Genomic DNA, 72089 nt, shown 5'->3' on the forward strand with positions numbered 1-72089 from the left:
TTTTTGCATTGACATTTATTTGTTTGCAAAGCCTATTGGAATCTTTTTATTATAATAATAAGCTCTGGGGTCCTGGGTTCAAATCCAGGTCAGTTCACCTGTGTGGAGTTTACATGTTCTACCTGGGCCTGTGTGGGATTCCTCCGGGTACTCCAATTTCCTCCCACATTCCAAAAACATCCATGGTAGGCTGATTGGACACTGTAAATTGCCCCTAGGTATGGATGTGAGTGTGCATGGGTGTCTGTCTCCCTGTGCCCTGCGATTGGAAGGCCACCGATTCATGGTGTACCCGCCCGCACGAAGTCAGCTGGGATAGACTTCAGCACCCCCCGTGACCTTAACGAGGATACTGATTGTGAAGGCCTTGAGGCAGATTTCTGACCTTGGCAACAAATAATGGCTGTAATGTGATTGGTTAAATGCTTCAATATGAAAACAAGTATTGATGGACAAAATATAATATACGATTAAGATATTTCTTAGGCCAGCAAAGAAGGCCTTGAAGGCCCTAACGGCCCGCCACTGCTCTAAGAAACCCAAGGCCTAATATTCTGTTGGTACAGATCAACTGAGACTAGCTCCTGGCCACAGTTCAAAATTGGACATTAAAAGAATTGTTTTGTGTGTCTTTCACATTAATGTCCATGATTAGAAGACTGGTTTAATCTGCATAGTAGCCTGTTCATTTCATTTCCATTTTCAACATTGCTTATATTTGTCAGGGTTTAGAAGGAAGATGTTGACCCCGAGTCTGAAATGTCAATCATTACTTCGAGTTTGGGTCGGGCCTGGCTTCTCTCTCGCTGAAAAAAAAATACTATACTAAAACTGTGTGTGGTCTCTCTCACTGACTTTTAAAGTGGATAAATGTTATTAAAAATGCATACTAAAACTGTGTGGATACTAAAACAAGGAATACTTGTTAGTATCGGTAAGAGTGAGATTTGTAAAATTGATTGTGAGATATGCTTACATTGGCTTTGCTGAGTTTAGTCAATGTGGTGCCTTGCTCTCCTACGAGAGCAAAAACACTAGCACCTCCACACCGAGCAGGCATTTAAACAGTTGAAAACGTCAAACATCTATATTATCATATTAAAGGTCAAAATGTTTAGTCTTTTTTTTAAACTTAGATTTCATTACAAAAGACAGGCTTGAATCTGTTATCATGAATCACCTCTTCCTCCCGACTATGAGTTAGGAGTCCTGAGTCCTCCCCAAAGAAAAATGAAATTTCGGGTTGTTTGTTTCGGGCTCGGGCCTGCAAATCAAGTTGATTCCTTGGATTTGGTTCAAGTCTGATTTTTTTTTACGACGGTTATTATCTCTAGGCCTATTGCAGGAAGGCTGAGGTACAACACTCATTCAAAATTGAATTGAAATGTTGAAGCATCTAATTAACTGTTTCATATTCACCAAATTAGTAGACAAGTAACACCTTCTGAAAACATTTTAATGACTGCTGCATAGAACAAACAAATGCAACATAATTTTGAAAATTGTGTAAAAAAATAATAATAATTACACACCAGCGGTTTGAACTGTAGATATTTTGAATAAAGCAAAGTCATACAATGTTAGGTTGGAATATCACACAAAGTGTGGCATGTCTGTCAAAGCTGTGACTCAAATGATATATAAAAATATCACAGAACAATTCTTACGCATTTTCCTGGAATTTCCACATACCTATATTCAAATATAAAGATGCATCAAACATATCAGAAAAAACCTGAAAGATGAATATATATCTCACCGGTCCATGTAAAAGTTATCTTCACAAAAGCTTGAAATATCACTATAATGTGCTCCTTATCCTCTCTTCACAGTCACAAATGCTAAAATGAATTCTCAACATAGTGGTTTTGTCTTTTGGTGATTTATAAAGAACGAAAGTTTGGTAAAGACTATCTTTTTTAACATTCCTACCAAACATAATTCAATAATTTGTGTGTGCACTTGGACACTGCATTATCTAACATGACATATTCAGTCCGTCATGGTAACTATCCACCATCAATGGCAGCCAAAATAAAGGTTGATCAAATCCGAAGGATATTGATCTGTTTCTTTGGTCTCAGTGTTGTTACAATATGCTAAAGTTACAGTTATATTCAATAAAACAACAAATTATTACAGCAGATTTGGTTTGTTTATCCCACGATTGGGTTATGTTGGTGCGCTTTGGACCATAGTCTATAATTCTAAAATAGCACTGAATAATAAGGTTAAGCATAATCTCAAGAGCACCTTATAGTGCTATCGACCATAACCTGGTAAAAACACCTAGCATTTTTGATTTTTTTTACCTCTTTCCACCCACTGACCCCAAAATTACAAGACTGCCTCTGGCCTGAGATTTTTAAACCTTCTGTGACTCAATCAGCCTTTTCATCATTGGATTGCAGGTGCTCCTGACAGTGTTGCAGGAAAGAGTCCAGTGCTGTGAAACCCTCTTGACAGGGCATGCAGTGATAGAAGCGCTGCCTGAGAGACCCCGGCTGCTCAAAGGTGTCCATGTCTTCCGTGCACAAGCTGCACTCTCGCCTCACCGTGGCTGTGTCATGGAGCTCCACGTGTTGCTTCAACTTTGACTGGAGGGAAAAAATCTGAGTGCAGGAGGGGCAAGGAAACTCCCCGCAAACCTCAACATCTTTCTTTTTCTTGGGTCTCCCCGGGCCAGCTCTTACAGTCTTGCCCTGCGTCAGACTGCTTTTAACCTTATCATTGGAAACGTGGCCTGTCAATTTGCTGTCATTTCCTGTTGCCGGTCGACATGAAGAGGCTCCGTAGTGTGCATTCAAAGAAAGATGATGGAGGAAGAGCTTGCCACATTTTTTGCAAGGATAGGCACTTTTCCGCCTGCGTTTGCCTGATGCGGGCTGTGTTTCACCTAGCGACATTTTCTTCCCATACGCTTTCATATTGTGCTTTTCTTTCCTGTGCATGACGAGTTTCGAGGTGCGTCGAAAGACAACGCTGCCAGAAGCTTCGCTCATCATTTGCTTTTAGTAGATCCTCAACATGGTCAGATGCTACCTGAGATTGGACTCCTTGCATCGCCGTTTACCAGCGTCTGTGTTGTTGAACAGAACGTGGTCAATCTATGCCATCCAGTCTCGATGTTATGTTTCTGGTGTGGCTGGATGTCTTCTGGGAAATCGTGGGACTACATCCATCCTCTTGCTGTGAATACAGGATCAAAAACATAATCAGAGACGAGGACGATCTCTAAGAAACAGAATTCATTCAATTGAATGATGTTATTGTCATTATACAAGTATAATGAGATTCAAAGCTTTCTCCACGGAGTGCACAGAAAACAACAACAAATAGATTAAAGCAGCACGTGGAAAAACGTACCACAACCACCGGCTTTTAAAGCCTTCCATATAACAGTACACATTTTATTTGAACTCACAAGACATGAAAAATATTGAGTATGAAAACTCGCGAAGAAAGCTGCGAGTTTAATGACCAAGGTGAGCACATTGCCATAACTAGCATGCAGCTAACGCTAGCCTTACAGTACACACGTTGAAATAAACAGCGCAGTATTAAACAAAGCACAACTTACCTTAACACCCAAATTACGTGCAGTTTCACAGATGAATAGGCCGAAAGAACAAACTGTCATACGAAATGAATTGCAAAATGAGCAGATGTTTTTTTTTATTTGGGAGAGCAACGCTAACGCTACAACAAACCTGGATGCAAAGTTTGAGTGGGCAATACTATATGAAATGATATCTCTACGTCATGCCACTCTTATCCAATCAGAACGGAGTACAGTGCTCTAGTCCAGTCGTGTGCTGTGTGCAATGTTCAGGTGTCCCCCGGGGAAATGTAATAAATCATACAAAGTAATATTCAGAGAGAGAAAATAATATGAATATAATGAGATTAAAATTGAACTATTACCAGGTTAAAATAAAAATATATAAACGTTAAATTATAGATGATACATTCATCAATTTTAGGTGACTTTAGGTCAGTGTGAAAAAATAGATTTTGGAATAATTTTTGAGATTTATGCGATTCCTGCAGTTACCACGTTGATGAAAATGACTATTATCAATATAGGCGACATAGCTTTAAATTAAAATATTTCAAATGGTGGTATCCCTTGAGAGTTTTCCAATGCAAAGCGTGGAGCAGCTCAAACAAGTTTGGGAAACACTGCTCTTGTCTAGTTGGCTGAACCCATTGGTTGCCATTGACGGCGCTAAACGTACAATCCATTGCAGCCTCTCCTAATAAAATGGATTGGACGTCAATAGCACTGCATTGAGCATTCACGGCCAGTAAAACCCAGTTTTCAATAACAGGCAATGAGATCATTTGACCATTCTGACAGTACTTTAGTTATTGTTAGACATTAAGTTTTAACATCTGACTCCAATTCCTGAATCTCTCTTATCGCGTCTAACAATGGAGCGTATTCAGCATCGGGGGAGACAGACCTGGGTAGAGCGGTTTAATCCACAGATGATTTATTTCTGACAAATTGATCGATACAGAGTACACACATTATTATAAGGGGAACCTCCCGTTCGCGTGGTAATCAAGTTAAAAACAAGTGTTTAATCATACAGTAGTAATGTATAAAAATGAACCAGCTGTAATAAAATATATGAGTAAGATATGTCATAGTCTTCATTAGATTACACGGTTAAAATATATATGTATAATAGTACACGTAGTACACATATATGTATAATAGTAATACAGAATAAACCCAACACATAGTCTTCATTCCCTCTCTTGGTCTCCCAAAGAGACCACACCAACAAACAACACACAGTTTAGTAAGAAGAGAAACGAAGAAGCACTACATTAGTGTATCCATGAACACAAGATCAGCGGGGGACTGCAGAGGGGGCAGTTTTGAGCAACTGAGCATACTGACCTTTAGGGAGTGCTTTCACTTCCTTATCGATCAAACGGACAATCAGAGTACGAGCTAAGGGGATGATACAACAGCCACAAAGAATAAATAAAGCAGTGAACACAGAAAGAAATACGATAACTCCGCTCACCAAACCTTCCCAGGCACCGAAATGATTCTCGCTTTGGTCCCAGGTTGAGGTGGCCACACCTGAATTGTCTGCCATCTCCTTAGTCAGGGTTCGGAGGTCTTCTAAGGCTTTGGTGAGATGTCCATTTGGAGGAGTGTTATTAGGGATGAAAGTGCAACAGGCATAACCAAAGATAGCACACACACCACTGTTTGCAGCCAATATCATGTCTAATGCTATACGATCTTGAAAAGCCATAAGAGATGTTGCCGCTAACTGTTTATGTACCGCCTTAAACGGCTCAACAGTGCAATTGCCAAGTCGTTGGACATTGTAATGAACGTATTTAATGCGATCAACATTTTTGTTAGGGGTGACCCAATTCAGAATACCTTCGAATAAGGCTGAAACGTGATCAACCCGTTTATACTCATCAGGAATGCCACGTGGGTCGCCTATGGCGTCAATATAGATGGGGTCGGAGTTACCCATCCAGGTGTGTGATGCTCTCTTATTGCGATGCAAGACATAATTCAGGTTTGAAGGTAATCGTATTTCAGTTGTGAAATCCACTGGGGAAACAGAAATCGGAAGCAACAAAGACACCAAAGAACACACACCAGAAGCATTTGAGGGTAATCTATCATACAATATATCGCTTCCACACCATAACCAGATATCAGCTCGGGATAAGGGGTGTGGTACGGGAAAAGACATATTTACTACACACCAGTCAGACGGAATGCTTCCCAATGATTTTCCAGTCCCGTTTAATTTGAGACAGGTAAAATCTTGACGGGCTACTGATTTGTAAAAAATTGGTTTTTCTTTTTCCTCTTGGGCAAGTGGAAATATCGAATCGTAATTAGAACACTTAAATGTCGGATTGGTGTTTTTTAGGAGGTCCACAATACATTCATTGTCGACTGGGGCCGAAACAATGCGGAGTACAGGTCGAGCACCCATACACACCAGACAATCATCTTGGCTTTTGCTGGCAGCTTGCTCTGCCATTAACAGCCAATTGTTAGATATTGCTGTAATACCTGTAGTCATTCTAAACCAATCGTCCACTGACAATTTTCCATGGATTATGCCAACTTCACTTGATTTAAGGGATACGATTGCCCGAGTCACCTTGTCAGTTTCCTCTTGAGTAGTACTGTATAACATAAACATGTGGAGTGCTACTAAAAAAAATAACAAGAGAAAAATTAAAACAATAATCAATAAGCAAACACATCCTGTACCCCACTTCGCTCCCTTGGACTGGGATAAGCCCAGTCCAGACCAGGAACTAGATGTCATGTTTAGATGTATGTGTCCTGTCCCCGAGAGAATCAAAGTCTGCCTTTGGAAGATCCTGTGGTGGAATGTGTGGTTATGGGTTAGGTGGATCAACGGGTCTAATTTTGGGAATAATGAAACAACTTCTGTCCCTTACGTTCAAGTTGAACCGCCTTTGATGTACGAGCAGTCACTTTGAAGAGACCTGTCCACCTGGGCTCCGACCACGTCCAGGATAGAACCTTGAGAAGAGGGTTGAGACGGTGGATTCCTTCTGTGGGTGATCACGTGCAGCTGCAGCAGCCTCCTGTACCTGTGAAGAAATACTAGATACCAGAAAATGCAATTGAACTGAATATGCTGCATGCAACAGATCGGGTAAGGAACCTACCTCTTCATATGAGGTGAGTGAGGAAGTTTGAGTAGGAGCTGACAAATTGATCCATACAGAGCTACGGGTCGCCCCCACTCCAAACATAAGCCAGCTGAGCGTCTCTGTACACAGTGGAGGATGAGAGAGACAATGTCTAAACCCAAGTTTGCCCAGTTATAATACAAAAATGAATATTCATTAGCTGATTAACAATAAGATGGTGACTGGTCCACGACTGTCTTGAAGGGTGGCTCCTTTGGGGTTTTCCACTGCTCCTTATCTCCACTGGCCTTGGAGCTCCACTCTGCTCGACTCCTTATCTCCGCTGGCCTTGGAGGTCCATTCAGCTGGCACTGTATGGGAGCTGTCTGTAAACAACCCCACAAGGATCTCAGACAGAGAGCCTTTGCTCATTGTACAAGCATTATGTCAGGTTTAAGACCATATACATTCAATAATATCGGAGCAGAGGAAACACACAGCCAGTCGTGATGAGAATTTAACCCACTTCATATGAAGGAGGAAGCCAGAATAGCCAGAGCAGGAAGATGTGTCCATCTTCCCGAATGACCGTTTGGAATTCCTGGCAACTCCCCACAGACAAACTGGTTTTATTAACACAGGATCATGTTACAGAGACAAACTTAAGGCGGGGAGGTGAACAAAGAAATGGGGGTGTTGTGATAGATAACACCCCCCTCTAACTAAAAGGAGTCATGATGGGAGTTACCACAAGGTCGTGTAAAATTCTATTCCAGTGACTACACTATATAAACCAAAAGACATAATAATAATAAACATAAAATACATTCATACTTCACACATTATTATAGGGGAACCTTCCATTCACAAGTTAAAAACGAGTTAAAAGTGTTTAGTCATACAGTAGTAATATATAAAAATGAAGCAGCTGTAATAAAATATCAGTAAAATGTGTCAGTCTTCATTAGATATGGTTAAAATGTCATAGTTTTCATTAGCTTATATGGTTAAAATGTCAGTTTTCATTATGAATTCATTTCTTCATCAATCCGTTAATAGGAAAAAAAAAGACCACAAAGACAGAAAGGTTGGCCAAATGATCAATCGTTTAATATAAACAAGTAACACTACAGCTTAGAACTGTAATAATTAAATTATTTCTTTAAGGCATTAGTACATGTCTGCCGACTTAAACAGCCAGTGTGTTGACCCCAAATAAAGATTCGGCATTCATTGAACAGAAAGACATTCATGAAAAAATTTTGATTTGGTCAGGAGATAACAGAACATAAAGACAAAAAAAAAAGGAATGAACAATACCTCAATGGTAGACAATGCGGGAGAAATTGTACCTGAATGAATAACACTCATTGGTAGCGAACATAATTTAGCATAAAGACAATTCAATCAAAACTGATTCATTCATTTAGATAGAAAAGTATGATGAGCACCTGAATGAAATAAATCATTGTAGTGAACTGAAATTAGAAAAGACAAGTGATTTATTTACACACAAAAAAATTTGTATTCAACAGCTGCCAAAAAAAAGCCAGGCACTCTTCCACGCTTGACCTAAAACTGACTGACATAAATGTAGATCAACATTTTAGCTGAAGAAATAACACAATATTTAATGGAGATTAAGTTAACACTGGTCTAAAACTTTTAAACAAAATTAAAATTTGCCATTATCAAACGATCTTTTGCAATGCCAATGAATGAGACAACAAATTACCTGTCCCCATTCTCTAAGATACCAGAATAAACAGGCCGAAAAATAAAAAAGACAGAAATATTTGTAACGCCATTTAACGACAGGATTACTACAGTACGTTACAAAGGTATTGTTGCAAACACTGAGAACTACACCACTTGCCGTGTCTGAGTCAGGTAAAATTGGACTTTATTTCAAGTATAAATTAAATCATTAATTAGTATTCTACAAAAAAGGTTGTCTAAATCACTTGAAGTCCAATTGTATTAAAATGTCAAATCAAGAGTTGATGTATTGTATATGACATTTTGTGAGGCATTAATTTCTGAAACTGTCTATATACATGCGCATGTCACATACTTTTGGAACACATTTTGGAAAGTTAAACTTATATCTGGTGTAGGCATACTTGTTTTGTTTAATGTACAAGTTAAACACCACCTATGGAATATAATTGTTAAATAGCTAAGTGAAATTGAGTTGAAAGTTTTTTTCCCCCTTCCAGTCTTTTTAAAAAGCCTCAGAATGAAAAAGACGGAATGCCCAAATATTCACTTTTTTTTGCAATACTGATTTTTTTTTTTAGTTTTCCATTGTAAAGTAATACCCATAAAATGACAAGAAAGAAACAGTTGTACCAGTTCACGCTGTGAGATCAATCTACCGGATGTAAAGAATTATTTCCCTGTTAATCTAACTCAAACTAAAACCCAACTAATGATTTTCTTGTACGTCAAACTCAAAACACAAATCTCAGAGACATTAAAATAACACTAAATGTGACATGAATTGTACATTATAATGACTCCAAAGTAATAATTATTAGAACATACAATTTAAAACCAAAGTTTCAGATCAATCATAAAATCAAATCAAACGAAACAAGTGCTCAAAATACATTAAGTTGGTGATCTACATTCCATTTAGTGGCCATAAAAAACATACGTAATCACCACATAACCAAAAAATGCTGTCTGATGCAATTATCTATGTGAAATTTAACATCCATTTTAGTCCACTATAGTACTTCTAATTTGTATACTGTAATGCAATAAGGTTCAAATTCGAAAAAAAAATCCTTACCTTGAGATGTAGATGAACTTCTCATTTTGATTAGCTGATTGTACATTGCAGATCATATTGATCATTTGTCCATTTTTTTACACTAGTTAGGAGTGACAAAGGCTAATTACTTTTTCTTCTAAAACACTTCAGCGTTAATCTTTTTTTTAATGTATAAGACATCCTACTATGTTAGCTCATATGCAGTATGTCTTAAACGCATAAATAAAAAAAAATCTGTAAAAATATAATCTGTATATCCTCTTGGATTAAAAGGATGAAATTGTCCTGAAAGTATACCGAGAAAAATAATCAATAGTTAATGGCATGACTGGGGCAAAATGAAAGGGGTGTGAGTGTTTATGTGGTTCTATACTGTAACAGTCCAGTGTTAAAATGCAACAGGAAAAAAAGGAAAATGGAAAACATGTTTTCACCATTAAATCCAGTTTGACCTTCGTCACCAGCATGTCATTGGGCCCTTTTTGCGGGATAATCTTTCAGGAGCATTTTTTTTGCTGTCCCTATCTCTTGTAGTGGCTGGGTGCATCTGCAAACATGTACTTCAGTCTATAAGCCTCTGCCAGAAGAAGGCCAACCTCTTCGTTCCCCCAGTGGATTGTAGGAAGGTTCTGCAGTAGTATTAGAAGGCCCTAGGAAAAAGAAAAAAAACAACAATTCCGAATTCAGAGAGAAATTGCATCATTATGAAATTTAGCCAGGGTAGGCCTGTTTACTAACTAAGACTAGTACTTCAGTATAAACCAATTTAACTTAAAAACAATGATCTTTTACAATTTCATCACATTTCTTGGTTTCATTTTTAGATTTAATATATGCCACGTTGCATACAGTTTTTTTTTTATATCGCTTAATCGGGGGAATTTTCATCATTAATAAGGGGAACAATTGGCTGAGGTTGACAGGTATGACAATGTTATACTTCACAGTCAGAATAATTGGTCTTGGTGTCTTGAGAATTTTAAGTAATAAGGTATTTCACAAAAAATTGGGATGCATACCTGAAAGTCAACCATGGAAAGAATTTCTTTGCGCCACTCAATGAGGAAAGCAGCGCAAACATACAAGTGAAAGTGTGAAAAGCCGTCTGCTTCCGCCTATTGGAGAAACAATGTAAAAAATCATCATCTGAAGCAGACATTCAATAACAGTCAGTCATTTCATCAATTAAGGAGGCGAACATGTTATCCACTCTTCCCACATGTCACTGTCCAATTATTTCAACAAATGGATTTATTTGTACATTCTCAACTCGATGATCTATGACAAATTCATGAAGATGAAACTACCTGGTATGTATCCCATAGGCGGATAGTGCAGCGCAATGGCAGCTCTCTCATCAACAGATTGTTCATCCACCGGAAAGCAAATTGGAGATATTCCACTTCATACTTTTTCAAATGGCTGTCGATGTGCTCTGAAAACATAAACAGACAAAGTGAACTTTCATTGTGACTAAAGAATACAGTAATACCTTGACATACGAGTACACCGTCATACAAGCGGTTTGAGATACAAGTAAAATTTCTATGTATATGTGTGTAACCGTGTGTGTGTGTAAGTGTGTGTATATCTGTGTATGTGTGTATGTGTATGCGTGTACATGTACACGTATATGTATATGTATATGTATATGTATATGTATATGTATATGTATGGGAAATATGTATTTGTATATGTATATGTATATAACCTCTTACCATCGATACGAACGACAAGCTCCTCTAAAGCTTTCACTTTGTTCTGGATTCCCGGCTGGGCAAAGGTGTAATTGTCCTGAAAGACAAAAAAATGTCACAAACCAAGCACATTTTAAGAAATTGAGTGCATGCAGACCTGTATTCCATCCAGCAGTTTGCTCATACACCAAAAGGTGTCAGCCTCAATGTTTCTCTGAATTTCCAGAGAAAGAGCAGCCACTTCAAAGTTCTCCATGTCCTCCACTAAAAGAGCAAACAAATATTATCCAAATATTCCCTCATATTAAATACAATGCAAGCATGTTATTCCCAAAGAGTTTTTAGAGACTAGAAATACTGGAAATTTAAAGAATGGTCAGAAAAACAATCTTGGAACATTCCATAGAATAGGTCAATTGGAAACAGCTGAGTGTCTTTTATCTATCTTTTACACACATCTTTTGGAAATGTGGGTAACTTTTTTTTCAAAATTTCTCACGGGTGACTTACTGACAAACTCGGAAAGGAAGACAACAAAAAACGGTGTGACAAGATCGTTGATCCCCTGGACATAACCGCTTGCCGGGTGTCGGATAGCCCAGATGAAGAGAATACGCTCGAATACCTGGACAAAAAAACAGAGATTATTAAACTAATATCTGAAATATCCTAAATATGTTTGTGTCAGAAGCTGGACTTCATATAAAACGCTTTGGTATACCATAGCTGTGGCCGTTGCGAGACAAACTTGACGACATACAGGGAGTCATCGACTTAAGACTGAGTTCTGTTTCTATGTGGGAGACGTAACACGGATTTCCGCTCGAGTCGGATTTTACGGTCAAAGTCGGAATTTATGTCAACATACATTAAAATAAAAAATAAGATGCTGTACTTAATATTATTGCTGAGAGACGGATGGAGATTTAGGGTTTTCATTGGTTTATTTGCAGAGCCTCCAAGAAGTGGAGCTGTGTGGAATGTTAAATGATTTTTATTTAATTTCTAATTTAACCATCAGCTCTATTTTCACCGGGCGTTTAACGGTGAATGTAAGCAGCCCACTCCTATAATTGGCTAATTGGCTGCCTTCAATCTATTAGCTTGTTGGACTGGTTGACAGAATAAGATAAATGGTATTTGATGAAGATGAACAATCCTCTTGGAAAAAAAAACAAAAGCCAGCGAAATTAAACTGATGTATTTATTCTTATTTATTGATATATTTACTTATTTATGACCCAATTACTTATGTCTAAAATGTATTTTTCTGTTTCTCACCCTCTTGCTGCTATGACAGTGAATTTTCCAAATACGGGATGAATAAAGTTATATAATCAAAAAATGATTTTTTTTTTAATAAAAAGATGATGTAAAACAATCCGGTTAAACTGCTCGTAATTACAGGGGAAAAAACATATTTTATTTGTGATGAAAAATGTGAAACTAATATTAATTTTTGTAGGTTTTTCTGTTCATGTAGCCATAGAAAACAATATTCAAATATTCTTCTGCATTGCTCTCCTGTTACCTTTTCTATTCTTTTAGTTAAATCTAGAAGGTCCAGCTTTCTTTTTGGGACCATAATGTGCAAAACAAAAGGGCAAAAAAGAAAAAAAAGGTACTTCCGGCACACAGACACAAGCAATCCCTATGCATTAGCTAAGCAGGAACTATGGCGTTCGACAGTAATAGGTTGAGAAAATGGCAACCCGGGGACTCGCTGTATTTAGCTGTTACCTCTTGCACTACAGGCTGTTGGAACAATGGAATCAGAGGGTTGGTCCTTGGAATGTCGATGTGAATCTACCAGAAGGAAATAATTAATATTACATTAAGAGTATTACACCATAATTTAGTTCTGCAAAGCAGCCCTGGTCAACTGTACCTGTCGGTATGTGTCTTTATAGTGCTCGTCTGTTCTGGAGTGGTAATATTGCACTATGAAGCCAAAGTATTCCTCTCGTTTCCTTTTGAGAACAAGCTCTCTGCGCTCCTCATTGGCCGGCAGGTAACCCTTTTTGGAAGAAAAGAAAGGAGAACAAAGATTTATAAGCAGTTTAAAAAATTCTAGATTATGTCATATCTGGAGAAATTGCATGTAGATGCTTTGCTCTCTTTCTTGCTAAAGCATTAGCGGTCATTGATTGGATGGATGTTTTGTCAAATTTACGTGTTTTAAGCAGAAACATCACACAACGTTTGAGATCCTTGATTTCACAATTTTCTGCTCTGAAAATTATGTCAACTCTATTAAATAAATGTACAAACATGGATCCATACATACACACAAATGTTAAGATGTCAATATTTTGGCCATTTGAAATGCATAGGGCCATATTTTTTATGCAATGTGAGGGGCAAAAAGAGTCTGTTTCCTGTGATTTTCTGAAAGGCGAGATCAGTCAATGTGTGTGGATGAGGCGTCACCCTGAAAAGGTGGACAGTAAAAGTACGAATATTGTATGTGTGGAGCTTTGCAAATCACCCAAATAATGAATAAAAACGTTGTTATTCAGGAGATGTTGGATGGAAAAACATTGTGATAAATGATACTAAAGGAAAATGAATTGGTGAAAGAAAAGAATACAGTGGTACCTCTATTTATGAATGCTTCTAATGTACGATATTTTCAGGCTACACTTTAATATGGAAATTACTGATCCAATATACAAAAATCTAAGATCCAAGGTATTCTTTTTTGACCGCCGTTCGTGATTCTAACAGGTTTTTAATTTAGTGGGCGCTTTTATCAATCCACGGCTGATATATAAAGGCATAACCCACCGACCTTTGCTCCGATATTGGAGCAGGATAAATCATTAAAAACGATGAGTCCTTGGCCTGGCCTCTTCATACTGAACGAAGAGATGAAGAGACCGTTACTCCTTTAGAATTCTATTTAAAGTAGTGTTAAATTCATAATTTTAAGTCTTTTAAATGTGTTTGTGTGCTCAGTCTATTGCCTAACATTAGCTTCCTTCTTACACTTGCACGAATAGGAAACGTTGTTGGATCTTTGTTATTCATGTTAATACATTCATTAATAATTTTCTTATCACTTTCTTTCATTTTGCTCGTTTCTCACATCTTTTATACAAAATTGAGGCCGATCATTATGAAGGGTTTAGTTGGTTGTTTTAGAACAAATTGGGGAATTTCCATATCAAGTACTGCTCTATTTTCCACATTACGAAAAAAGTGCTGGGACCAATTAATTTCATAAGTAGGGGTACCACTGTATATGTAAAATCCCAAGTTTATATTGAATTAGTCTAATTGAACTGCCGATCGACAGGTTTACACCATAACTCAAAAAGATTAAATTACATAAGTAAATAAAATAAAACCAATATTAAGAAAAAAAATAGACCCTTGTGTGAATCTGTTTTGAGAACCATACATATCCACTGTACAATACAACTATACTTAGAATGACTCTTACGGAAAGGAGCCTCCAGGTGACAGGACGGACTTCCCTTGGAATGCCTGACCAGCTGTGCTTCCGCAGCTCCTCTGAAACCAATCAGGAAGTTTGGTACATATAAGTATGTACTATTTTCTCAGCTACCATAATTCATTATCAGGTCTGTGTAGCTTGTGTCTTACCAAGGTCAGTGTTAGCACTAGCCAGCAGCTGCTTGAATTTGTCCAGGCGGCTCTTTTCCCGTACTGTCATGGGAGGTGCTCCTGATGCATTCTGGTCTGAAATGCGAGCCACCAGTGGGATGATAGGCCTGACAGGTAAAGACTTCTGCTTCTGGAGTGTGGAGCGAACTGCGGAAAGTCAGATGCACAAATGTCCACGAAGATTGTTTTGTTATGAAATGAGGAACATGAGTGTAGACTGCTGAAGCAAATGTTGTGGTTGAGGTACTGTACTCATATTCAGACCATGACAAAAGATAACATTATTCTAATGATAAAGTGGAAAATTAAATGGGTTCAATTCCCACCTGAAGGTGTGCTGAGCTGAACCTCGCTGTTTGACTTGACCACCATGCTGTTTACAAGCTTGCACTCAGTATCATCCTCTGTTGTTTTCGAAATCCCACTTTGCGTGATACCATCGTGCTTCACAAAAGACAAGAGGAATTAGGTCATCTTACAATTTGAATCATTGTAATTGAATGATTACATCAAAGATAATGACTAACAAATTACTGGGTACTCTAACTAGTAGAAGAGGTTTTCTTGACAGAGCAGAGATAATAGAGAGAAGAGACTTATAGACTACTGTTCTTTTAAACCCATGACATGAAACTGACTAACAATATCTTCTCATTAGTTCATTCATTTTCCGAACCGCTTATCCACACAAGAGTCACGGGTGGTGCTGGAGCCTATTCCAGCTAACTATGGGCACTAGGCGGGGGACACTCTGAATTGGTGGCCAGCCAATCGCAAGGCACAAGGAGATGGACAACCAATCACGCTCACACTCATAGCTAGGTGGAATTCAGAGTGTCCAACCAGTCTTGTATGCATTTTCTTGGGATGTAGGAGGGAAAAAAAGTGTGCTTTTTACATAGTTTGGCTGAGACTGAGACTAATACTCAAGTGTGACAGTTATGTTAACAGATGCCTAATTAGTCAGTTGTTCTCATTTTTTTTATTGTTGCTTTAAAGTATGTTTGTCCTTGGTTTCTGATAAAATGAAAAATTGCCCTGCCAAAAATGCAACTTTTTTTCCCCTAATCTGTATTCTTTGGCTGGTGTCACTTATACTCAGGTACAATTTATAGTCTGAAAAATACGCTGAATTACAAAAGTTTACACACAGACATCTGTTGAATGTTGTAGTTTAACTTGAAAGGAAAAAAGATTAGTTGATGTTTGGTAATAATAAACTATCAGACAGGATTCATATTTATGCTGTGTATGGGCAAATAATTTACATGAGGGGTACATACAACCTCTGGCCTTTATAATTCCGTTTGAATTTTTATTTCAAACGTGTGCTTTATCGGTGTATGTGTCAAAAACACAGTCGAATGGGAAATGTTGGATGCAAGCGTGCGTTTGACTGGTATAAGTGCTCATGATGAGAAAGATGAAAACACTTCAATTAGTGAAGTTTGAATACTCCTGCGAAATCAACACCCTTATGTATAAACTAAGAAATTTCATGCTCACGTGAAGTTTAAAACAAGTTTGTGAAGTAAGTCACCAAGTCTTTGTAAAAACAATTTACTGACTACATATGCACTCTTTCCCACTCTGGCAAAAAAACAAGCATTCACCTGTTTCTGAGGGAAGGCGGAATGCATTCCTGAAGCCAGGGAAGAAGACAGGGCTGGGCCACCAACATATTCGTCATCCTCTTCATCATCGTCAATATCCCAAGCATCATTTGTGCTCCGAGCAAACTCATGGAAGCTCGATGTCTTCTTAGATTTGGGATTATTTAACTTCAGTTTTGTGTCTTTGGGATACCTGCAAATGCAAATGTTGGAGTATTGTAATATTGATATTCACGGGTATTGCAGCTAAAATGAGAAAGACGAACAACAAAAAACACTTTTGATATTCGAAATATAAAGTGGGAAATAAATGCCTGCAGACCAAATCAAAAGAAAGGACGGGGCCAGATGAAGTTTTTTCATGCGGACATCGTGACAACATGCAGTCCATTTTGCAGTGAGCACTTACAAACGCCGCAGACATGGGTCAAGAGGTGGATGCTGTGCTCCATAAACAGGCTGTACACTGGAGAAGACCACATGTGAACGACAGACGCGTTTATACAACTTTACAGATTTTTGGTCTGTTCAGTCCGAGAGTCAGGAAGGAACGCATCTCATTAGGAATCAAAGAAAGTGGATAGACACTTAACCCGTTGCACTGTTTTTCCATTCATTGTTGTATTATTTAGCTGTTACTATCAAGAAAAAAAACTTGCAACACAGTCTTGGAACATGGGAAATAAAATTGAACAATTCAAATACATTACACCTTTTGATTTCTTCTAACCTGCGAAAGTAACTTTTTAAACTTTCATGCAACCTTTAAACACACTACCTCAATCATAAAAAACGATACATAAGTGGCATTGGTGGGCACAAAATGTTCTTATTCTGCCACAATGTCAACTTTATTTAAAGCAACTGCGATTGGCTGGCCACCGATTCAAGGTGTCCGCCGCCTCTGGCCCGGAGACAGGCGGAGGGATTGGCTACAGCACCCCCCACAACCCTAATGAGGATAAAGCGGTTCATAAAATGAGATGAGGTAAGATTTAAAGCAAAATCAAAGCCTGGCCTCTGAGATCGACGCTGACACTCAATCTGACAACAACAGAGTCTGCTGGAGTTGTTTATTTACGTAAAGGCACAAGGAGTAATAGCTATTGAGTTTGTATGTTTGGGTTTCCATTAATTCCAACCACTTCAGTGTTTATGAAACAGTGTGTATGTGTGTGTAAGTCTCAGTCAAAGACAAATGCAAGTAACACCCTCTTATTACATTGTGCCTCTCTCAGTAAATGACAGGTCACCTATAAAGATATGGCTTATCTCCTTAAAACATGTTTTTTTACTTGAGCCAAACCAATATGTCATCAGAAGAAAAGTAGTGGGAGACTACGACAAGGGGCAGCCCCGCAGCTGATTGGTTAGCGGGTCGGCGTCACAGCGGGGGCCTTGGCTCAAATCCAGGTCAGGTCCATGATCTCCCTGGGCCTGCGTGGGTTTTCTCCAGGTACTCCAGTTTCCTCCCACATTCCAAAGACACGCATGGTAGGCTGATAGGACACTCTAAATTGCCCTTAAGTATGAGTGTGGGCGTTTATGGTTGTATGTCTTCTTGTGCCCCGCGATTGGTTGGACACCAATTCATGTCCTGCCTCTGGTCCAAAGTCAGCTGGTTTTGGGGTGGGGGGGGGGGGGGGGGGGGTTCTGGAAACCCCACGCAAGCCCTGGGAGAACATGCAAACTCCACACAGGAAGATCCAAACCTGGGGTTGAACCCTCGATCTCAGAACTGTGAGGCCAAATGGGCCACTTAATAGTGGTAATAGTAATATATTAAATAAAATGACATCATTTTAATGGTAGATTATTGTTAATAATGTTTATAATGAACATTTTCCAGTTTGTAAAGGATATACAATTCTGGCAACCCCCACCTCCCAATATTTTATCATAAATGTAATGTTTTTTTTAAATAGTCTAGGTCTACATATTAAACTCACTAAGATTCTACTTTCATTTGAGCTAGGTCATCCTACATTTATATTTGTTGTTTTGTCCCCTTGCGCCCTGTCATTGACCTGAAGTCAGTTAGCATAGGCTCCAGCACCCCCAGCGACCCTACTGAGGATAAAGCGGTTCAGAGAATGAGATGAGACTACAACAATTTTCAAGATCAGCATAAATGTGATAGTGGTGGTTGGCTAATATTTAGCCAAAAGGAACCGGTTAGTCCTAGTTAGCCAGTGCTTGGGGAACGCGTCAATCCGTATGAACATTAATGTTATATCCATATGGCCGGAAAATTCACTGGTTAGTGGCAGAAAGCGCGCAAGTGAAAGCGAATGGGACAGTTCAATGAATGCTAGGGGCTATATCGGCTAATTCAGATAAATACGAGTAATGCGATGACATAAGGGGTAAAGCCTCAAGGTGAGGGAATTGATTTCCACAGCTTAGCAGCTCGCGGTTCTTCCGCAACCAATTATAAAGCATTAATACCACACGCAGAACGCGTTACACTTCAGGCTGGTGTTATGTTGCACTCCGTAGCGGACTGCTACAAGCTACACGATCCACAGAGGTCCTGTACACGACGTGTAAAACATTAGAAACGGACGTGTACGGAGAGAAAGTCTTACCTTCCGGGAACCTTTGCGTTTCTCCTCCAAAAATTGATCCTGTTCTCGGTGGCCATACTCTGTTAAGGCGTCCCCTCCTTAAGCCCACATTGACACCGGCCCCCTACACCAGGCAATGGTGAGAAAAACACTTCCGTCATCCATTTAAGATGACTCGGTTTCCCTTTGTTTTCTATTGAGCTTGTACGGACGATGGAAACGCTGTTTAGTTATAAACACGACGAAGTGGAAGATACAAGGCGGTGGAAGCCGCCATCTTGGCGCACACTGAAGCCAGACGAGCGGTTGGTGAGCATGGGGAACAGGTGCAGTGAAAGTAGCCAATGGGAGACCATGTTGTGGCGGGGCCCGGATGACGTTATAAACGGCCAGACAACAGAGAGACGCTTCCCCGACTTCCAACTTGCCAATGTGTTATTTTAACAATCAGATAAGGGTTGAAAACTTTGATAAGCAAACGTTTCAGAAAAAACCCTATCCCCGAATCACAAATTCAAAGTCATTCATAGTTGGAGAATCACATGAGTCAATTGAATTTTAGAGCTGAGACACAGTGATAAAAGCCTGTCAAGTACCAAAGGAATTACTAAAGTCAATGTGGTGTTTAAATAAGTCAAAAACCACAAATCAAAGTTATTCTTCTGCATTTTGGGGCATTTGGTGAAAGTGTCTCTCTGCGTAGTAGTAGTACTTCTGTTTTTTTTTCTTCAGGCATAGTCTGCGTTTAAAACATCTGTCCACACGATGGCAGACTTTCTTTTTACCCCCATCAAATTATCCGAGAAAACCACCGTTCACTGTTAAATGGTGGGTTTCGCCTTAAACCATTTTTTTTTACTCGCGTTAGTCTTCTAAAACAGAAAAATCAGAAAGCAAGGTTACCAAAATACCAATATCAATTTCAAGTACAAATAAATCTGCAATACAATTTACATGAGTCAAATAAATGCACAGCAACTTTCGGATCTTTGTTTCTCATTCAAATGCAAGCAAATTTATATTTTTATGTCGTGAGTCTATACTCAGTATATTTGAATTCCAGGTGCTCTCTACTGTGCGTTTGTCTAGGAAAATCACCACCAATTCTCCACTAGTCTTGACATTCTCAAGTCGGCAACAAATATCAACTGACAGTATTTATAGGTGAAGTTCAGGATTTTTTTTCTTCTTCAATTTCCCTTGGATTTTTTGTAGTATACCACATATCGCATTACATTTAGATACAATGTATTTTGAGTGACAAGGAAATAATTTGAATTTTGTGACTTTTGGCTGCTGTGATATGCTTTCAACACATCTCACACTTTTTCACTGTGACCAGGTCAATGAGGGTTGACCTTATCTCTGAAAAAGGTAGGCCCCCACTTGGTATTACTATCACTATTATAAGCCTATTGTAACATATATATATATATATATATATATATATATATATATATATATATATATATATATATATATATATATATATATATATATATATATATATATATATATATATATATATATATATATATATATATATATATATATATATATATATATATATATATATATATATATATATATATATATATATATATATATATATATATATATATATATATATATATATATATATATATATATATATATATAGCGATGCCTTCAGCAAATCAATCCAACCCTCTGAAACTATTTTATGGCTATAACACCTCTATTGTAGCTACAGCTGCAAAACATAAACAATAATCAATAATAACCTCATAGAATTGAAATATTATTTAGGAATACAGCCATATATCCCTCTTAACTGTACACAGTATCCATCCTCCTTTCTTCCTTCTTTTCTATCGCCACCAAAGCTAATGCTGAAAGTCGAGCCTGTCCTGTCGTATTTCTTATAGTTTTTATTCGATTTCGTGCTGAAAATGTCCCGGTTGTGACAGACTTGCTTGCTTTGGCGTTGTCCGACCTTTCTTAATGATGTCCAGCTTTTTTTCTTGAAAAGTCCATCTTGAAAATAGTTTTAAATCAACTCAACAATATATTTGCTTGTGCAGCTCGCTCCAGATACAGTTTGCTAGCTCTGGCTAATCCACTCTTTCACTAGCCAATCATAGTTAGTGAAGGCGATGACGTATCCTTACGCCTGCGAGAAGGCATTGTGTGGTGTTGCCAACTCAAAATCTGATTGGTTAAAGCAACAGTCATATCAACGTTTGTTTAATGCAGCAGAGCCTGCAGAACTGATTGTGAAGGCCTATAGGCAGATTTCCGACCCTGGCAACAAATAATGGCTGAAATGTGATTGGTTAAATGCTTCAATATGATAACACATCTGGAAGCAGTGCAACCAGGAGGAAAAGCAAACCCTGAAGGCCCTGACGGCCCGCCACTCCAGTTAATATATATATATATATATATATATATATATAGGCTGGAGCCTAATCCAGATGACTTTGGGCGAAAGGCAAATTACTCCCTAGACTGGTCGCCAGTCAGCCGTAGTACACACAGGGAGACAAAAAAAAAACATTTGCACTCACAATCATACCACCTTTGAGCAGGAACCAATCCCATGCTTACCCGCACAAAAGTCCGGCGAGTGAACCACTACATTATCAGGTGGCGTTTTGTAAAGTATACTGAAATAATGCATATTTTTTTCAATGTATTTAGTAGTAAAATAAAACCACTAATATCTAACTGAATAAAACAATCCCATCTTCAATTTAGTATTTGCATTCAATTTGAAATTATTACCATGGAAAGGTATTTAATTTGGACTTCATGATACATCTGTACAGTTTCAGTAGCTAATGAATTACTCAACTCTCTCCATGACATTCACATGAATGGGACCCAAGCCACATAACAAATGAAAAATAATGGAAAAGTGGTATCTCAGAGGAATGCGTACTTTGATTGGATATTACTAAATATAAGATCTGACTGGCACCTGCATCTGAACATCTGTGATTTCTCACTGATTAGACGTCAAATTGCAATTATTTTCTGTATCAATGGCACACGTTAATGAGACAATTTTTGCCAGGATCCCAGTCGGCATGCACTGTTCACGGTTTAGTATGAAAATCTGCTCTTGCTTCTCCAGAAGGCTCCGTTGATCACAGAGCAGGGCGACAGCTGCGCTACAAATCAGAGCCCATTTACTAGTGACAGAGTCATTAAAGTCTGCTCATCTCATAAAACACAATGCTCATGGTCAAATACCACTCACTCCATTCCCTCTCATAACTCAGGTTACTGGGCACACACTCATAGAGCCCATTACCATTGGCCACATTTCCTCACAAAGTTAAACTGAGCATGTAGAACGGGCATAAGGAGGATAGTAATTATAATGTCAGAGAGGTAAAGATGTATATTTGGTGCATAACACCAGTGGTATACAGTGTCACACTGTGAGCAATTATTTGCTTTATGCTACACAGGGTGGATATGCTGTAAAGTATTTATTCATGCATGTAGGTGTGGACGTAGGCAATGCATGAGCGTTGTGATTTTTCTCTTTTTGCATATTACTCTCACACAAGGTTCTCAGTTCATCAAATCAATTTCATTGTCACACAGAAAACCCGACGAAATATAAAATGCACTTTCTAAATATACATTTTATCTTGCCAAATGTGAAAAAGTATTGTTTACTGACAAGTCTACCTGGGTAAGGATACACCATATGGAAAATGAATGAATCCATTTAAAAATAAATATAATAGGGTTGTGTACAAGTTGAAAAGATTTTCAAATTACAAAAAAATGAAACACCACAAATGCTATTAAGAATGAATGAGTCTGTGACATGTTTAATGAATCAGAGGATTTGATGCACATTTTCATGAATGAAATACGCCACACATATCTCATGATAAAATTCACCCAAAATGTTTTAGACCAGCGGTCTCCCTTATACCGAAAAGTAGGCACTATTCATCCATCCATCCATCCAACCACCCAAACACCCACGCACCCTTCCACCCATCCACCCACCCATCCACCCTTCCACGCATCCAACCAATGTGATTGCAGTACTATGTGCTATCAGCAGATGTCACTGTTTCAAATAATTTAGTCACACGTTTGCTTCCTACAGTCTACACCAGGGGTGGGCAAACTTTTCGGGTTAGGGTTAGGTGACTTTAAAAAATTGACAGACTGGCCGGGTCAGCACAAGATACAATACATATATATAAAAAAAACTGCATCCGTTAACAGTATATATGAAACATGAACAGAAAAAAAGGACTAAAGTATTAACATACGCATCACTCATCATTAAAATAAAAAGTATAAAGTACTAAGTAAAGTAAAAAGGAATGTATTAAGAAATATTAAAATGTAATTTAAGTGTTGTAAAACACGAAAAACAAATAAGAGTGGACAGAGCAACTGCCACTGGCTTCCGCGTGACCGCGCCATCTTTGGGAAAAAATTGGACAACGTCGGCGGGCCGGATTAAAAAGCCTAACGGGCCGTAGTTTGTTCATGTGTGGTCTACACACAATCGATTTCAGTATTGTCTGGACCCCACTAGGAGGCCCGGCGGAGCAAGTGGTTGGCACGTCGGGCTCACAGTTGGAGACCTGGGTTCAAATCCAGGTCGGTCTACTAGTGTGGAGTTTGCTTGTTTTTTTCCCTAGGCCTGCGTGGGTTTTTTCCAGGTACTCCGGTTTCCTCCCACATTCCAAACACATGCATGGTAGGCTGATTGGACACTCGAAATTACCCATAAGGGAAACATTCCCTTATGATTGTGAGCGTGAATGGTTGTCCGTCTCCTCGTGCTCTGCGATTGCCTGGTCACCATCTCAGTGTCCCCCCCGCCTATGGCCCAAAGTCAGCTGGGATAGGGTCAAGCAGCCCCCACAACCCTAGTGAGGATAAAGCGGTTCAGAAAATGAGATGTGATGAAATAGTTGACTATGCATCTGAATGGTTTAATGTAATATGTCCAGAACAGATCCTTACCCTTAAGGACAAAAGAAACTGAAAAAAATAGGGTCGGTTGACGGTGAACTTTTATTTTTTTTTGCCATAACATTGAACATCATTTTGGAAACTGATTTTTAGCTTGCATATGATTAAGTGTCAAATGATTTCCCATAACCTGCTCTTGGTGCTCGGCTACACTATTTGCTCATTAATAGTTATTATCAGCAGCCATTTCATTCGTCTGCTGCACCTTGTTGACTTTAGCCTCATTAGAAGGCCAAATGAATATGACAAGTTGTGACATTAGACCACAGCTGGAACGAATGTGCTAGCCACTCACTCTCCAGCATGGCCAATTTTTCACCCTTTGCTCTCCCCCTTCACACATTGATTCGTTGCTCACTTATTTTACGGCTAAGGATTGGATTTGTTTGCGGCGATATTGGAAATGTAGACGGCTATGTGTTTTGAATTGGATTGCACGCTTTGATGCTGAGATAGATTGTAAACCGTGATTTTATTAAACCCTTCATTAGGATTCATCAGCGGGATTGAATCAGAGAAAGGTCACTGTGCAGATGCACCCCCACCTCTCTTCTTTTTGCTCCATCTCCCCTTATGTATACCCTCCTCCGGTAGCTATCCTGTTTACCCGCACAACCCCCCCTTTCCACTTCCACACGACAACAGTGCGGACTGCATGGTTCTCAAACATCATTTCTTACTCATGCTCTCTTGAGCTCTCTCTCTCTCTCCCTTGGTGGCCGTTGCCTGAAACACATTTACGATGAAATCGGGAAAAAAAATGATCATCATGGGCCTGCGAGAGAAACACAAGGTGAAAGTGACATTAGCGTCCCCCAACAACCACCTCCTCACAGTCACACAGGCTGGCGCCAGTGGCACGCCGGTGCCACAAATCATTTGTATACTCTCATTTTTGCAAGCGGCCTCGATGTTGCTTACTGCTTAGCGAGTAGATGACTTTCAGAAAGAGGAAAGAATTGGAAGAGATGGGGAGATGTGGAAAGAAAAAGGGGGGCTGATGAGCATGAGTATGAAGGGAGGAGGGGCAATTTGCTGGCGTGAGCAGTTGGATCTGAAATTGATAGAGAAAATGTGTGCACCATATGTCAAGTTCTACAAAAGGGAGACATTCACTGGTGCCTGTAACTCGAAGTGTATTGACACTATTCCAGTCTCAGAATGAACTGTTTATTGAATCAACCTTTGGTATTCTCTACAATGGCTGCCTCAAACAATTATTTTGATTATTTTCTAGTAACAGCCACGTATCTCATTTTGATAGATAATTAACTACTTTATGGACAACAGAAAAGCAGAATATTTGCAGTTATTTTACTTCCATTTTTAAAATCAAAAAGACATATTTTTTTCCATTTTTGAATATAATTTTATTTTAAAACTTATACAAACAGTTCATTTTTGTATTAGAAAATTTAAATTGGAATAAAAACAATTAATAAAATGTTATTAGATTGTAAAAAAAGAAACCATATACAGTATATTCTAGAAATAAAAATAGAGAACATTTTTTACTGGTTTTTTTCAATTTAGATCTAATTTCAAAGATTAAATTAAAATTAAGACAAACAAATTAATATTTTTTTGTGTTATTTTTTGATTTGAAAATTTAAACAGGAATTAAACTTTTTTGTTGTATTGTAAAACTATAAGGAATATATACAGTATATTTACTCTATCCATTGAAAAAGTAAAAATTCAGGATGTTTGTTTTCTCTATTTTTTTAACTTTTATAATTCCATAAAAATAAATTACTGAACAACTTTTACTATTATGTCATTGGCTGCCATTGGGAGTTATCACACAAACATAAAGATAACCCAGGTAAAACATATAAGGCAAAAATACCAAAATCAACTTTACTGACATTGAACATGACAGATGTTCAACCATCTCAACTGGGAAGGGCTGTCAAAGGTCGTATGATTAGGTACACTATCACACTCCCACACACACACACACACACACACACACACACACACACACACACACACACACACACACACACACACACACACACACACACACACACACACACACACACACACACACACACACACACACACACACACACACACACACACACACACACACACACACACACACACACACACACACACACACACACACACACAAATTGGATTAACGGGTGTTGCTGTCAATGACCGCCAATGAGTTAAGACCTCAACAACTTAGTATCTGGAAATTTATTTTGTTCAACATTGTCTCTAAATGATGAATGGAATATCTAAATAGTGGCCGGTTAATATTATAGTCTACTTGTCATCAATTACTGTAATTATGATGGCCCCATTGTATGCATCCCTGTTAAAATGTTCGCAGAACTCCCCTCAAAATAAGGAGATAGATAATGTGAATCACATATTGTCTGTCACAGTTTGGTCATCTTTGTTTCCCTCATATGTACATGCATACACCCTTCCCCCATTTTTTTCACAGTGTGAGACATCATGATCCTTCTGGTACACTGAATACATTCTTCATGCAAGCTGAGCATTGGTCAATGCAAATGAACATGTGACACAGTATGAACATTTTTTTTTTCCACTTCCCCTCACACACCTGAATCACCGGGCTATTGCAAACACAATAAAACATACAATAGTCAAGGCTTGCATGTATACATAGTACACATGTAGCACATGCATCCTCCCCCACATGCATTTAGATGCACACTCCTTTTCAAAACAACATAAATATATGCGCATGTACACAAACGCAAATGCAAAGACGCATATTGTTTTCACATACATTTGCACTATGATCTCTTTGAACATTTATTCAAAGATACAAACACATAGGTTGGTTTTCAGTAAATATAGAGCAGAGACACTTCGGCACAGTGACCTGCAGAGGAACCCACGCACTTTGTCTGCTAGTTCCACAGGGCTTTGTGTTTTCAGGAAATCCATGAAGTATTCATGGTCCAGTCAGAGGGTTTAGTAAAGCAGGATTTAGAAACCACAGCATCATGGGGAAGTGGAAGGAAACTGAGAGTAGCTCAGTGGGACACCACTAGTGTAAAGCAATACACTAAATGTTTTTCTTCTATACTATGCAGTATATTTGTTGAACACAGCTCCCCTTATTGTTGACATGATTTATTTACTGTTTGCTATACTTTTTGGATTAACTGGGTTACCTGCATGCATTTTTTCCTTATTTTGTTGGCATCATTGTTTGTGTAGGGATGGGGGGTTACTTTTCATGCTCTACTGCATTTGTGAAATAAGTCCTTTTTCAACATTATCTGAATGCTGTCCCAGACTTGACTGTCTTGAGCACCCGTACACACTCGCACACACTTTTCACACACACACAATGCTTGTTGTGACCCACATTTATTAGTGCTAGCCCTTAAAAGGCCTTCAGGGAGTTCTACGGGTGGGGTGTTCCCATCAGGGTGCACCGTTGTGGGCACGTTATTGAACTTTGCAGCCTCTGAACTGTGTCTGAGCTTTCTGTTCTTAAGAGCGTTGGCAAAGTCACTGACAGGTTAAACTTTTCTCTGATAATTAAACAATTTGTAATTATACATATGTGAAATATAGTGTATGTGGCCATGTAAAATTGGATTAATAATAAGATGCTGAACTCTGTAATCATCACAGGGGTGTTTGTTCTATTTTATGACAGAATCCAGCATGTATGTTTCCCCTAAATAAAAAGTAGATGAATTTTCAAATGTGCATTTTATATATTTTCAGATTTGAAAATAAAATCTGATACTGCATATTGTTCTGTTTGCACATGGGGGCCATTGAACGCTCCCTTTCTTGATGTGCTGGAAATTATCAGTTTTGTTTACATTTTTATGGACAAAATATGCCATTAAACGATGTAACATTTAATCTCGGAAAAATATGCATTAGGATAGAATAGTTTTTTGTCATTGTCATGGTTGTTGAACAATGAAAGGCAATTTAGCTGCTCGCAGTTTAACAGCTTGTATAAAGGGTATGAGCACACTATATAATAGTCGAGCGTACTGCTTAAATTCACAACAGAATTTATCTAAAGGCAGCTATGATTAGTTTATCTGGTTCATCTCTCATCTCATTTTCTGAACTGCTTTATCTTCTTTAGGGTCGCGGGGGTGCTGGAGCCTATCCCAGCTGACTTTGGGCCAGAGGCGGGGTACACCCTGAATTGGTGGACAGCCAATAGCAGGGCACTAGAAGACAGACTCACACTCCTACCGAGGGGCAATTTAGAGTGTCCAATTAGCCTTGTGGTAGGATACCAGAGTAGCCGGAGAAAACCCATGCAGTGCCCAGGAGAACATGCAAACTCCAGACAGTTGGACCAACCTGGAATTGTACTCAGGATCCCAGAACTGTGAGGCCGATGCGCTAACCACCCATCCGCTGGGCCGCTCTAGCCGAGAAACAGTTCTTTATAAATTCCAGCTAACTACTATTACTACGGTAGATCAACTACAGTAATTCCTTGACATACAAGTGTCCCAACATACGAGAAATTTGAGATACAAGGAACATTCAGGATGAAATTTTGCCTTGAGATACGAGACAAATTTGAGATACGAGCATACGAAATCTTTCCCTATGCAGCTGACCGGGTAGCTGAGTATGCGAGAAGCTGCTTACGAGAACAGCATCTTTCTCGCCTCATCTCCCTCGCTTAAAGAGATCTACAAGCACTGGCTTTACAGGTTGCATTTATTGCATTCATCTGTGTAAAATTGGGCTGTGGAAAACAATGGGGCCAAATCCAGTGCAATGAATGAAGGGATAACCATCATTTCCAAGCTGCGCACTAAATAGGTATTTATTACTTTCTAAATAGGTGGTGAATCAGAACAACTAAAAATGTTTTTCCTTTGTAATATCCATTGTTGCTGTTTTTTTCAGGTGATGGGAACAAATTAATTTGTTTTTTGTTCACTTATATATGAAAATTGATTTGAGATACGGGTACATTGACATATGAGCTCTGTTCGAGAACACATTAAGCTTTTATTTCAAGGTATTACTGTACTTTAATGTGTTGTATTTATTTTCTATCATTTTAGCTGAAACAGTGTCATTAAAACTTGTCAACAACTGGTTTGATTGATTGATCAGTGGCCATTTTTGTTTTTCTCATTTATTTGACTTTTATCTTATTTCAACAAGCCATTAAATATGCCGAATTGAAACTTTTGTTCATTTGGAATATAGTAGAAAAAGTCAGTTTTTAAAACACTGACTCTTCCATACATAATTTCAATAACTCCTAATGCATTATGCCTTAAAATAGACCAATTACATTTCGTATCCCCACATAGAAACCAATATATGCTCGAAATATTAAAAATACATACAAATTCTATGCCCAATTGGAGCTCAGTAGGAAGAGCAAAAATAAAATATTTGTATTGATGGGCCTAAGTTGGGGATTCCCTTTTTGTATACTTGTGAAAAAATGAATGGTTGTTTTTTGTTAACTTTGGGGGGGGGGGGGGGGGGTAATGATTTCATGATTTTTTTTTTAAACTCTTTGCAATGTTTATTTTATGATAATCAAACTTTCAATGGATAAAAGCCATGTTTATCCAGTAGTTTTCCAATGACAAACTTGACAAAACGGGCAAAGCAGCAGGTGTTTGCCTCTAGTTGCAGTTAGAGGAGTAGAGTTGCGAATGTCAAAGATGTTGTTAAACAGATCTTTTATTTGGCAACAGAGAACCCCTTGTGATAAATAGCAAACTTTTCAACCAAGGTAGAGAATAGCCATTTTCATGGCTGTCTTTTTTCAGAACAGGTGGGTAAGTTTTGTGTTCTAACTCATGAACGGGATGGCTTTTAAAGCATAGAGGGAGTACTTTTGCAGACAGACTAAGCTCTCTTGCCGTTGTGCTCTTCAACTCTCATGAATAATTCTGCAGTACCCCCTTTCACTGCTGTTGTAGTTGTTGTTGTCGGCTGTAGTGTCACTCCTGTCTGAGAGAAGCGGCAGGGACAGAGGACTCTTTACACTTCAGTCTCTTCTGCACGTCCTTTTATTCAGAGGCGCAGGAAGCAGCAGGAAGAGAAAGGGAGGGAAGTCATGTCTTGTATAATGGCCTGTTTGTGTCTTTGCATTGGTTTGTAGTGAGGAGGTCTCGCCAAGACAGGGAAAGGGAGCAAACAGTCACTAGCACAAGAAGAAAAGATTTTTAAAACTTTCTTTCAAGATCTGCAAAGTTTAAACGCACACCAGTTTTTTTTTTCTAAAATATAACATGGAAGAAATATTTGATTTCCAATTTAAAACATAAAAAAAAAAAATCGAATATGTGGACAGGTACACACAAATAAACACAAATGACCTGCATAGAGAGTAAATCTCCTGTCTCTCATCTCATTTTGTGTACAATTGTAAAATGAGCTCATTAAATAACTTGTCATGGGAGATAATACTCTTGCATTTCTTCCACACACTCTGGGTTAGTAATAACTACTACCTGAAAATAGTCCATTTTGAATTAGTAGATGTAGGAGCTAATGTGAACATAATTGAAGGTTAGGGATACGCAGGGTTGATTGAAATTGTGTCTTTTAGATGTCCATTTGGATACAAATAGTCTAAAGTGCTTCTAAGCCATTTCAATAGAACACAAAATATTCTTCAGCGTGGAAAAAAAGACAAAAAGGTGACTGATGTTAAAGACTTTGATGTCTATTGATAGACACAGTAATTGAGAGAACAATAAACCTATACAACTTCAAGGAGTGATATACGATCCCAAAAGATGTCCAGGGAAATGGAAATGGAATGTAAATCTTTACATTGTACTTATTTGGTAAATTTATTCAAAATTAGAGGGGCCATGAAGTCAGATGTTTAACATTATACATGGACTAAATAATTTCCAAGATGTCAATAATTGAAATATCTTAACCTTGCCCGTCGTATATATGGCCTAGAGTCTACCCTGTGAGTGTAATTTGTACGTAAATTAGTCTAGCCTTCTTTTGAATGCTTCTTTGTGGGGAATGATGGATGCTTTCTTTGCTTTACAAACTTTTGCTGGAGTAGATAATCTATTTCTTCTGTTCCCATGCTCCGATGAATGGCAGGGATATGCTTTTTTTCATTTAAAGTAAAGTTGAAGTTGGATAACAGGTGATTTATTATGGTTCGATAAATTATTCAGTACTGCTTTTGGCTGGCCACTAATTCTGGGTGTCCCCTGCCTGTTGGCCATAGTTTGGTGGGATAGGCTCCAGTACCCCCCGTTACCGTGACCCTTGAGCGGATAAGCCGTACAGAACATGAACGAATGACTGAATAAATCATTCAAAAGCAACCTATGGATTCTAATATGTTATATTATTATACTCAGGATTAAAATAGATTTTTAATGGCCATGAAACTGTATCCTAAATTTTTGGCTGCTGTGTATCTGCTGAGTGCTGTTTTTGTCCCAATTTTAGTCCAAGTCCATCACTCACGGGGTTTGTTCTTTAAATGCATTCTGAAATGTCCACTAGACATGTATGACAAAGGAGCTTACTTGGCACTGCTTTTTCAAATCTTATAACTCAAGAGAAACAACAATGGAAAAAGAAACAATGTCTGGAGGGATGAAAGACAAATAGGTGTCCAACGTTTTGCATAAAACTTCAATATTAAATGAACGTATGGAAAAAACTTATAACCCTTGGCGGTTTGTTCTTTCAACTTTGCATCGGAAGATTATTCCATATTTACTTTACATGCTGAATAATTAGTTGTTGTTTTTTGAAAAATGTATCTGCCTATCTCAACTCAATTAATGTCCCCCACTGAGTACTCACAATTCAACCTCTAGCTTCTTTCTGACATCTACTTATTCTCCTCCTCTTCTAATCTAAACAGTCATTCTCTCACTGCAAGTCCAGGTCTTCCCACCATCTCAATCTAGCTACACACATTGCTGTGCATCCTCTGCCATTTCCCATAACTCAGACATACACTCAACCCCAATGCTTCCCTCCCCCTCGATTCCCTACTTCGATTTCCCCAGTGGACTCTTCCAGTAAACTGCCCTGTGTAATTTAAATGCAGGGCCATCTTTTTCAAATGGTCGGAGGACAGACAAATGGAACTATCATACAAAGGGTGCTGATTTGTTCTGGTCCAAAGGTTCCAGCTGAAGATTTATTTCTAAAAAAAATACTAGAAATAATTGTCGTAAAGCAATTGTTAAATTGACAGAAGCTTTATGCTTGTTAACAATTCTCGGATTGTCTCTTAGTTTATCTAATCATTCGATGACCAGCTAATGCTGCTACATAACTGTCCGCAGTTTTACTAGCAGCGACAGTCGACCTGCTCTTCTAATTTTAGATAGGTAACTTACATATATTATCACTTTATCACCAAATTTTCTCAATTACTCCTTGACTTGATTGTGTGTTGTGGAATTGGTATGAAACCAGTACACAATGATAACAACAAGTAATCTGTGGTCTGGAATTATAGTCGAGATTGTCGCTCCTCATTTTACCTCATCTTCAGAAAATAACTGGTACATTTTCTTCTATTAAAAATACATGGGTGACAAACTGATAAAGGGCTGAATTTGATCATAACTTAGTTTCAGTAGTTCGATGGGTGGATGGGTGGATGGGTGGATGGATGGATGTATGGATGTATGGATGTATGGATGGATGGATGGATGGATGGATGGATGGGTGGATGGATGGATGGTTGGATGGGTGGATGGGTGGATGGGTGGATGGATGGATGAGTGGAAGGATGGGTTTATGGATGAGTGAACGGATAGGTGGATGGATGGGTGGGTGGATGGAAGGATGGATGGAAGGATGAATAGATGGGTGGGTGGATGGAAGGATGGATGGAAGGATGAATAGATGGGTGGATGGAAGGATGGGTGGATGGATGGATAGATGGGTGGATGGATAGGTGGAAGCTGTGTATTAAATTATCTTTTGTATCTTTAGTCAACACCTGTGTTTGAGATTTTGGTGCCTTGTTTAAAGTAGGATGAATGCATGGGCCCTCTAATCAACATGATTGGTTACAATAGTAAAATCGCTTTGGAAGACTTATAAAAAGAAGTTATGAGATGTGTTACTGTAAATAGATTGAGCATCCTCTACTTGATAGCATTTGTTATTCAGATCATTAAAAAGGACTTTAACCATATGTCAGCTAAATTGCCTTCCGATGGCATCAATGCACGGACATATTGGAGTCATGGTATGGGGTAATATCGTTCTCGTCATGTAGCTAGAGTTCCTGTAAGTCTGGTGAAGTGGGTGGGTGGTGCATTTCCCTCTGCATGCGAATGTGTGTGTGTGTGTGTGTGTGTGTGTGTGTGTGTGTGTCTGTGTATGCTCAACTTCAGCCCGCAGTGCTAACCACAGTTACCCCAACATGCCATATGGCCGAATCCTAATCTGAGCCTTATCTTACTTTTATCACGGTGATTGACTTCTGTAATTGGATCGGAAGTTTGCTTCTGGGTCCCACCTAGGGACACAATGATAGACCTCTTGCTGCTTAAAAGAGGTTGAGGTCTTAAGCACAAGAACACAATTTAGACCAGGGGTAGGGAACCTATGGCTTGGGAGCCATATGTGGCTCTTTTGATGGGTGCATCTGGCTCTCCGTGAACCTGTGAGCTAGAATATGGAAATCGCTGGTGACAGAGCTGAGATACTACGCCTGGAGCTGCTTAAATCTTTGTATTTTTTTTTTTTTTTTTACATTAGACTCTTTTGGAATGCATACTCTCACTGATTACCAACTGCAAAAGAATGTTGTCAAAAGTAATCAGACTTTAAAAGTGGTGAACTTACTAAAAACAAAGGCACTCATTTACATGTATTTTGACTTTTAAACTCTGGGTATGGCTCTCAAGGAATAACATTAGAAAATATGAATTGTTTATGGCTCTCTTTGTCAAAAAGTTTCCCGATCCCTGATTTAGTTTTCTTTTTAGAATCTATTCTGTCTGCCATAATTATTTTGAAGTAGCTAATACTATTACTACTTGTTTAGGATTTTACTTGAATGGAAATACATTGTTAAATGATGTTTTTTTAATATTTAAAATTTCAAATGATAGTTGCAACCCTTTCCATTCCTGATAGATTAGATAAGATAACTTTATTCATCTTGTATTGGGAAAATTTCACTCTCACATTAGCAAGAAAGTGAGAATTCAGGAAAATACATTTTAGACATAAATAAATTGGCAATAAATAAATAAATTAATAAAAAAATTAATAAAAAAAAGACCATAGAGTGATCTCTTCCAGGCCTCTGGCCATGTTTTTATTGTGGCTTCACCTTGATTATTTATTTAGCTTTACAACCTCCACAATGAATAAATAGGGTTGTTGCGATTGCACTTAGGGGAACTCTTCTAAGTGTTGTACTCTGCATCTAGATCAGCTCTTTTAACCCTCTCTATGTCAATCATTCTTTTCTAGATTATGTGCAGCAGACCTTGGCCTTCTTCTTTTCCTTCACCCTTCTTGTTTCTGTTTCCCCAAAAGTTAAAGTAATTAGAGGTGTACGATGTGACACTTTTCTATATTCTACTTTTGATCTATGTTCACAACTAATTGTCCTTCTTTTGTGAACTGTAGAGAATTGTCCGGAAAGACAAATCTGATTCTCTATTACAATCAGCCGAACCACATCTGTACTACTGCTACCATGCTTAATTGCATCATTCCAGTAATAAAGTCTAGAGTGGCTTACTGCTCTTCTCTCCTCCCTCCCCCTCTTTCACCCTCTCTTTCATTCTTGCTTTTTCTCCCTTTTTGTATCTTAGAGTTAAATCTCTCTCTCTCTCCCTCTCTCTTTCTCTCTTGCTCTCACTTTAATTTTTCCTTTTTTTGTATCTTAGAGTTGAATCAGGAAAGCCAGAAATGGATTTACATTTAGGTTGCTTCGACTTTTCTCGGACAACAGGGTCAAGGGAAATCACAATGGTTTCCTCAAAAATGATCAATGACTGCCATGTACTGTTGGAAATAATGTCAAACTGTCCACTTGAAAAAGGAGTTTGTTCTCTTATTTGATTATACGAAAGAGTATATGGTATATATGGCCTAAAACATAGCATATCAGAGTAATTTGTACATAAATTACTCTGGCCTACTTTTGAATACTTATTGTGGTGTCTAATACATGTTGTGTGATTCATAAACTTTGGCTGGAGTAGATGATTTATTTTTTTCCAGGCCCTGATAAATGGCACAGATATGCTTTTTTTTTCATTTAAAGTAAAGTTGAAGTTGGATAACAGGTGATTCATTATGTTTTGATAAATTATTCAATAATGCGTTTGGCTGACCACTAATTCAGGGTGCCCCCTCATAGTTAGCTGGGAAATAGGAACCCTAAAACCCTTGAGTGCTGTTTTTGTCCCAATTTTAGTTCAGGTCCGTCATTCACCTGGGTTGTTCTTTATAAACATTGTGAAATGACCACCAGGCATGTAAGACAATTGAGCTTACTTGGTGCTGCTTTTTCAAATCTTATGAGTCAAGAGAAAGGCAAATATGTGTCCAATGTTTTACATAAAACTTTGATATTGAAAGAACATATGGGGAAAAAAACCCTCTAACCTTGTCCAACTTTGTATCAGAAGATCAAATCGAAAAATGCTTTCTTTGAAAATGATCAATGATTGCTGGAAATAATGTCAAACTGTCCACCCAAAAAAAAGAGTTTTTTCTCCAATTTTTAATCATTTTCCGTGTATACCTTTGTAAAATATGAAATACAGATACACATTATTTTGTCAGTTCTTTAAAAAATTGTATTTGACCTCCTTGGACCTGGTGTCCATATTTGTAGACATCACATTTTTGGTTGTCACAAGACTACAAAGTTAAAATTTGGACTACAAGGGGCCTGGCGTTCACTTATCATGTGGACATCATTTTTCTCAGAAACTACATCCTATAAAAAGATAATTATTTGTTTGCACACTCTTCAAGTCCCAATTAGCCTAAATATCAAAGAGAAAATAAAATCATGCCTTGCAAGAGTCTGGGTCTTCGGAGGTTAAATAGCTTGAAATCCTCTGAACTAGACGACTATTACTATTTTCTCTGTGTTAGTAAATTTTGAATAATGGCATTCAAAGAACTGCTATTTCTATTCAAAGTGACAAAATTGAATGACATTAATACTAAGAAGGTAGAGTTTCCCTTGACCATTAATGTGCTTTGTGAGTTGATCAAAATTGTTATTTTTCATCCGGAGAGGATTTTCTTCCAAGCAACTGAATGCTGAAAAGGGTTGTTCAAATCAAGAGATGTATTGATTTAGTAAGGATGGACAGGATCTGCTCTCTTTATATTCATCAAAGTCGCTTTCTTGGTTGTAGCACTACAAATAGAGGTAGAAGCCCGAATCAAAGAAGGTACTATAGACTCATATGAAATTCATCTTTAATCAAAATGAATAATGAATTGGATTCTTGGTTTTGGGGCTAAAAAGAATCTCAATTTACATAACCTTTATGATCATGGGTGCTTGTTTGCTTTTCTCTCTTCATGTCGATTTCTACAGGAAAAGTACATTTCTAGTCAGTACTTCAACCTTTAAATGTGATTGTATAGTGGGGCTGTAAAGGAGACACAATCTTTATTTTTTTCTCTCTCTCTCCCCATATTTTCATTCGAGCTTGATCTCTCTCTCTCTCTCTCTCTCTCTCTCTCTCTCTCTCTCTCTCTCTCTCTCTCTCTCTCTCTCTCTCTCTCTCTCTCTCTCTCTCTCTCTCTCTCTCTCTCTCTCTCTCTCTCTCTCTCTCTCCTCTCTCTCCCTCCCTCTCTCCCTCTCTCTCCCTCTCTCTCCCTCTGTCTCTCTGCCTTCCTCTTGTCAACCTTTTCAAAACATATCTATATTCTCACACCAGGCTGTAGGGGCATGTTGTCATGTTGCTATGCTGCCTGAATGTCAAGCGCAATGTCAGAGTAATGCCAGCGTGAATTTACAATAAAGACTAAGCTTCGGCTCACCAAAAAGTCCCATCTGAGGAAAAAGTAAGCTTGGACATGCTGTCTTTGCCCTTATTCAAAAATAAACACACCCCTTAGCCATAAAGCCATTGCGACTTCGTTTAAAACTCATTTTTCTATCAAATTGTAAATGGAGATTATGTACAGTGATGAGGGCGACATTCATTCTTCTGACACTAATACTGAAGATTATTCTCAGAGTTGTTACTTATTTCCCTTTATTCCTTAATTCCTTCTCTAATTACATGTTATCTTGGCCTTGATTGGTTCCAAGATGGCGGCTCAATGATCTCCACTTTGGTGTCGTTAGTTATTTACGAATATCTGCGCGGCAAACTTTTTCCACAGTCGCTCTCGGAAAGACGAGATATATCCATCGCAACAGACTACCAACAGACCTACGATATCCACGAGGACATTTTGAGACCTCCGGGATCTCTATGGACAGTCAGCCCACTCAGAGTACGAAGGAGGCAGTGAAGGGAAAGAAAACAAAAGCGCGGATGCCGGGCGGGCCTAGCTGCGGGGAGACACCCTTGGTGACCAGCCATTCGCAGCGCACAAGGAGACAAAAAAACATTCATGCTCACACCTAGGGGCAATTTAGAGTGTCCAATCAGCCTACCATGCATGTCTTTGGAATGTGGGAGAAAACCGGACTACCCGGAGAAAACCCACAAAGTTCACACTCAAACATACGTTTGATGTAACTTTACACAAAACTGAATTCTAATTTTGTTTAAATTTTCTTAACCTTTGTTTTCCGGGTTAGCTGTTTGCCACGCCTCCACCCTCTCGTTCGCTATTGATGGGCTGTTTGCTGTTGTATTCCCTTCAAAATATTTCAAAAATGATGCACACAAATTTCCTCACAACAGGATAACGCACGACCACTTGGCAACGCGAAGTGGTCTTGAATGAGCGATCACGGGAGCTAACCGGGTAAGGAAGGGATAACAGGAAATACAACAGCTCAGCCTACCCACGTATTGATTGTGGGTAATGAAGTTTTATTCTGAGAAAGAATGCCATTGGCTATCGGTGTTGTGTGCACGAGTATACTTCATTACCCAAAAAGCCTTCTTTAGGCCCGCGCGTTGTGCGTTTTCTGGTCAATGTGTAGGAGAAACTCATGAAGAAATCGTTCAGTGCTCGTAGATATCTGTTATACACAAAAGAGATGCGACAAAAAATGACAGTGCGCTACAATGATAAACAGCCTCTCATGTCATGGTCACCTGGCTCTCTCGCTACTCTAAAATTTTCTCGTATCTAGAGCGAATTATTTGCTCGAAATTTTCCTCGTATCTCGAGCATCTCGTAGGTAGAGCTGCTTGTATATAGAGGTACCACTGTATAGTGTTTTGGTAATGTACATTTTATAGTAGACTTCCTTTAAAACTGAAAATCACAGCAGTAAAATAAAATCATACTGTTACATCCTGGGGCCCGGCGGGTGAGTGGTTAGCGTGTCAGCCTCACAGTGGGGGACCCGGGTTCAAATCCAGGTCGGTCCACCTGTGTGAAGTTTGCATGTCCTCCCCGGGCCTGCGTGGGTTTTCTCCAGGTACTCCGTTTTCCTCCCACATTTCAAAGACATGCATGGTAGGCTGATTGGACACTCTAAATTGCCCTTAAGTATGAGTGTGGGCGTTCATGGTTGTTTGTCTTCTTGTGCGCCGCAATTGGCTGGCCACCAGTTCATGTCCTGCCTCTGTTCCGAAGTCTGCTGGTTTTGGGGTTCTGGGGGAAACCGGAAATCCCATGCAAGCCCTGGGAGAACATGCAAACTCCACACAGGAAGATCCGAAACTGGGGTTGAACCTTCGATCTCAGAACTGTGAGGCCAAAGGGGCCACTTAATAGTAATACTATATGAAATAAAATAACATCCTTTAAATGGTAGATTCCTGTTAACTTATTATGAACAATTTCTGGTTTGTAAAGGATATACATTTCTGGCAACCCCACCTTCCAATATTTTATCATAAATGTAATGATTTTTTTTTAATAGTGTAGGTCTACATATTAAACTCAGTAAGATTCTACTTTCATTTGAGCTAGGTCATCCTACATTTTTTTGAAATCAATATTGTTAGAAAATTAGATAAGAGGTTTGCTGACTTTCCAAAGATGTATGAATACATATTCACAAAGAGATTTGGGAGATTGTTATCCATTCGTTTGTTCGTTCATTCTTTTTTACGTTTGTTCATTCGTTCATTTACTCATTCATTCTTTCGCTCGTTTGCTTAGTTTCATTCGTTCATTCATCCGTTGATCCACGTGCCCTCCCATCCATCCATCCTTCCATCCATTCATTCGTTCATTTACTCATTCATTCTTTCGCTCGTTTGCTTAGTTTCATTCGTTCATTCATCCGTTGATCCACGTGCCCTCCCATCCATCCATCCTTCCATCCATTCATCCGTCCATCCATCCATTCATCCATCCACCATCCATTGATTCATCTTCCATACCATTTATCTTCACAAGGATCGTGGCGGGTGCCAGCCATTTATTGGCACCATATCACAGGTCACAAGGACAACCATACATGCTTACACTCGTACCAAGGGGCAATTTAGAGTCCGTAGAAAAAACTTACTATATCTTGGGGAGAACATGCAAGCGGCACACCGGAAGGTCCAAACCTGGGATTGTACCAAAGATTTTAGATTTTAGAACCACTCATCCAACACACCGCCTGTTACTTTCATGAAAAATATCATTTCTGTTCTTCCTGTTTTTCACAAAGATAAGATTTAGAAAGATTATTTACAGTGCTGTGGCTTTAAGAAGACACCTTTGTCATCCATAGCTAACTGGAACTAATGAAGTGTTGATTGGATTAAAAGTGGTTTACGTATTGCTGTCCTATTTTCCCAGAATTTTCTTGATGCATTTTTTACCGTTTTGCTTGATAGAGTTCCATAAAGTCACAAGGTTTAGAATAGACTGAAGTCTAATTCTCTATCTAATCTCCAAACCAATTATCAACTATCATTTCATGTCACGGACAAAATTCTACTTCTGTTTTTTTTTCCATCATGCCTTTCCTTTCCAATCATTTTTTAGCCACCAAAGACATCAATCTCATTTTCTGCTCTGAATTACTGTTTAATGAATGTATGCTTTTGGATTTGGAGAAAAGCACACTATTTAATGGCTTTGTTAGTTTGTTGAGTACCGTACCACTCTCATTATTGCTTTCAGTGATGTGATTAGTAACTTGATTTTCGGGGCAAATCCATCAGAGAAATCATGTGCTCACACATACTTGGATAAATGTGTGCATAATGCAGAGATTTGATAAGTTATGACTGTAGTTTCTGACCCAATTAGAAACAAAAAGCTGGATGGCTTAACCCTTTCATGCTTGCTTTATGATTATTTTTTGTAACCCTTAAGGAGTAAAAGGTACTATATTTAATTAATTGCCTGCCATAGATGGTGTTAGACATCCAGTCAATTTTGACTGGAGATAGCAAATGGAAACTAATCGCTGTCAATGGCAGGGGTTGAGTTTAATACCATCCATTTTTAGCACTGCTTATCCTTGTCAAGGCTACGGTGTACTGGAGCCTATCCCAGTTGACATCAACCAAAAAGCAAACTACGCTCAAGACTGGTTGCTAGTTAGTTGTATGACACACATTGAAACTCCCACTGAGTAGGATTCGATACCACACTGCCCGCACCGAAAGCACTACACCATCAAGCGGCTAGTTAAATTCCATGAAAAAATCAACAAATTTAATGAATTACCTGCGGCAGTGTCAGGGTATTTTTGTTTGTTGTAATTTCATGAACTTAGTTTCAATTAACATTGATGTCAGTTATAAATGTATATGATCATAAAAAAATTAAGTGTCAGAAAACACAATGAATGTGAATATTCATTCATTTTCTGTACTGCTTGTGCTCGTGTGGGGTGCTGGAGCCTATACCAGCTGACTTTGGCTACCAGGTGCGGGACCACCTGAATTGGTGGCCAGACAATCACAGGTCACAAGGAGATGGACAACCATTCCTACTAATGTTCAACCAGCCTATCAAGCATGTTTTAGGAAGTGGGAGGAAACCAGAGTACCTGGAGAAAACCCACGCAAGTTCGGGGAGAACATGCAAACTCCACATAGTGAGGTCTGTACCTGGGATTACATCCTTAACCCCAGGACTGTGAGGCCGACGGACTGACCACCCGGCCATAAGGCCGCCTAAATAAGAATATTTTATTTTATTTTTTATTAATTACCAAAAATAGCCACTTATGTTCTAAAGGCGGAATTGTGCCAATTTTTGCATAGCTGTCCACTTTAGTGACCACTGTCCTTGACAGTGTTTAAAATGTCACCTCCTGAACATGTTTTGATTTACGTTTTCATTTTAAGAAGTGGACATAACGTAATACATTGATTAACAGAGTAGAAAAGACACTCAAACACATTTTTTCATGTTATTTTTCCTCAATCTACTGATGACATAGAACAAAGACATCTGATATCCCACAGAAGATCTGAGCTAAAAGACAGACATAAGGACATTGCTGGTTGTACCATTTTAGAATTTCAAATGCAGCTAGAAAAACAAACAACGCTTTGAACACAATTGAAGCTCTCATTGACAAAAATATTTTCAAAAATACTCCTTTTTTTAAAGTGCGGTGTGATCAAATCATAGTGAGACTCCATTCAGAATGAGTCACTGTGTTGCCCAAAAAGTATGCGATGCCACTCTTACCAGCACAATTTCAGTGACTATGATGGAAGCAGGTTTCCAATGACAATTATCTGCTGAGAAGAAACGATGATGTGAGCTTTTACTCATCTTTTTTTATCTTTAGAGGAGGTCTCTAAACGTCGCCATAATGGTGTCACCGCTGCGATTACCAACCATCCTCGCTTCTTTGCCAAGCTCCAGGCTGTCATCACAAATGTCAGATCTATCCCATGTTACTAGTCATCAAATGAGTTGTGGGAGAGGGCACAGCTGTAGACTGCTGTCTTTAAGGTTAGCCATCTGGACTCACTCCAAGTCACTGTCTGTTTTATACAAATTTGTGGATGCGTGTACACGACTGTATAGAGAGATTTAAACTAACTTTCACCATTAGACAGAATCAAAGATCAGACCCTCTTAAATAGGAATCCTTTTCCCAAACTTGCATAAAAATAAACATTTCTCCTCCGGGAGAATGTAGCAGTACATCCTCAGAAATTGCAGTTCATATAATCTTTTATTCAGGGAGAGGGATTTACTAGAGCTGAGGGAGTATGACGATATATTGACAAAATTCTAAAATGATTTCATTCATTTATCTTCCCTACATCCTAACAAGGGTGGCAGGAGTTTATATGCCAGCTTTGGGCGAAAGGCTGACAACATCCTAGATTGGTCGCCAATCATACCGCCATCAAGGGTAATCGATCCCATGCTTTCCTGCACTGAAGCCAGTGTCAATATTGTAATTAATTGTTAATCATATATCATGGAAAATACTCAAATCAACAGTTGTGATATTTCTTAAATCACGGAAGTAGAACGGCCATACATGTCCCTTTACCAGCAGAGCAAGAGGTGATACAACAAACACTTAACTTACAGGACAATACCCTGATAATGTGCATTCATTCATTCATTTACCATACCTTTTTCAAGACAAAGGTCACAGGGGGGATAGAACCTATCCAGGCCCTCTATGTGCAGTAGGTGGGCAACACCATGAATTGCAGGGGCAATTTTCGAGTGGTCATCCAGCCTACCATGTATTTATTTGGGATGTGGGAGAAATCCAACGTTCACAGAGTAAAAAAAGAATGATCGGACAGGTATAAAATGCAAATTCCACACAGTGATTGGGATTTAACCCACGATCTCATAACTGTGAGCCAGATTTGCTAACCAATCTTGTATTGTACCACTTGATTATGTATGTTCGCTTCAGCGGAAATAATCATTTGATAAAGTGAAAAGAGGCAATAATGGGTGACAAGAAGTTCAATAAAAGCTAATATTGTATACAAAAGAAATAACTGTCAAACATTTTAACCTTGGTTACGGCATCATGGAGACACAGCATTCTTGTAGCCAATGGGAGGCCAGCGAGGTGTTGCGAAATAGCCTATGGGAAAACAACTGTGGCCAATAACAAAGACAATTTTTAAAAATGCAGTTTATTTACGTTAGGGGGGATGTTTGATTTCATTTGATCTTTTCAAACTTTTTTTTACATCTTGGGGCGAATTTTTGGGGCTTTTCATAACCTGAATATTCAGTATATAGAAGCATTCATAACTAGAGGTAACACTGCATTTGGTCAAACTTGCCACTCAAAATAACCAAAAATGTGAGGCATCAGCATCATAGTAATCTTTCTCATGTATGATTTTAATCTGATTGCTGACCGACATGAAAAATGTAGGCAATGATTCTGAAAATGAAATTGTTAATATTTTTTCTGTATTTTTGTACATTGTGCTTGTAATAATTGGTCAAGCTACTTCTGCACTTGCCCTGGCCTTGGTCATGTGTTTCTTTCAAATCCTTGAGCATAAAGTGGCCACTATCACTTCCATTGTTTTTCCATACACACTAACAACAAATTCTAACAACAATCAGAGTTGTATATGATGGCTGGAGATTCTGTTAATAACTCTATAACACCCTTGTCAACATAGCCCCAAAACCTCAACACCTGGCTGCTAGGCAGTAACATGAAGGTCATGTAGAGGGTGATGTGCGACAGTGTGAACATATGTGATATTTGTCATGTTAGGATTTGCCTATGATTCTGAATTGATTCAGACACTCAACCCCCCCTCACAAATTTAAGTTTTAAGTCTGGAACATCTCCTTCTCAATATGTCAACTCTCATTAGGCTGCAAGCATCGTGTTTGACCTTGTTCGTCTTTGCAAGGGCTGCTGTGCTTTGTTGTGTGTGTGTTCATTCAAGGGCCGGGACCGCGTCGCCCTAATGATGTGGCTGTGAAATCAGGCCGGAGCCCAGTGCCATCTCTCATTATGGCCCTCCAAATTCATTTGCTACATTGGTTCTGCCTGCTCATGCATGCACGGCACAGCGTCTGCCCATGCGCTTTCTCTTGTACCTGCTGTTTTTCTACATTTAATACACAGGTTAAAATGCTTCATCAAATACGGTCATGGGTCGGACTACAAATATCTACAGAATATTTTTTATTGATCTGCTAAATTAAACACGCGCACATTTATAACCAAAGCTTTCAGAGTGAGAAAGATTTTTTTTGTTCTTTGACTTTTCGACATTAGAAATGTAGAAATTTAATAAAAATCTGCTTTAAATGAATTTTCACGTTGACATATTTTCAATCAGAGGAACAGAATTAATCAGTTACACTGAGCTCTTAAATATACACTTTGATACGAGCACAGCTGCCAATGCAAATACATTCATTGACCCATTTGTGTCAGTATCTGTAAACAGATTATTTAGGAGTACATTTAAAAAAAATACTATGAACAATGTGCTGTAAATGTAACCCTAATCCTAGTTTGAAATCTTAATCCAAGATGAAGCCAGATTTGAAACACTAAACCTAGTTTCTCATCTCATCTCATTTTCTGAACCACTTTATCCTCACTTGGGTTTCGGGGGTGCTGGAGCCTTTCCCTTCTGACATCAGGTCAGAGGCGGGGAACTCCCTGAATTGGCGGCCAGCCAATCACAAGGCACAAGGAGACAAACAACCCTTTACGCTCACACTCATACCTGGGGCAATTTAGAGTGTCCTATCAGTCTACCATGCACGTTTTTGGAATGCGGGAGGAAACCAGAGTACCTGGAGAAAACCCATTTCATGCAAACTACACACAGCTGGACCGACCTGGATTTGAACCCAGGTTTCCCACTGTGAGGCCGAAGTGCTAACCACTCGTGCCACCGGGCCGCCCAGTAAACCTCGTTTGAAATACTAATTTTTGTTGAAACCTTAATATGAAACGCTAATTTTCGTTCGTAATCCTTGTTGGGAACCCTTTCCCTTGTTTGAAACCGTTCTTTTGAACCCTAACTGCAATTCAAAAACCTTTATTCAGACCCTAGCTCTTGTTGGAAGTCCATTCTTTTGAACACTAATCCTACTTTGAAACACTAACCACAATACTATTTATTTGAAACGAGACCAGTCTAATTGTGATAAATTCAATGTCTTGAAAACCTCATCTCATCTCATTTTCTGAACCGCTTTATCCTCATTAGGGTCACGGGGAATGCTTGAGCCAATCCCAGCTGTCTCCGAGCCAGAGGCGAAGGACACCCTGAATCTCTGGCCATCCGATCGCAGGGCACAAGGAGACGGACAACCATGCACACAAACACACACCCATACCTAGTGTCCAAGCAGCCTACCATGCATGTTTTGGAATGTGGGAGGAAACCCACGCAGGCCCGGGAAGAACATGCAAATTCCACACAGGTGAACTGACCTGGATTTGAACCCAGGACCCCAGAGCTTTGACGTCGACGCGCTAACCAATGACTCCAGTGGGCCGCCCGTCTTGAAAACCTGCCCGCCATTAATGACAATATTCTCAAGTTCACATTCTTGTCTGAGCAAACGTTCATTATACTCACCAGTATATTTACTAATATAACAGTTGATTTATTGGACACACTAAATTGCCCCTAGGTATGGGTTTGAGTGTGCACGGTTGTCTTTTGTCTCCTTGTGCCCTGCAATCTCCTGGCCACCGATTCAGGGTGTTGTCCCCCGCCAAGCTAGGGTTGGCTCCAGCACCCCCGCAACCCTAATGGGAATAAAGCAGTTCAGAAAATGAGATGAGATGAGACAATTGATCTAAACGTGTGATCACAGTGTGATTGTGTGGTAATATTACTGTTGCTCAAACTGGATGTATTTTCCATCCCTCAAGTGTCAGGTTATAGTTTCCTCCTCCGCCTGCCATAAGAGATGACAAACATGTAAAGGTAGTGTTAGAGTGTAGCTCTGTCCTTATCTAGATGGGCTGGGGCGGGGGAACGGGTGGGGGGCTCATTGGCAGACATTCGCATCACGCATCTCTTATGACCTTGACAGCTGTAGTAGTTGTTGACTTAAGGCTGTGCGAAGCCTTTGAACAGCAAAGGCAACTGCTCAATCTCAAGCCGGCTTTTGATCCAGCGAGGCAAAGCTTCCTGCGCGTAACAATCACCTCTTACTCCACATTTAACATATGCCGGAACTGCCTTGGTCCAGAGTGCACGGCGAACACTCAGTGTGCACTTTGCAAATGCCATAGGTTCTCTGCCTCTTCTTGTTATCCGATCCGCCATCACCGTGCTCAAGTGTGTGCTGCGTCTACCATTGCCGCAAACAGATGGTATCATAATGACATCATTGCACACAGGGGTTATGTTCTGTGAGGCTCAGAGCAGGAGGAAGAAATTAGGAAGAGGTATTAGACGAGTGTTTGTCAATTAATCGAAAAGCGCACATGCATGTACACGCTGAAGAGCTTTTCAAAACATTTAGCTTCAGTCTGCCCTACTAAACGCCAGGCTGCCTCTTAACAAATGCCACTGGTGACTTGAAATGTATACTTTGCTTTCTCATTCTGTTCTTCATTTACAGAGGTACAGTAGCCTCGAGTCTTTTTTCTTTCTTTCTCGTCCTCCTCTGCTCTTGAGATTTCATCTCAATGAGCCTGGAGAAACCTGTCACTATACAACATTTGTATGCTCTTTTCAAGTCTGTGCCTCTTGTGTCTTTTCCTTAGTTTTTTTCCTTATTCTTATCTTCCCCACCCTACGGAAAAAAAATAGTGTATGTGTCTTACAGGAAAAAAAAACCTTTTGTTGGACAGTAAAGAAACTCGATTGGCCACTTATTATTCTGCAGAGAATTTTCTATGTAGCGTGTTTGTAGTATCCATAGCAACAAAATAATGTGACTTTATCCCATCCATCCTCATCACTGAGCTGAATAGGTGCGACATAATAAAAGGAAATCATAAAATAACATACAAGGCAAGCTACCGTGGGTCTATCACTTTCAAGAATAGCACTTTTGCAGATTTGCATTTAAACTTTCAGACAAGTGAATCTAATGTGGACGGTGTGTGTGCACGTGTGTGAGCATGTGAAGAAGTGTTTTTTTTCTGGTCAACAGAAAGAAATTTAGTTACAGAAAAGGATAAACAGAAAGAGACAAAAAAGGCGTACAAAGTGTGCATTTGTATTGACATTGAGGTGTATTAAAAAAAAGTTCTCAGCTCAGCTCTGCATGTATGAAAGACTGTAAGTCACAGTGAGATAATCTTTTCTCTAACAAGTCTTTCATACTGGCAGTTTCCTTTCAGTGGTCCAATCTCAGTCTGTAAATGCATAGAAATCAATGAGAGCCGGTGGTGTGTCCACTGCGCGGCTCCTAAAATACTTTCGCATTGAAAGGTGGGCAGTTTGTTGTGTCGACCCTTTTATACCAGCTCTTCCGTTGGAAGCCACTAGCTAGCACTATGTCAGGATAGTTTTAAGTAGGGCACAGACAAGGCAGAAGTCATCTCACTTTATACAAAATACATGACATGGGCAAGACACAAAAAAAAGCTTCGCAAAGTTGTATTTTTGTACATGTCTTTAGCAGTGTTTCTCATAGTGATCAATCATTACCAGAATAAACTAATGCAAGAGAAAGGTCGTGCCAAATATTCAATAATGTTTACTGTTAAATGTTAAAAGTATGGCAAATGAACCAACCCCCTAAATTGGAACTCTCCAAACTGGTCCTCGACAGGTTTTTGTTCAAACTGATCCAACACAAGCAGTTTAACCAATGAGGTTTCTGCTGAAAAAAAGAAGCACCTAACTACAATTCACTGATTGCACTTCTAGGATTCCAGATTGGTGGAAATGAAAAACCACACCGACTGCATTCCTTTCTGGGGACCACTGCCCGAAACGGTCACTCACACAGCAAACATAGGTGTCTGTCCACCAGTTAACATTCTAAAGTCAGTCTCTGTTTCTCAAATAAAGTCATACATGATAGCTTTTAAGATATTGGTTAATACCAGGGGTCTCAAACTCATTTTTTTGTCGCGGGCCATGTGGTAGTTTCAATTACATCTGGAGGGCAGTTTTGTCTTCCAACTAAGCTGCCAAAATTAATTGATTAATAAATTGACAGCTTTCTCGATCGTGCTAATCGAGAGATCATTTTGGACAATCAAATTAGTACAAATTGTTTGCAATTATTGATTTAAAATGAGGAAACACAGGAAATAATCTACAATATTCATTTGAATTTCATCATAAAACAGAAAGTTGGCACTCATCATTTACTTTTTCGGACCACATAAAATGATGCGGCGGGCCACATTTGGCCCGCAGGCCGCCACTTTGACACGGGTGGTTTAAAAAATCATATGTGAATGTTTCAGAATTCATCTATTTTTTAACCTCTCTTCCTTTTGGAAGGTGGAGGTTACATATTCAGTTCCGAATTAAGGGATTATTATGAAATTTCCATGATATGTTCATAATATGAAATGAAAGAGATGCTCAGGTTAGGTTGCTTTAGGTAGGAGAGGATGCTTTAGATTATTAGGGTCAAAGGTCATAGAGTTCAGAAAATGAATTTTACAACATTACAACATTCATTCATTTTCTGTACTGCTTCATCCTCAATAGAGTCACAGGGGGTGCTGGAGCCTATCCCAGCTGACTTCAGGCCAGAGGCGGTAGGACACCCTGAATCGGTGACCAGCCAATCACAGGGCACAAGGAGACAAACAAACATTCATGCTCACACTCATACCTAGGGGCAATTTAGAGTTTCCAATCAGCCTAACATGCATGTTTTTTGTAGTCTGGGAGGAAACCAGAGCAACCAGAGAAAACCCACGCAAGCCCAGGGAGAACATGCGAACAGGTGGACTAACCTGGATTTGAACCCAGGACTCCAGGCCTGCGAGGCCGACGCTCAAACCAACCAATCCGCCGCCATTGTACTTTGATTGGCTGGCTACCAATTGAGGGTGTACAGCACGTGCTGCCCACAGTTGGCTTGTATAGGTTTTAGAATCCCTGTGATCCCCGTGAGGTACGGAAAATTAATGAAAGAAAGTTTTAAGTAGTATACTGAAAAGAGCATTAAATGTAAACCATCCTCATTCTTAAAAAACTTTCATTCTTTGGCATTAATATATTTAATTAATAGCATAACAGGTCGAGAGAATCTTTTGGTGAGTTCATATTATCTTTATTGTTTTTTTTATATGACTATTGTTTCAATATATAAGGGATCTCAGGTAAAACATTTTTTAAAACACAAATGTATGATTTGTGTGCCTGTAAGCTCTGAGGATGATCTAAATTATGCAAAAGTCATCAAAGTAGAGTGAGTGTGGCTCAAGCTGGATAACAAAATCGCATCAATTTTCATCTCTTTTTGAATTCTGTTTTCTTTGACTTCACATCTAGATGTCAATTTGTGGTTTTAATTGAAAATTGTTCAGGAGTTAATTAAGAGTCATGTATTTTTCGGACTATAAGTCGGAGCTGAGTTTTAGTTGTAAGAGTTGAAAAATACAGAATAAAGAGAAGAAAAATGCATCTAATTCACACTGGAGTGTAAGTCCCATTTTTGAAAGGGCATTTTTTAATTTTATCAAAAACTACGAAAAAAATACATTAATGTAACAATGGTAAAATGTAGAACAGCAGTCTAGAGAGGCATCTTTTAACATAATAGTTTTTCAGATAACTATAGCCTATAAAAAACACAACAGGCAGTCGGTGGTCAGAGAGAGAGAGAGAGAAAAAAACACTTTAAGTCACATTCATCGTCCATACTGACCATCCTTGACCATCGTTATGGGGTTGCTGGAGCCTAACCCAGGCAGTCTACACCCTAGACGGGTCGCCAGTCAATCATAGGGCACACAGAGAAACAAACAAATATACACACCCACAATCATTTTGCCACCAGTGGGAATTGAGCCAGGCAAATGAACCTCTATACCACAAGGTGGCCTACTTTAAATCACATTTGAGTATTAGTCTTAGGGCTAGTCAAACTATTTTGATAAGTGTGACGTATAGTCAGGGAAATTTGGTAGTTGTACATTTGAATATAAGCACTTCATATGCATCCTGTGCACATAGAAAAGTTCAAAAATGTGCAAACAGAAATAAAAAATTCCATCTGGACGCCAGATGGAACAAGGCTAAACTCCAAAGATTGTGAACAGCATGTATGTTTTCTCACTGTAAATTAACGGATCAAATAAAAGCAAATAACATCAGAGATTTAGATTTTGGTTCCTCCCTGATATCGACACCGCAATCAGACAACATATTTTTTGAACGTGAAGTGCGACATTATTTAAAATCACATGGCCGTGTTATGTTGTGCTGACGTACTCTGGTGATTTTTCCAGCTGCGCTTCTGATCGAGGAACTGAACAGCGTGTTTGTTTGTGTTTCGGCTTGTTCTCTCCTTGTTTGGCTGTCGTTCTTTTCTGACTGAGAGAAATATGAATGGAGGTGTAATCATCATGCAGGGTAGCTCGTTTATTCTTCTCTTTGGTTTTAACTCTGGTATTATTTCAATTTATAATCCAGTGTCCTACAACAATATTTTGTAATAGAAAACAGAAAACTCAGGAGCAAGTATGAAAGTCATATTGTGATTCATATTCACGAAAATAGTACTGATTGGTTTGTGATTATTACTACAAGTTTGCATGAGCAGTGCATTTTTGAGAGTAACATGAATGCATTAATTTGGAAAAAAAATCAGTCCCAAATTTTCATTAGCTTGAATGATTGGTGTAAAAAATATATACAAACCCATTGGCGTGCCTTGCATTTCTCACTAGGCCTTGGTTTTTCTTTACCTTTTCATTGTGGAGTTCCGTCTCCCTGCACACTTGCTCGCTGAATTGTAACTCCACTCGGGTCTGCCCAAAAGTTTTGGAGAGCACCGTTGCTTGTAAGTGTTTGGCAGTGCGTTGGTGTCTCGTTGCTGCTTTGGTTAAAAAAAGTCAAATTTGCAAATCCAGTGTTGCTCCAAACACCCTGTTGATTGGTGGCAAATAACAAGCACTCCCAGCAATACAATTTGCAGTGTTTTTCGGAGCCCGTGAGCCAGGGGTAGCGCTCGAAGTTAGCGAACTGAAAGTGGCGGACAAACCCCTTTCCCGGTTGTAACAGGCTTGCTAGCTTCGGAGTTGACCACCCTTTCTTAATGATGTCCATTTTTTTCTGAAAAAGTATGTCTGGAAAATGGCTTTGTCAGCAAATCTGCAACCAAATCCATTTGTTTTCCTCCGTCGGCCATTGTGGGTGGAGTTTGCGAGCTCCGGCTTGCTCACTCTGGCTTTGGCCTGCCTACTCTATCACTAGCCAATCATAGTTGGTAAAAGCGATGACGTATCTCAACGCCTGCGAGAAGGCCTTGGTGTCACCAAATCAAATTCTGATTGGTTAAATCAAACAGTCTTATCAACGCTTGTTTAATGCAGCAGAGCCTGCAGAACTAACTGATTGTGAATGTGTGAAGGCCTTGAGGCAGATTTCTGACCCTGGCAACAAATAATGGCTGAAATGTTTGGTTAATGGTTGGTTAAATGCTTCAATATGAAAATACACATCTGGGAGCAGTGCAACCAGGGGGAAAGCAAGGAAAGTAAGCTGAAAGAAAATTTAGAATTATTTAATAAGTATTCATGGGCAAAATATAATTAACATCAGTCTGTGATTCAGATATTTCTTAGGCCAGCAGAGAAGCCCTTGAAGGCCTTGACGACACACCACTGTTTAAACCATCTTAATGCCTTGACTGATGCTCAACAAATTGCGCATGATACAAAAACCTATTAGATTTAGATTTAAAATATGTGGCATATTAGACATTGATTTTTAGAACATTTTCTAAAGTTATTTTTGTATGTGGTTTAGTAACGTTCAATATCAACCCATTGGCTACCATTGATAGCGAAGGAAGTCCAATCCATTTCGACTTGCTGGCATGATTATTTTCTGGACGTTTCTCCCAGTCAAAATGGATTGGAGGTCCATAACCGTCAGTGCCACTGAAAAATACTCAATCACTTTACCAGTTCAAATGGCTGAATCTTTTTTATTGTGGCAGTGAATAAATTCATGTCGAAGTCATTTGGCACACCTGCAAAAAGTTGGTGTTCTGCTACGCTTGTTTTCACCCCATGCATGTAGCCCAAAGCCCCCCAATGATTAAAGCCATGAAGTTTCATGCAACACAGTACAGGAATCAATAAGTGAATTAGACTCCACTTTTAGCTTCCTCTCGAGCCAGACGGCTCCCAAACCAGCTGCCCCAGATAATGAGCCTTTGTGAGGGGATGAGAGGGAAGCAGAAGGGACAAAGAGAGACTTTAAGATGGTGAGTTATACGACTGTGTCACACAGTCCTGCTTAGGACATATGTCCAAAATATGACCACAACAGCTTCATTAAACTTCTCAAATTTTGAGGAAGGTAGTAGTTATGTCTTTGAATCAGTCTGACTATAATCTAACCTTTAGACGGACCAAATTGTGTGCAGTTTATCCACTAGGTGTTTGATGAGTTAATTTATTGATGACTTCAAAACAAAACTAAGAAAAGTATCAAGTAAGACAACTTTTATTTGTCTTTTAAGTTTTTGAAGAAAGTGTCGAAACAATGTTTTTGTCTGTTCAAACAATGACGGAAATCTTGACCTCACCCAGTGCTTTGGCACACTTTTAACTTAGTGCCATGTTGCTTCTTCAGCTTGGCACTTGACTGGGTGTGCTTGTGCCACACTCTTAGCAGGGGTGTGATGTCATATCACAGTGCCATGCTCTGCTACGACAATGCTGCATCTGTTGCTTAATTTACTACCATGTCAGGCCTGTAAAAACGTGAGTGACACAATAAGTCAGTCATTTATACAGACTTTTTATTTAGGTGTGGAGTGGGGAAGTACAATTTGTAGGCTTCTATTTAATATGGTGTACCAAATTGTTACTCATTGGGTTGGTCAGGTATTGTCGTTTTTTTCCCCCCTGTGCAACCTGTCTTCGTGATTGCCCATTGAATTCACCCATCGTTTCCTTGCTCCTGGTGTATCTCCTGTGACCCCGGCCAGGTGTTTCTGATTGTCTTGTCAACCCATGTTTGTCTTTTTGAACCCTGTGCATTTTTTAGTCCTTGACGGATCGTCGCTTGCGTCAACCCATGTTCACGTTTGCTCTCCCCATGTCCATTGCTCATCATCTCCCTGCATCTACCCCATTAAGGTTTGATTTTATTCACTTTTTTCACACGTTTTTCCCAGATCTTCCTCTGGCCATCTAGGCACTGCGTAAGGGAAGAAGAGTGGGGGTGTTATCGATGCCTGCCCTCTCGAGCTGGCACTCTGTTCGACAGCATCAGTTGCTACTCCCTGCTCACTAATGGCGGTGCCTGCTCCGCACTTGACAGCGCCAACGCCTGCTTGACGGCGTTGACCCCTCCTCGACGGTGTCGTACCCACCGCCAGAACGCTGGCGATGCCTGTGAGGCGGACCCCAGTGACATGGACGGTCAGGATGGCAGAGGCCAGGACTGCGGCCTGACAGCCAGGTTTGTAGAGGCCAGGACTGTGGCCATGATGGCCAGGACGGCAGTGATGGAAGAAGCCAGGGCTGAGGATCTGATGGTGGAGGCCAGGACTGTGGTCATAACGGTGGAGGCCATGACAGGACAGGATGGTAGTGACTCATTGCAAGCCAGGCGGATTGTAACCCATTGTGCTTCCAGGGCGAGCAAAGTGAGTGAGGACTGAAGAAAAACATTAACATGTTCTTACAGTTCCCTGAAAAAGAGCATATCAAGCTCCACTATTGGATTGTAAACATTAACTCCAGATTGTTGCCACCATTGGAGAAATAATGCAGATGGCACAATCGTTTTCTTTCATCTTCTCAGTCAATTTACTCAGTCATTTCTGGCTTCAGAGTGAAGTGATTTCAACCTCAGCGTGACTGACATTTGGCAACTTGCAAAAATGCCTATGATTTTCTTGTGATCTCTTGAGCCACTCCGAAACCTTGAGGGTATGAGGCAACAGTGAATAAATGCTGTTGAGCCTGCAGCTAGTCAACAGAGAAGTCTGCAGAATTCTCATTTGAGTTGATTATTTTTCAACTGCTTTATCATTGATGATAACCATGTGAATTATATATGAAGAGATTTTCTTGGGGTGAACATGGTGATTCTGCATCTCTAGCTTGTCCAACCTGATGTCACATGCACTAATCCTTCAACATCTGGTTATCCATCAACTGTACTACATTATGCTCGTTGCTAGACTGGAAGTGACAGATAGATTGGAAGTTTGTACCTTCTTAAATTCTTACATTTCACCAGATACTTGTGTGTTAATGGGTGAACCTATACAATGGAAAGCATGTTGGGCACTCTGATAGTGGAGATAAAAGTGCCATATGCACTCCATTAAACATATTATGAATACTGCAAATTATTCAGAGCTAGGAGACACTGTGTAATAAAAGTAATTACCCTAATTTAAATTAGTAATTAACTATGGCCAATCATTTTTTTGGAAAGTGGAGTTCATTTTTACTGAAGACAACCAAGTTTGAATACCTCTAAAAAGTGCAACAAACTTTATTATAACTTCTCTGATGAATTGACATTGGCCAAAAGTTTTCTCAAAATGTCCACCCATCCATCCATCTATAAATCCATGGACACCCATATGCCTCAATATGGTGGTTATTATTGACAATCCTTAACAAGCGCAGAAGTCCAAAAATAGAACACTGATCAGGTTTTGATCAGAGCGGCCCCCTTCAGATCTCACCCATGTAAGCAGTGAAGTCCACCAGCAGAACAAAGGATTCCAGAGAAAGAGTACTCTATAGCACCACCTCCAAGGTTTCAAAAAACAGTGTGTACACAGAGCTGGCTTTTAGTGCGTAAGCACAAACAACAGTCAGCTCTCATCAACCCAAGCAAAAACAAAGGGAGGCTACCCTGTTGTCTACCGATGTGAACTCCAGTGTACCGACACCAAGTCACGGGGCAATGAATTTGCTAACAACTGCTCGTCGCCACTCACCGTGGGCGACTCCAAAGTGGAAGAGTGTACAACCTTCCTGAAGTGATATACGAGCATGCTATAGTCTGACTGAATCTTGTTGAAACTTCTGAATCGTCCACACAGACCCAGGCTCTTTCCTGACCAGGTTGGTGACGACCCACGTCTCATGAGCCAGCTTCTGCAGCTAGGGATAAGGGGCACCATGATCTTGACGTTCTCCCTCCCACAGGTTGTGATCCCAAGGAAAGGGTGAACCCACATTTCCTCTTCGGGTTGTGCCTGTCAGGGCCAGGCCCAACCACCAGTGCGCCACCTCCAGGCCTGGCTCCAGAAAGAGGCTCAGGTGAACGTCGTATGTGTAAGAGAATATGGAGCGCCACACAAAATGTTTTGAATAAAGTTTTACAAAAAAAAGTGAAAACATAAAACTGGTGAAACTTCAAATACGACCATAGTAATTGACCCCATGGTGCAGTGGTCTTTTACACCTGACTTCAATGTGCCCTAAGACTGATTTGCAACCTGTTTAAGGTGCTTACCGTCACAAGGGTCATATTTGGTGATAAAGCATATTAAGTCTTTTGCAGATATTTAGGAGAAAAAACATTCACAATTACACTAATACCTAAGAACAATTCATTGCCTAAAATTAATTCGATTAAAAAATGTTTTCGTAAGTTATTCTATTTACAAACATTCTTGGGTACTTAATTTGATTTCATCAAGCAACATTTTCAAAATGTCCTGCTCATTTTCAAGTTCTAAACATATCTTTGCCAATTGCCTCCCTACCTTTCTTGCCAATTTGTATGAAATGGAATGCAGGGTATGTTTGCTCTTATTATGTGTAAAGCAATGTCACTAGCATGCTTGTATCATACAATAATTAGGATTCCTATTACCAATTTTCCCATTATATTGATGTTTGTACAGCATGTGTGAAGAAGCCGTAAGTATTTGGAATTCTATGTTGTGTATGCATATTTTTTCCTCTCTATACGTAATTATGGGTGCAATATTTTATGAGCTCAATCCAAGTTGGATTTTTTATGTGTTCCTTGCATACTTTATCCTATAAAGGTCTGTTTGTGTGTTTGCACTTCTGCATGCATTAGTATAATAGACACTTGATTTGTTCACAGTCCCTACACAAACCCCCACATATTTATCACCTCCACTGACGCTGGGTTATACTACAGATCCATCCACCCATCCATTCATCCAATTTGAAACCACTTGTCGCCATTGGCAAGAGTTAAAGCCTAGAGAAGCTGACAAATGCTGTCCAGTGTAATATTCATTCATTCATTTTCTGAACCATCTTTACTTGGGTCGTGGGGGTTAGAGCCTATTCCAGCTAACAGGGGACAACCTGGATTGGTGGCCAGCGAATCGCAGGGCACAATGAGACGGACATCAATTTACGCTCACATTCATTCCTCCAGGGAAATTTATAATGTTCAACCAGCCTACTCTGCATGTTTTTCGGATGTGGGAAGAAACAGGAGTACCCGGAGAAAACCTGGGGAGAACATGCATTCCACACAGTGAGGACCAATAGTTGGCAACGAAGACGAGGCTATTGGCTTGAAATAGAAAAGAAGTACATTTTATCATTAGTATGCGGGCCTTTCAGATTTTTAAACTTTCAATCTTTCCAGTTGTGATCCCCATGCACATACTTGACAGGCAAGAGATGAGCTGTGTGGAATACCAAGTAGCTACGCATGTTGATAATAGCACACAATGTATAGCTACACGCGCGCGCACGATCCATATACACGCCCTCAAATCATCTACAAGCTCTCGCCACTTACGCACAATCACACACTTCTCGACTTATACATTCATTACCCAAGCAGTTGTCACTCACAAACACACACATTAACATTCATGCTCACACCGAGCTCCCCTCTCAGATAATCACTTGAATGCACAAACATACATGCATTCACACATAAACAGATGCAAATTCCCCCTTCAATCTCAGAAAGGCATATAGATATCATAAACATTACCTATTCAAACATGAAGAAAGAAAAATGAATCCTATAGATACATAGAAATGCACATATTTGCGCTAATCTCAGACACACACTGTGCCATTCGCATGTTTTTGTATTGGGTGTTCAAATACACCCATGCAAACAGACATGCATTCTGTTAAATGATTTGCTTCCTTCTCCTGACTGATGCTTATGAATAAAACAACAAACTCAGGGGAACTTTTTGCTTCAGATAAATAGGAATTTAGATAGAAAATTACATTATTAATCTGAGAGTTGCGGCCTGCTGTGTATTTAAAGATTTTATACACTCATTGCTGGAATTAAAGATGCCAATGAGTTGTATTACTGATACTAGTTATTAGGGCAGCATTGGTTGTAACCACAGTTTACTACTGGTGACGATGGGAAAAGTAATAGTATTTTATATATTAATGTTGTGGTGAAAGTGGCAAGAGTAGTTTTATGTTACAGTTATGGAGCCCTTGTGTCTTGTATATATGGTATTATTAGTTCTAATAGCTGGAAGTAATAGTATGTTAGTGTAAATACTGTCACATAGTACTGTCCTTGGAGTGATCAAAATAATTCTCCAGTGAAAGAGGCATTGAAAAAATAACATAAAATAGGCTTTAACGGTTTCACGAATGGATATATTTATATAATCTAATCATTGAAATAGTGGTATAGGTGGTCATATTCATTAACAGTTGTAGCAATAATAGTATTAATGGTGGGAATATGTTTTTAGTTTTCTTCATTCGTTCATTCATTCATTCATTCATCTTCCATACCGCCCATTCTCGAAATCTTTGCGGGGGTTTCTGAAGCCTTACCAAATTGTCATTGATCAAATGGTAGACTACACATAAGACTGGTCACCAGTTCCACCAAGTGGGGATCGAACTCAGACTGCCCGCTTCAAAGTTAGGCGAACGAACCACTGTACCATCGGATAGCTGTTTAGTTTTATACTGGTAGTAATTTAAGTGGTATAATGGAATATTGTAGTGACATTCGCATTCGATGATAGGGATTTTGGGAGGGAGGAGTAGCACTAAATGGCAGTAAAAATTGTAGAATTGAGCAAGAGAAGAAAAAAAACACCACTATATTTAAATGTTCCATTTGAGGTTCCCAGATTCTTACCTTAAAAAAGTAGCAACAAACAGCAGATCAAAAATATATATATAATAGATAATCCTCAGGTTTACACATTTTTTTCATAGATTTTTTGAGACAGATTTTGACTTGAATTGTAAAGAAACCAGCAATGGTGGTGGTGTCAAACCCAAACCTTTTCCTGCTGTCCCCATTCTCACATCTTGACTTCAACCCACATTGTCATCTTGGCTGAGAAATGTGCTAACCACGGAGCTACTGGAAGTGAAAGTACTGCGAGTGTGGAAATTAATGAAAAAAAATACTTACATATATATATGTTCATTAAAGAGCGACCCGGTGGAGCGAGTGGTTAGTGTGCTGGCCTCACAGCTCTGGAGGTCCTGGGGTCAAATTCAGGTCACGTCCAAATTTTTGGAGTTTGCATGTTAGCTCCCGCGCGCCTGCGTGGGTTTCCTCTGGGTACTCTGGTTTCCATCCACATTACATTTTTAGGTTGGGCACACTAAATTGCCCCTGGGTATGAAACTGAACCTGAAGGGTACTTTACCTCCTTTTCCGCTGCAATCGGCTGGCCACCAATTCAGGGTGTCCTCAGCCTATGGCCCGGAGACAGCTGGGATTGGCTCCAGCACCCCCAGAAACCGTAATGAGGATAAAGAGATGAGAGAAAATGAGATGACATGTTCATTAACATGAAGATATATATGTTCATTAATATGTATGTCCCTCTATTAATAAATCAACTCAATCTGTCACATTCAGACAGTTACACATATGTAATTTAGTAATTTGATATAAAACAACAGTTACATAGTATGTAAATATTTCAAGTACAATAACATATAAGCAATACAGAAATGATTGATTGATTATAGTTCTTTTAACGGTAGTTGTTAGTTTAACTGCAGACGTTTAAGGGTTTAGTTTTTACAAGTGATAATTTTGACAACTAAAATGGTTGAGGTAGCCGCCGATGGAATGAAAAATATCACGTCACATGTAAAACATCAATTAGAATGCCAAATCAGTCTGCATATAAAAAGTTTAGTGGCAGGGAAACCCTGTAGGGGGCGGGGCAACCATTTCATGCAGGAAGGGCAAATAGCTAAAGATTTACAAGGTTGTTTGACTTTTGACTACATGGTTAGATGGGCAGGGATGGATGGAAACCAGAGAAGCCTATTTGTATGCAAAAATCACAAATCTCTATGAAATAAGGATAATCATAATTGCAGACATCAGCAGGGCCATCATGAACTCTTTTGCTGCCATGGACTGTGGTAGATTTCCACTGTTGTGTCATTAATGCCTAATAATGCATTAGAAAAAAATCCTGTTTCATGCAGCACAAAAAAAATATATTTCTGAATCTAAATATTGTCAATTTAAAAAATCACTTGACTTCTTTTTCTTTGTTTGAAAATAGGGCAAGAAATCACAACTCATTAATTTCATTTAAAAAAAGCATAACTTCATATCACAATCAAATAGAAATTATCACTCAAAAGCATTTTTTTGCAGTCTCAACTGTATTTTTTAAATAAAAAAAATAAAAAAAAGAAGTAATGGAGTGAGCGTCGGCATCACAGCGCTGGGGTTGAGGGTTTGATCCCCGGTTAGTCCTTACTGTCTGGACTTTACATGCATTTTCTGAGCTTGCTTGGGTTTTCTTCGGGTACCCCAATATGAATGATACAGACACAAATCTACGTCCTTTGTTTATTGACTCAGTAATGTTTTCGATTCACTTGATCGTGACTGAATTGTGGAATGATTTGGCAACACTTTGGCAAAATATTGAAATTCGTTAATTTGTATGTTTGATTGTATTTTACACAGACAATTCATTGGGTTATAATTGGCATTCATTCCTTCAATCGGTTGCGGGGGCACTGGAGCCCATCCCAATTCACTTTAGGCACGGGGTAGGGGATTCCCTAAAATGGTGGCCAGGTGATCACAATAGTAATTGACAATATAACATTAAAAAATATCCACCGTCTCAACCTCCTGAAATATGTGGTTACAGTCTTCCTTTTAGGCACGAACTATATTTGTCATTTTGCTAATTATGGCAGATTATGTGTAACACAAGTCAAAATATTTTCTTTGTTTTATATTATTTTTAAAGGGCTTTTTCTTCTATTTAGGCCATGATGTCAACACTTCAACAAATGAGTTTAAAATCATGTTCTAGCACCTCTTCTGCAGTGAGGTGCAAATTATGTTAACACATGGTGAGAAAAGGACGTCAAGAGGATTGTGTGAGGCAAATAGAAGTGCAGCCAGTGTTGATTTTTGTTTGTCATGACAATAGTTTATTAGGCAATGAAATATTTGCAATGAAATCGCATATGAGGAAAAACCTCTGATGAAAGTCTTCTCATTTTGAGACACTTGCATTTCATTATGAGAAAGGGACAACTATCTAAGAGTGCTTCAACATTGCAGCGCAGGTGCACTATCCATCTAACAAAACATCCGTTTTTTCCCTCTCATTTCTAATTGGTCCTCAACAAAAATTGCAAAGCATCCTGTTGTTTTAAAAATATATATTGTCCATGGCTTTCCAGCTTTAATCTTCATTATTCAATTCCTCCCTCCTCCTTTTGGATGAAATGGATGAAGAAAGCCATATATATGGCCTTACCACCCCGGGCTCCTATAAAGAACATGTCACAGAAATGTCTCAATTTATGTGCCTCACGTGAGTGCTGTCACACTTTTATGATCGTCAGTCCTGATTTGTCCATAAAATGGAACTACCTTGATGTGTTAAAATGTCCAAGCAGTCAAACACAACTGAGCGGGAATTAACAAATTTAATTTTCAACTGGTGCCTTGACAGAAGACAGCAATGGTAGTAAAAGTCACAGCACAATGAAAAGTAAAAGACTGTATTTCTCCTTTTTGTTTTATTCAATTTTACACCAGTCTGTAAAACTCATGTAAAGGCAATTTTAAACGTTCCAATGCAAATAATATAGTAATAGAGTTAAAAATAGTGAATCTGGATTTTCAACAGCCTATTGAAAGGAACAGGGGGATTTAAAAAATCCATTCTTAATGTATTTTCAGGCCTAGTCTAAATTTTAAATCAACATACTGGTGATTTAACTCTAAAACAACTAAATTGGTGTTCAATTGAGATGAAGGCAGACAAATACACAAACTCTGCAGACATGTATGTTTTTTTTCATTTGTGTGAATCACTGAATAAATCAATTCATTGAATACATAATTGTTATTTACATCTTTATTATATTTGAAATCATAAAAGTTAACAATGGGCACACACATATATTTGAATGCAACTAGGGGGTTGTCAGAGGCCTTATTAAGAGACACAAATCCCTTGGCAGGTGCTCCCGCTCTGTCTTTGTCTTTCCCACTCTGTGCTATTTATTTGTTCAATACATAGGAAAGTGTCCCCGCTTTCAGCCCCTGTGGGGGAAACAAAGAGCAAAATGCACATAGGCACTGCTGCTTCTGCACCCTGGCATTGAAAGAACAGGTGTTCCAAGGATAGGAAAAGTTAAAGCCAACTCTTCTTCTTTACTGAAATAGACTGACAGGAAAGTTTAGCTGGAGTTTAGCACAGCCTTGCACGAGTCAAGTGTCTAGTCAGCTCATTGTCACACCCTGTCTGGTGTTTAGAGACGAATGCCACATAATGACTGATGGTGCATTTGTGGTCTTCTAATTCTAAAACTATGTGTAGTTTGACATAAATTCACAAATTATAAAACCATTAGAAATGTATAGCTGTTTGTTTTTAATCTATTTAATTAATCTATTTATTTGTAACAATCACATTCTTATAACCACTTATGCACACAGGCATAAAATTTACATATTGCCATCCCACTTGGTGTAAAAGAATTTTAAATCCACACTTTTGAAGACATGGGCTCATATAAAGCATAGTTTTTTTTCTTTCTATTTTATAGTTTTTTAATCCATCTGTTTTGGTAGTTACTCCATTGTTTTGTTACACAAAGCAGAATCGTTTATGTGACAGACTGCACTGCTCAAGAGCACAGCTGCCAACAAGCGGACTGGCATCCCCATTCTAACTAGTTGCCGTTTTAACATTTTCGAGTTACCACAAATTGAGTCCATTTTCTTTCAGAGGATCGACACTACAAGGTACCTTAACATGAAAGTCATAATAACTCATTAATTGCATTGACAGTGACAGACATTCAATCCATTTAAAGTGGGAGGGTGGCAACCTTCATTCATTCACTGCCAGGCTGCCATTTGAATTGAATTTGACCTCTACTAATGATAAACTCATTCAAATTCATAGCAGAAGGATGGAAAACACACAATTGGACATTTATCATCATCACTAGAAGTGACAAAGTTAAACTAGAAAATATAGTTTCCATGAGAAATTGCATGGAAAAGTTTTTCATGCTGGTTGGAAAACTCTCTAGGTAGGAATATAGATACAGAACTTTTGTTATTAATAATTATTCAACAATGAAGCCAGGCTCACAGCTCTGGGGTCCTGGGTTCAATTCCAGGTCGGTCCACCTGTGTGGAGTTTGAATGTTCTCCCCAGGCCCGAGTGGGTGTCCTCCGGGTACTCCGGTTTATTCCCACATTCCAAAAACATGCACGGCTAATTGGACACTCTAAAGTGCTCCCAGGAGCCAATCCGATCGCAGGGCTCAAGGAGACGGACAACCATGCACACTCACACCTATATACCTAGGGGCAATTTAGAGTGTCCAGTCAGCCTACCATGCATGTTTTTGGAATGTGGGAGGAAACCGTAGTACCCGGAGGAAACCCATGCAGGCCAGGGGAGAACGTGCAACCGGGCCGCCACAGGGAAAAAAATGTTTCCAAAATATCAGCAAATGTTTGTTTATGTACAATATTTTTCCCTGCAAATTTCCAAAAAATATCATTTGACATCCACAATAAAGATAGATTAAATTCAAACGAGGAAACAAATATTTTAGACTAGAACCTTCCCATTTTTATTTAAATTGGGAATTCATATTACAAGCATTAGAGATACATCTTTTAATAGCGGTGTGAACTGTCAAATGTATATTGATAAAACTATTTAATTATAGAGAAGTTCACAACTTATAATTTAACACATGGAGAAGAATGCTATTTTGGCATTGGTTCCATGTCAATACAGACTAATACACCCAAGATCAATACTTAGTCAATATTTGCTTTTTCATTGCATTTTGTGTGTATATTTGTGAATAGTGTGTGTGTATGTGCACGGCGGGGTGAGCGTCTGTTTGTGTGTGAAGAGAGGGCTGCCTGCCAGCTGTGCAATCTGTTCAGTAATCTCAGGTCTGGTCTGTGCACACAGTCCACAATCTGCTCTAGTAAAAACTGTCCCGATATACACACACACATACAAGCACACAAATAGTCACAGCAATCATTACGTGGACCATAAAGTTTTTGATTGGGGTTAAAAGCTCAATGTAAATATACACACGTTCTATACACTAATTTACCTAATTTGTGTTGCTAGAGGAGAGAGAAAAAAGCAGCCGATCATTCATTGTTTTGCTTTTGCTTTTTTTTTGTTGTCACTGTTGTCCCTCTCATAGTTTTCCTCAAGGACATCAAACTGGCTGCCCTTTGTGCACTTCTCCATCCTCAGCACTACCCCCAATACCTCTTATCAGGCCAATTTCCCTTCCCTCTCTCCATAGCCAATTTTAACATGACACCCTGTTTGTTGTTTAAATGGAAGGCAAAGAAAATTGGCCACTTTTGCTGTTCAGAAACTCCTGCAGCTGCTAGTAATCGCTGCCTGGGTGTGTGTACGTGCCTGGTAATGTGCAGTTTCCACAGTAGGGGTTCATGAGGTGGTGGATGCGGAGAGTAGGGTCATGGCATTAAAAAGTGCTATTAGGAGAAAATGATATGCCAGTCCCTGAAACTCCATTACACACCAAAAAAAAGTGAGAAGGCTTTATTACAGGGCAACATGAATCATTCAGCACTCATGCGAGCAACTGGCCTCTCTGTGCGACCCACTCTCTCCCCCAAGAACAACCTTCTGTTTAAACTGGAAGATGACCAGGAAAGCTGTGGAGATGAGGAGGCTTCTCCATCGCCTTTGGATCGAGCCCATTGACCTCAGGGCTGACTAACAAGTGGAGAACAGGGGGTGCAAAGAAAATGCAAAGTGACAAGATGAGATTTGAAGCTGCTTGTGAAAAGGGTTGCAGAAAATTCAAGATGAGCAGAAAGCCATTAAGGTATAAATGTGAGCTGATTAAATGAGGTGTGAAAATAGTTTTGGTGAACTACAGGAATATATGAAAGTATAGACAATCTCATGAAAAGAAGTAGACGAATAAAAACAAGTGGCATGTTGAGGCATTAAGTAATCTTTGAATGAAAAATAAGGAAAATAATGTGTGTATGTCTTTACTAACATCTTTGTCCGTTTATGTCGCTTAATAAAGGCGGTATGTTAGGGAATCTGCACCTTCCTCCTGAGGTCTGATCTACCTTGGACAGGTGAAGGAAGGTCTTATCTGATTACAGGTTGGAGGCAAACGGGGTGAGCAGCCACAGCTGTAGGCTATCAACATCAGTCACCTTTAAATAACTACTGGACGCTCTACCGCATCGCCCTATCAATTCGTATGGTTTCTCCTTCAGCAAGAAGTGTTGTGCTCAGCTGCCCTGTGCATCCGAGAAACTGGGGGGCTCACTTGCAGAGGAGGGACTGCTGGTCATTTTCATGAGTAATTCCCCTTCACGTCGATACCAACTCCTTGCGATGCTGTCCTGGTAAGGTCAGTCACGTACTGTCACTACCTCGGTACACTGTGGAGCTGATGAGAATTTTCTAGACAGTGAACTCATCACCCAGTTGGAAGTGAGGATGTGACCACTCCCTACATGTCTGAATACACCACCCTGCAGTCTTGTAACCACCGTAAGAGGAACAACTATTCAGTTTTTTCTTGTCCGCACAGCACTCTGAGTTGCGATTAGACAACCCTTCCATTGACTGGACCCATCCCAAGGTCATTATCTGGAGCCAATATTGTCACTGCTGCATTAGCGCCCTGGTGCCAGCATCCTCCATCCAGGATCAGGAGCAGCCGGATTTATCCGCTGTTCTTGACTGCTACCATTGTCTTTGGCTGATCTTCATCAAAGACCATGCAACGATCTTGCTACCTCTGCACCAAACCATTGGCTGTGCAATTGACTTCATTCCTTGTACAATGCTTCCTAAGGGCTGCATGTTCCACATATCACAACCAGAGAGGGAAGCTATGGAAAAATACATATCGGAGGCCCTGGGCACTGGTCCTCTTCGCCCGTCCTCCTCCCCAGCCAGTTCAGGGTAAAAAGGATGGTGGTTGAAACCCTGTGTTGATTATCATGTTCTGAACCAGATTACCGTTAAGAACAAGTATCTTCTAACACTTCTTGTTTCAGTATTCACCACAAGGCTACGATTTTTACCGAACTTGATCTACGTAACGTCCTGGGAGAGATGATAAATACATTTTTGGCTGTGTAGCTTGATGATATTTAGATTTTCTCTATAACTGCCTTCAAGCACTAGGACCGGGTCCAGCTGGCACTACAGAGGCTGCTTGAGAACTGCTTGTTTGTGATGGCCGAGAAGTGCATGTTCCACTGATCGAAGACCACATTCCTGGGTTACGTTCTAGGCAAGGTGGAGCTCCGCCTGGATCCAATAAAGGTCACTGTGGTAAGTAATTAGCCTCGCCCAGTAGATAGAAAACAGTGACTGCATTTTCTCAGATTTGCCAACTTCTACCGGAGGTTCATTTGGAACTGCGGTCGGATAGCCGCTCCTCTTACTGCCTTCACCTCCCCGTCTGTACATTTCAACTGATCTGACACTGCTGATTTTCCCTTTTCTTAATGAAAAAAAAAACACTTCACTACAGGCCCCATTCTGGCCCATCCCAAACAGAGATCAGCATGGTGTGCTGTACTGTCCCAACGACATCTGGTTGATGGTAAAGTACATCCATGCGACTTCTCGCGCAAGCTGTCACCTGCTGAGCACAACTTTTGAATCGAGTTGTTGGCAGTAAAACATGCTCTAGAGGAATGGCGACACCATCTGAAAAAAAACTCCACAAAGCTTTTTAGTCTTGATTGATAATAAGAACCTTGATTACCTCAAGTCAGCCAAGAGACTGAATCCACAGCAAGCCAGGTGGGCCAAAGTTTTCTGTCATTTTAACTTCACTCTGCCACATATCCAAGGTTCCCAAAATACCAAGCCCGATTCCTTGCCCCACCAGTTTCAATGCTGCTATAGAGTGGGATATTGGTGGTAAGTTCAAAGAAGCCTTGCGCGGGGACCCAGATGCTTACAATTGTCCCCAATATGATCTTTTCATCCCAATGTCTTGTCCCACCAGTTTCTGTCTGAGAAGTCCCAGGAGGAGCTTCCATCCATTCCACCACAGGCCTGTTTCATTGCTGCTATGGATTGGGAGATTGGGGGTAAGGTCTAGGAATCTACTTTTTTCATCCCCAATGCCCTCAGTTCCCAGTTTCTCAAATGAGCTCACTCGTCCTGTCTGGTCGTTGTCACCTTGGTAGAAAAAGGATACTACTGGCAATGCTGTGCCAGTGGTTTTTTTGTGTGTCTCCATATCTAAAGACACAACAGTATTTGTCACACCATGTAGTGTCTTTGCACTAAACCCAACTCCTCCACCCACTACCCATCCTCAGTCGCCCATGGTCCCACATTTCAGTGAATTTCGTAGCTGGCCTATCCCTATCAAAGCGTAACTCTGTTATGGTCCATGCCGTCCATCCAGGGCCACATGTTTCGTTGCTCTAAGGTTTGGCAACAGGCACTATATATGCTCACTCGTACCCACGGAAGATCCTACACCCAATCTGATCATTCTCGAATGCCGTAGGTCAGAAGAAGTGGGTCTCCTCAAAGATCCTGTCATGAAAGGCAGAGTCTGCCAAGCTGTGACACCGGTTTGTGGGTCCCTGAGGTAGTGTAGGTGGTAAAGTATGCCTGAAGCTCGCTGCCAATTTCCCCTTCCACCCCACCTTCCATGTCTCCCAGGTCAAGTCAGTGTCCTCATGTCCCCTGTTCCGCCCCTCCTCCATCTGTCTATTGAAGGATATCTTGGTTACCAACGCAGTGGCTTTTAGATGTGCGCTAACCACTCGTTAAGCCGCCTGAAAATCATTCATTCAGTCACATAATTATTCATGCATTTCCCGAACCGCTTATCCTCATAAGGGTCGCAGAGGTTTGCTGAAGCCTATCCCAGCTAACTATAAGCACCCGGTGAGGGATACCTCCAATCGGTGGCCAGCCAATTGCAGGGCACAAGGATATGGACAACCATTCATGGTCAAAACATACCTAAGCGCTATTTAGAGTGTTCAAACAGCCTACCATGCATGTTTTTGGGATGTAGTTAGAAACCCGAGTACCTGGAAAAAATCCATGCAAGCCAGGGGAGATGCAGATTGCACACATGGAGGAGATTGGGATCAAACCCTCAATCTCAATACTGTGAGGCATATGTGCTAATCAGTCACCCATCATGCTACCTGATTACATGCATTCCTTGATGGTCATATCATATTTCATAAATAAGCAGTCAATACAAACACCTGGTGTCTGGCTTTGATAGGCAAACACAGCGGCAAGGCATGTCTTAAATTTCCCCGATATGCAGCATAAAATTGCTCCGAGTGCAGTTTGCTAAGATGACTTTGTTAGGGCAACTTTGACCTTTGAACAGAGATGGCACTACGTACTCCTTCCTGGATAACTCATTAAATAATATAATTGTTAAAATGAATATGCTACAGAGTGTGAAATTTTTTTTTTCATCTTTTTAATTAAGAAAAATAGGCAAAATGTATATTGTATAAATACAATCACATCCAACATTTTCAATACTACCGTTTTAAGATCACAGAATAATGGAGCTGCTGTGCAAAATAACTGCTATAGGCATAGACCTGGAAAACTCCAACCCTGACCAACTATTTCAAGCAAGGTCCATTCAACATTAACTTAATGGATTCAGTGGTAGCCAGTCGTGATTTTTGTGAGTTTCTCTTGAAGTTGCCACCATCTTTGTAACTGAGTGAAACAAACAGGAGGCTGGAGAAAAGGACACATGATAACAGCAGCTATCTTGACTTGCATTACTTGGTTGCTATGGTTACCCTACATATACGCAGTCACTCTTGACACATGCACTCCTTCAGCCTGACCTCCTTTAGATTGCCTTCACTATCATAACATCAGTCACCCACTCTCAACCCCCCAACCAACCATGATATTTGCATACAGATGTCTTACTTGCTCAGCTATTGTATGGAGCACTTATGAATATGTTGAAATTCAACACACTGACCAGCCATCACATTATGATGTTTCGCACAGTATGGTATGCAATCCAATAGCTGTATCAGATATTCCGACTTCACAGGTGTATTACACTGATGCTTGATGAATTGAACCTGAAAAAGAAGTAGTAGTATTATTTTAGTGATACATTTATAAAGAGTGCGGCCCGGCAGCACGAGTGGTTGGTGAGTCGCCATCACAGTGAGGAACCTGGGTTCAAATCCATGCTGGTTGGCCTCATAGTAAGGAACCTGGGTTCAAATCCATTGGTCTACCTGTGTGGTGTTTGCATGTTCTTCCTGCGCTTCTCCTTGTGCCCTGCACTCGGCTATCCACCAATTCAGAGTGCACCCCGAACCTGGAATGGAACCCTGGATTTCAGAACAGTGAGGACAACATGCAAACTCGATCTTGCATATATTTAATAATTAATAATAAACAATTAATGCTGGTCTGCTCAGTGACGTCACCCTCAACCCGTGACGAAGCAATTTTCTTTTAGGAACGAGAGTTAGGCTGGGTTCAATTAGAATTTCTAAAATGATTAATTTCTTTTTGTTATCATTTGATTTTCAACATTGTTCTATGTTCTATTCATAATTCATTCATTCACCATGCAAACAGCTTAGCCCATTAATTCTTATTTGAATTTGTTATGAATTTTGTGATGGCGGTCTGGTGGAAAGTGGTTAGCATGTTGGCTTCACATCTGGGTTCAAATCCAGGTGATGTCCACCTGTATGGAGTTTGCATATTCTCCCAGGGGCTACAAGGGGTTTCCTCCGGGTATCCCCTTTTGCTCCCACATTCCAAAAAGGATGGTAAGCTGATTGGACACTCTAAATTGCCCCTAGGTGTGAGAATGAATGGTTTTCTGACTCCTTGTGCACTGTGAGAGAGATGCATTTTGTGTGTTTTTTGTTAATTCAAGAGAAATAAAAAACCTGTAAAAAAAAGTCTACTACAGTTATATTTGACCTAACTTTTTATCCTCTTCATTTCTTTTTCTAATTGGGGCTGTCCCACTCAAATAATTATTTTGCAGTCACCTGATTTTGAAGATTGTTGAGTCCTCATCCTTTACTTCAATAATGTATTGTGGAGGTGAAAATACACCCGAATGTTTTTTTTACCAAGTTTAAACAAATCTATTCTAACAGTATAGCCATATAAAAGTCTTAGCAATACAGTAGTACTTTCAAAAAGGCAAAAAAACTAAACAAAAAAAACTGAATCATGAATCCTTTGTTTTGCAAATCAGGCGTGCTGCACAAAACAAGGTTGCAAAGTAAGAAATTACTTTTACATATTTTGTTTTAAGGGAATAAATCAAGAATCAAGTTGGTCATTCAGTGGTATGAATTTAGTTAACTCGGTTGCGATTTACTTGACTATCTGTCACATTGCATTTAGTTCTGCAAATTATGTTTCAGTAGTGGAAATATAAATACATATGCTATAAAAATGTATTGTATATCTTGTAGATCTTGAGTCATACACTGTCATTGAAAGTTATAAAATCCATTTGAATTGAAAAAGTTGGCAGTGAGTGATCATTTTTCACTGCCATTGACAGCAATAAACACCTAATCCAATTTGACTGGGGACTGTTGCTGCTAGCCCGCCAAATCAAAATGGTTTGGACATCTTTTGCCAGGAAGGATACTATTAATTAAAACATTAAATCCCAATCCTTTCCTTTTTAAATTTTTTTATTAGATTCCAATCCTTTGAAAATGACATGATCAAAGTGCAAAATATTTAATGTCGTTTTAAATATAATATGCATCCATTCATTAACTAGTGTGGTTCACATATTGATGTGCATAGATATTTTAAAATCATATTTATCAGTCAACTATCCCTTGGTCACCATAGAGAAAAGAGAAATGTTTGAGTGCTGGGAAGGCTGAATTCAATTTAGTGGAACTTGAGTGGCTTTCTAAATGAAGTTAAAAAGGAAAAAAAATGATAAGGGGTGAATGAATTGAAGCTTCACTTCAAATCAGCGGCCCTGCCCCCACCACCGCCACCTTTTTTTCCCTTCTTCTTGTAAACGTTTTCTCCACAAGGCCCCCGAAACAAGCCACCTACACTTTAGGACATCTGCTAAGCTGATTTTCTGGGGCTTAGCAGCACCACAGTGGTATCAAAGAGATTAGGTGAAACAACATCCAACTCTGGCTTTGTGCTGTGTTTCTACAATTCAAACCTCTGCAAATGTGCGTGTGGTTGACTATCGGCCGTGCACAAGCTTACCGTGTCTACGTGGGTGTGTGTGTGCACATATTATGCCGTGTGTTACAGTGCAGCAAAGTCATGGAGGTGGTGTAATACTACTAGATCTGGAGTGTGAGTGCTTCTTTGCAAACAAGAAATCAGAGCCTGTGAACACTGAGTAGCTTGAGTGTAGCTCTCATCCTTTGCTTTTTAAGCCCAACCAATTATGCCTTGAAAAATAAACAGTGCTTTGGCATAGTGGAAAAGCCATTTTATATTTGGGATGCTTTCAGCTCGCCAGTCACCTGTAATCAGAGCTGTTGTTAAAATCCACTTACACCATTTATTTTTTTCTACTATAAGTATGCAGCAGCTATTTATTTATTTATTTATCTTTCACTTAATTCAACTTTAAATTGACCCGTAGTTTATGATGCGGCATGATTATATCTTCCCTATTAAGCATGCACGCTGGTTAATGCTTAGAAACTATATCCACACAGATAATTAAGTAGTGAAATGTAATAATGTCATTCAACCCTCTGGGTTAAGGGTTTGAATAATTGCTGCCAAGTCAGTCTTCTATGCATTATGTGTGTGAACATGCATGTGTGTGTGTGTGTGAGTGTGAGACCAGGGATGTACACTTGCCTCCCCGCCTTGTGTGCTAGATCAAGAGAGAGAGAGAGAGAGGTCTCATTTGTGTTTTTTTTTCCCGTTGTTTCTTCCCAACAGCTTTCACTTTTTTTGTGCTCACTAACTAGAGAAAAAAGAGACGAGAGGGGCGGAGGGAAGGTTTTTGAAGGAAGAAAAGTGCAAGCCAAAGAGCATCGGGTGCTGTGTCAGTCTGATATTTTCCATAGTGACAGCTGGGCCCAAAAGCTCAGACCCTTTTCTTCTGGCACACAAAGCCCATTAAGTATGCCGCTCGCTCAATGGCCCCCACAACCTCCAAATTGCTGCAAGCTCCTCCCAAAAGTGTGGCAGTCTTTGTCATTGTAATCAGCCCTTGTTTGTGAAGTGCTGCTTGTATTTACCAGCGCTCTGGGTTCACATTTGGCCAGCCGGCTGCTGTTAGTGCAGAACGAGAAGGGGCATTTGGGGAAAGCATAAGTTCAGATGAGAGTGTTTAGGGCACAAAAAGTGAAGAGAAGGTGCAAAATTGAGAAATCATCAGACTAAAGCCCCAAAAAGAATTGGACTCGGTGACTTTGCATGATGGCGAGATCGTGGTAGGGGGGTGCTCTGTGAACGCAGCGGGTGGGTGGGCGCTTGGACACCCGTCTGGACTGTGGAGTGGAAA

General features: G+C 39.5%; 2 protein-coding genes and 1 long non-coding RNA gene across 4 annotated transcripts; all 3 read right to left on the reverse strand.

The window, feature by feature from the left end:
* Positions 1–1580: 1580 nt before the first annotated feature.
* On the reverse strand, positions 1581–3355 carry LOC144207353 (uncharacterized). The gene has a single exon (XM_077732786.1). It carries the CDS (start codon positions 3003–3005, stop codon positions 2382–2384), a length of 624 nt encoding a protein of 207 aa, XP_077588912.1. The 5' UTR covers positions 3006–3355; the 3' UTR covers positions 1581–2381.
* Positions 3356–4475: 1120 nt separating this feature from the next.
* LOC144206169 (uncharacterized) lies at positions 4476–6899 on the reverse strand. The gene is made up of 3 exons (XR_013328307.1): positions 6700–6899; positions 6466–6621; positions 4476–6384 (listed from the first exon to the last, which is right to left on the reverse strand). It is a non-coding gene; the product is annotated as an uncharacterized LOC144206169 (long non-coding RNA).
* Positions 6900–8897: 1998 nt separating this feature from the next.
* tbc1d22b (TBC1 domain family, member 22B) lies at positions 8898–19260 on the reverse strand. Of its 2 annotated transcripts, XM_077725827.1 has the most exons (14): positions 18971–19260; positions 16792–16848; positions 16383–16575; positions 15096–15213; positions 14749–14916; positions 14585–14655; positions 13028–13156; positions 12880–12945; positions 11650–11764; positions 11297–11403; positions 11161–11236; positions 10750–10877; positions 10462–10557; positions 8898–10092 (listed from the first exon to the last, which is right to left on the reverse strand). In XM_077725827.1, exons 1-14 carry the CDS (start codon positions 19024–19026, stop codon positions 9964–9966), a joined length of 1509 nt encoding a protein of 502 aa, XP_077581953.1. In that variant the 5' UTR covers positions 19027–19260; the 3' UTR covers positions 8898–9963. The 2 variants fall into 2 exon arrangements, with proteins under 2 accessions (XP_077581953.1, XP_077581963.1); XM_077725837.1 differs by lacking the exon at positions 16792–16848 and having other exon boundaries at positions 18971–19259.
* Positions 19261–72089: the final 52829 nt, after the last annotated feature.

The sequence above is a fragment of the Stigmatopora nigra genome, chromosome 1 (genome assembly GCF_051989575.1).
Source record: "Stigmatopora nigra isolate UIUO_SnigA chromosome 1, RoL_Snig_1.1, whole genome shotgun sequence".
Classification (NCBI taxonomy): domain Eukaryota; kingdom Metazoa; phylum Chordata; class Actinopteri; order Syngnathiformes; family Syngnathidae; genus Stigmatopora; species Stigmatopora nigra.

Bases quoted from the DNA above. Each gene is read 5' to 3' on its own strand.
- LOC144207353 (XM_077732786.1), bottom strand. From the start codon at position 3,005: ATGATGAGCGAAGCTTCTGGCAGCGTTGTCTTTCGACGCACCTCGAAA.
- tbc1d22b (XM_077725827.1), bottom strand. From the start codon at position 19,026: ATGGCCACCGAGAACAGGATCAATTTTTGGAGGAGAAACGCAAAGGTT. The intron at 16,849-18,970 runs GTAAGACTTTCT...GGTCTTCTCCAG, and splicing joins AACGCAAAGGTTCCCGGAAG to TGTACAGCCTGTTTATGGAG. The intron at 11,237-11,296 runs GTCTGCATGCAC...TTTGTCTTTCAG, and splicing joins AACTGCTGGATGGAATACAG to GACAATTACACCTTTGCCCA.